Source organism: Rhododendron vialii, chromosome 1a (assembly GCF_030253575.1).
Source record: "Rhododendron vialii isolate Sample 1 chromosome 1a, ASM3025357v1".
NCBI lineage: Eukaryota > Viridiplantae > Streptophyta > Magnoliopsida > Ericales > Ericaceae > Rhododendron > Rhododendron vialii.
Window position 1 is genome coordinate 36,329,960 of NC_080557.1, and position 72,089 is coordinate 36,402,048.

The 72,089-nt window shown below is 40.4% G+C and overlaps 4 protein-coding genes across 4 annotated transcripts; 3 read left to right on the forward strand and 1 right to left on the reverse strand.

The window, feature by feature from the left end:
- Positions 1-7,902: 7,902 nt before the first annotated feature.
- On the forward strand, positions 7,903-11,743 carry LOC131304200 (G-type lectin S-receptor-like serine/threonine-protein kinase LECRK3). Its single transcript, XM_058331349.1, has 2 exons — positions 7,903-8,594; positions 9,588-11,743. The coding sequence occupies exons 1-2, from the start codon at positions 8,056-8,058 to the stop codon at positions 11,503-11,505; spliced, it is 2,457 nt and encodes an 818-aa protein (XP_058187332.1). The 5' UTR covers positions 7,903-8,055; the 3' UTR covers positions 11,506-11,743.
- A 46,035-nt stretch (positions 11,744-57,778) lies between these two features.
- LOC131331146 (uncharacterized) lies at positions 57,779-59,392 on the forward strand. Its single transcript, XM_058365008.1, has 5 exons — positions 57,779-58,457; positions 58,537-58,596; positions 58,677-58,730; positions 58,823-58,903; positions 58,986-59,392. The coding sequence occupies exons 1-5, from the start codon at positions 57,779-57,781 to the stop codon at positions 59,390-59,392; spliced, it is 1,281 nt and encodes a 426-aa protein (XP_058220991.1).
- Positions 59,393-60,545: 1,153 nt separating this feature from the next.
- On the reverse strand, positions 60,546-62,810 carry LOC131331154 (uncharacterized). The gene has a single exon (XM_058365020.1). It carries the CDS (start codon positions 62,808-62,810, stop codon positions 60,546-60,548), a length of 2,265 nt encoding a protein of 754 aa, XP_058221003.1.
- Positions 62,811-67,202: 4,392 nt separating this feature from the next.
- Positions 67,203-70,080, forward strand: LOC131331161 (uncharacterized). Its single transcript, XM_058365030.1, has 2 exons — positions 67,203-67,539; positions 67,649-70,080. The coding sequence occupies exons 1-2, from the start codon at positions 67,203-67,205 to the stop codon at positions 70,078-70,080; spliced, it is 2,769 nt and encodes a 922-aa protein (XP_058221013.1).
- The last annotated feature ends 2,009 nt before the right edge of the window (positions 70,081-72,089 follow it).

Below are 72,089 nucleotides of genomic sequence, written 5' to 3' on the forward strand. Positions count from 1 at the left end.
AGAGAGAGAGAGAGAGAGAGAGAGAGAGAGAGAGAGAGAGAGAGAAGATGTAGAACAGTTTTGGAGGCCACCTTAATTTGGAGAAGGTTGTAAATGCAGAATGGTGAAAAAGACTCAAGGCATTTCCCCCAAAAGATTATGGGTTGTGATCATGGGTAATTTCCTTTTTGAACTGGTATAAGGAAGTTTGCAGCCAACTTTACATAGCTGTTTCTGTTACTCTTTCTAGACAAGAAAATGAAGAAATATTAAAACGAAGAACAAGCACTTGTTTGGTGATTTGATCACACCAAGGGTCGTAGCATACTTGTTCATGGCTTACTCTCTAGTGGTTTGAATGGTCAAAAGATTCGAGGTTAGAGCCGTGGTGGGAGCGATGCCCTCGTGAACTTTACCCTCATGCGAAGCCTTCTCAAAAAGTACAAAAATATCTATCCAAAATAACTCTTCCTAATCATCGGTTCTATATATGGTCAAACGTTTGATTGCTCTACGTTATACAAAATCTATTGATTAATAGTGTGTTCTTGTAAGATTTAAAACTTTGATTCCTAATTTAATTGCTAGAAATTTCATTGCAGGGTCTGATATCTTCAAACTCATACATTGATTGCATGTGAAATTTGTGATTTTCATTATAATCAGAAAACTCATATCTAAAGCCTCAAAAAGTTGGACCAAACTTAATTTTGTGCTTGATTGGGGAAAAAAAAAAATGGTGGTGAATTATTTGGTGGCATGTGACATATATAAGTCACATGCGACATGTTATTGAGTCCTTGCCATGGAAGTCGGATAAATAAAGTACAGCCTAGTCAATGAAGAGCACATGATAATCTGATTTCCAAGTTCCAACCGACAAAGGAAATGGGCAGAACACAGATTTGGAAAATATAGGTACACACCAAATTGCACATAAAAAAAACATAAGGTTTGATTCAGATCTAAAATGGTGTGCTGGAGATCACATAGTGTGATGACAAATGCTATTGATGCTTAGTAATCACAAAGATTCCGAGTCACGATAAATTAACGTTTGCAAAACGGCAGGTCTTCTATACTTACCGCTCGGTTTTATCCATCTTAAACCCGATAGGTTGACCATGTGTTGTTATTGTTGTACTTCATCCCAAGTGTTCCTTGAATCAAGTCATGGCTGAAGTCTATCTTAGAAGGCCAGCACCTGCATTTTTCGGTCTGGCCAGTTTGGCTCCTGAGCGGTTATAAACTCCTAAAAAAAAAAAAACTCCTTTTGACCGCGGCTAATATATAGGATTAACCACTTGATAATCGCTCCCTACCGCAAGCAAGAGTCTTGTGCACAGAGGGTGGAATCTTTTGTCAGGCTGAACCAACATCCTTATAACTCTATATTCTTTGGTGATGCTGGTCAAAATAATCTTGTGGACTTATTATTCAGAACCATTATTCTTCCATCACTTTATAGTACAAATTGTCTATTATACATGTATTACTATACTATAAATTCCACATGGTTTTCCAGACTTAGCACAAGCTACAAAGTACCATTGCCTTGCCTTCTGTTTATAAAAGGGGATCAGTTCCACATTTGCAACAACCACCCACAACCCATTTCCATCATTTTCTCTCCAACCAAACAGTATTCTGCTATAACCCATTTCTATCATTCTCTCTCCAACCAAACAGTACTCTCTGCTGCCATGAAGAACAGCCATAGAGCTCTGGCAGTTTTCATTGCCTTGATATTCACCCTTTTTGTTTTACACTCCTCATTTTTCCTTCATTACCAAAGCAAGACTGCTCATGCAGTGATTCTCAGAGAAAAAAGTGCACCAAGAAGGCTTCTACTCTCTGCCTCTTCAAATTCTTTTGATACAAGCACGCTGAGGGGAGATGAAGTGAAGGAGACTAATGTTAAAATGGACACCACAAGTTTAAAATACGAGCCGCCAACCGGGCCGAACCCTAGACAGAACAAATAGAAAGAGGAAGAAAATCTCTCTAGTTAGTTTTGTTTTTGTGGTTCAATTTTGTGAACCCTCCTATCCTCTTGCAGGGGCCAGTGGTTCTGTTTAGTTATGTATTTGGTTATGGATCTTGTTTGTTAGTTTTGTGATAAGTTTCAGGGGAGAGATGATGGAAAGGTGTATCCAGAGGATTTTTTTAGAACATGTGAGGACTTAATTGCTAGTTCCAAGTCCAGAAAATAGCATCTTGTTTAGTAGTATTACCCACAGTGATGTACATTCTGTGATTCTCCATATTTGTATTTGGTTATTTGCATTTCTTTGTGTCATTGGATAAAATTAAGGGGGAGAAGGAATGGACATTAACGAATGCCTATATTGTCCTTGCTATTTTCTTTTTTTTTTTCTTTTTCCTGACCCAGAAAGTGAACGATTTTGATCAACGAAACTTACCTCGAGAAAGGTCACAAACGGCATAAAGTAGTCCATCAAGTGGACTACAGAGGATCTAGCTCAAAAGAAAAACCACTACAATTCAAAGCCTATTTACCCTTACTAATAATTATACTTGTTTCCAAACAACCCCTAATTGAACTTATTTTTGGAGACGTCTTTCATTTTTTCCTTTTCACCGTCTTACATGGGAAAGTAGGCCAATTGTCCCGAGAGCAATTTTGTTTGCCTTGGGATGTTGTGTTTATTGTTTTTTTTCCCGGTATAGGGAAGGTCAGTGTCTGTTAAAGATTGACTTAGTTGACCAATTGACTCTCCAATCTGAGTGGGACACGAGGCACCTTCACTGGGCGACAATTGGTGCCCGAGGACCATGACATGTGGCTTAGCAGTAAAAAGTGATTTTGGACGTCCACCACTTGAGCAACCAACGTGGTGCTCACAGCAAGGTATGACCGTGGGGGAAACCCCGCGAGAGCCAGGAAGGGTACGAATCCTGACGCACCAAAAGGACATCTCCCATGGCTCTGGGTAACCCGAGCAGGGGTAGAAGGCCATATAGAGGAGAAAGACGTTGGCGTAGTCCTTAGGAAGGAGAGAGATGGACGAGAGGCCAACATATAGACTAGCGCGTCCCTAGAGTCAAAGGGGAGAGAACACGAAGGAGCCCGTAACCATCTCAAGGACCCAAACACTTAAGTCTGCTCCGACTGTTGTGGCTGGGACTGACGGGCCCTTAGAGGCTTGGTCACAGTATTGACATGACTAAACAAGCCATGACCTTGCCCTCAGAGGAATTAAGAGAGATCTAGTGATGAGGTGGCTTGAAAAGGAGAAGGATTTTGTGCAAGAGGGGGAAGAGTCTGGGATGCTCAAGACCCGCGCGAGGAGTTGTGTCACGCTTGCGGTCAGGGGTACGAATCGAAGAGGTCACATGTTAATATTTCATAGAGATACTTAGTGCTTGTGTACTCGCTCCAGATGTCTATAAACAGAGACGGAACCACATTAGGGCATATAGGGGCCATGGCCCCCGCGTTATTTCGGGATTTTGTTTTTAAATTTTAATATTTATTTTATTTATTTTTTGGCCTAAATATTGTATTTTGTATTAGGTGTTGTCTAGACATTTAAATACTTTAAGAATGTGCTCGTTTTGGGTTCCAAAACTCGATTTTTCTCTCTGCAAAAAGTCTCCCATAAGTTTTTCCTTCAACTATTAATCTCATTTCTTTTTCTAAATCTCTCCACTCATTACCAAAAAAAACTCCCTCAAACCTAAACCAAACAAACTATTAAATTCGCGAACCTTGAAATTTCAAAATCTTGCATGTCGTTCATAGTTCGGCCTCTGAGTTTGTGAAATCCTAGTTCCGTCCCTGTCTATAAATATGAGACATTTCCCTCGTATTTAACCAGAGACAGTTGACATGATATCTAGAGAGAAAAAGTTGATGAGTGCTGATTTCAAGAGAGGAGAATATTCTCTCTTTGACATCCTTATTGTCTTTCTCCTCGGATTTTTGAGCCAACCTCTCTCACGCTAAAATTTCTATGATGCCCCAGTGTGGTATTGGGGCATCATGCCCCCATTTAATATAGACCACTAGATTAGGTTTTAGGTTAATCTGGATCCTTGGATCAAAACCACCTCCTAAAAGTAAGGTGGTTTTGCGTTTTTTCAACCATTATACTTACCATAAATACTGGCTCTTCTTACCATACTTTATGCTGATACTTACCACAAAATAAGGCACACTTACCACAACTAAAGGCTGTATTTCAACGTTTTTAGGTGTTTTCAAAATAATTTTAGGAGGGAGGGGGATGGATCCAAGGGTTACTAGGAGAGAGGGGCATGAATCCAAGGGTTGAGATCGAAAGAAGAGATCCAAAAGTGTTTAAAAAAAAACGGAGGCATGATGCCCCAATACCGCTTTGGGGCATGGTAGCCGGTGCCCACGCACACACACACAGAGACAGCCATTGTCTATTATGTGCACCCTGCCTTCTCCATCACCCCCAAGAGGTAACTCCACTTCTCATATCTTACCATTGATCATCCTTACCTCTCTAGCATTATTATTTGTGAAAGAACATTTGACTCCGACTTCGAACCTCTCTTACAATTGGCAACTGTATATTGTGTTCATATTTATTTGTTACGAGACTATGCAAAAATTCAAGGATATTGATGAGTGCTTGATCTAAAAGTTTTTATTTCTGTAAATTCTCAACTCAAAAATTGGTTTTTTTGGATCGAACACTTGCTTTGTTGGTATGTTGAATGAGTTGAACGTTTACATGATCTTCGAACAATCGATTTGAATGTAAACGATTTTAAGCATCAAAATGATACTCGAAATGAGCACGCACTCACGAGTATGAACAATGCGAGGAACAAAGGGATTCGATTTTGTCTAGTAGAGTGACAAAATGGAATGTGAAGTCCAGTCCAAGCAATTTTTCGTGCCCATCTCGATAATCGGAATCCTTAATTTATAGAACTCATCGAAAATATTCATTGCAAAAAAAAAAAAAAAAACATTTGCCTCTAGCTTTTTTCTTTCTTTTCTTTGGCAAATTGATTAATAAATAAATATATTCAAGACAGATCCTTTCCGCTAGCCTATATACATTTGGACCTTAATCTGGGATTTTGAGATGAGAGTACAGAATTCGGAGCCCAAGAGAGCAAACTCCGAGTCGCTGATAAGTAGCGGTTGCTGCAAACTGAAGGTGGGGTCTGTTGAGGAAATGAACCCCACATTATTTGGGAATAGTATGAGTGATCACTTAATAATATATGGAACTTCTTTACTCATTGCCAATTGATTTTGAGATGGATATAAAGTTTCTATATGGTATCAGAGCGGGGCCTGTTCCACCCCACATTTTATAAATTCACAATCCACACCCCGCGATGACAGACTAGCGAAAAGGCTGCACGATGATAGGACCCAAAAGTCTAGCGAAAAGGCTGCACGATGATAGGACCCAAAAGTGGCCACACGTGACAGACCTCAAACGCGGCTGCACGTGAGGTGGGATGTTGAGGAAATGAATCCCACATTGTTTGGGAGTGGAATGAGTGATCACTTAATAACATATGAGACATCTTCACTCCTTGCCAATTGATTTTGAGATGGATATAAAGTTTCTATAGGGTCCTACACAAGAATTTCACACACAAGAATTTCACAGCCAATTGTTGCTCCAAATTCAGGTAAATTCACTTTGTTTCCATTTACCCACTTTAGAAACAGTGCCCAAAAATTAAGACCACATAAACATAATGAGTGCAATGTCCAGTAGCTGTTTGATGAGTTCCCTGTGAGACCATGACTAACCCATATTGCCATTTCTGTGCTTCTTTGTTGCTCTTTTTTGCTTTTATCGGATATTTTTAGTATGGTTAAAAGATTAAACACTTATGGTTATGGTTTTTGAACTGAAGAATTTGTTGGGTGTCTTGTAAGAGGGTGAAGATCCATTGCTGTGATGAAGATCAAGTTAGTTCTCTTAGACAGTTTAGGCTATAGGCCCAAGATTGCCTCTAAGTCACATAATGTGTCTGCGGGAGCACTAGCGGCAAAGCATCTTCCGAAAACATTCCGAACTATTGAAATTCGTGAGAGCGAGGATTGAGTTTGCGGGCGTGGAGCGAGATTGAGAGCGTGAGAGTAAGGCCTACTGAAGGATTATGTGACGAAGGATTGTCTAAAAGTGGAATTGTGATAGGTTTGGGGTAGGAATAGATTCTAGAATAAGGATACTAGTAGAGGCAGAAGAAAAGTCGCATGGAGTGTAGAAGGGGAAATACTTTTAATTGGTCTGGTTTTCAAAACTGGCAGGGGGTTAGATTTTCAGATTTCATGCGGTTGAAAAGTTCTAGGTAGTGACTAGCTTAGGGATTTATTAGCCAGCCGTGTCCCATAGGTAAACAATTTGGACTTGGAATACAGCTTGGTTTGGAAGTAATTAGGGCTGAAATATTTGGTAGAGTTTTTGCGCAAAAACAAAAATTTGATGAAGAAGAAAAAGAGCCCAATTTTACGAGTTCGCTTTGGAGGCTGAAGCTCAAGGCTGGCCTCGGCTGAACAGGCTCGTTACAGACTTGGGTATAACCATACTTATGCTTTATTTGGATTGTGTTTTGAAAAAAATTTCTTGACTCAAAAAATATTTATTATCTCTATTTTCAATCATTTCTCACCCTTATTTCCAATCTTCTCATTTCTCTTTTTATCTTTCTCCAATCATTACTTCTACTTTCAATCGTTACTCTTATTTTTCTCTCCACTCATAACCCTACAAATTTTTTCAAAAACTCATTCAAACCCAGCATTAATCATACCAAATAGTCTACTTTTTGTAAAGTTGGTGCTGTTTGGTTGCATTGATTTCAGTCTTAGTATTATTTCCCACCATCCTTGGGAATTCCAGCATTAAGACTGTGGCCAGGATTTCAACAACAGTTCAATCAAACGCGTGAAGTACGATAACAATTGCCAACTTCTGTTGGGATTCTGAATGTGATTTTCTGAGACCGAATTTAGTTGATTGGAATCTTCTTTCTGTTTTTTTAGTTTGATTTTCTTCTCGGAGGCAAGGGCGAATCCGATATAGGCACAAGAGGGTCACGTGACCCTCATGATTTGTTAATAAATAATATATATGTTGCCAATTTTAACACAACGATTATTGGTGTAGTGGTGAGAGATAAACCTTCACGAGAGGTCGGTGGTTTGAAACTTTTTTTCTGCCTTTTTGCTCACTTTTTAACAAAGGATTTCAAGGGATTTCTTGCTCAAATAAATAAACAATACCCTGTATAATAAAATGTTAGTATGATTAAAGATATTTGACGTTGTTTAATTTTTTCCTATTACTTATATTCAATTTTAATAGTACTAGCATGAACATTTTTGAAAGTTGATTATGACTGTAATTATAGGATGATATATACTTTTTCGTATTCTTAGCAAATTTTTTTTTGTCCATTACATGATCTTAATTCAAAAATAACCATTTTACAATAAAGGTTCAACTTTATTTAAGTGATTTTTATCTTTTTCACTTATTGTCAAAAAAATTATCGATGACCCCTTATTTAAGGTTTACCTTGGGCTTTGAAATTTAAGGGCCAATCTTGTACTCGAAAGGTGATCCCTCTATATGAAATTTTTGGATCCGACACTGCTCTGAGGTGTAATAACACATTCAAAAGAAACCCCAAGGGATTTGACCAAGTGGGCATCAGAAAACAAATAAGTGTTTGTCTTCTATGAGGTCACATATTTGAATCCCACGGAGGCCAAACATTTTAAATCTTAAGACCACTAGAGGGTTTACTCGATCGTTAACTTCAGAGATACGAAATTAGTCGAGATACGCAAGCAAACTGAAATGAAAATCCGATTATCAAAAGTGAGAAACATTCAAAAGTAGGGACCAAAGGCCAGCTACATTGAAAAGCATTCAAAAGTAATGACTCCCTGAAAAATGAAAGGACGAAGAGTTTCCTTCAGTCAAACTTATGGATTGACTCCGAAAGTCTTTCCCTTTCCCTTTCCCTTTCCCTTTCACCTCAAACTCCTCTTTCCTTATATACTGTATGAGCTAATTTACTTCCTTGCTCTCAAATCTAGCAATGTATTATCCTCTTCTTCATAATCTCTTCTGCTTCCTATTATTGCTGCCATTTTCTACCGTTGCTCAGACTAACGGAACCGTCGACGTTGGTGCATCTATCACAGCTGGTGACAATTCCACCACCCCATGGCTATCCGCTTCTCAAGATTTTGCATTTGGGTTTAAACAACTCCAGCAAGATAACAATCTCTTCTTGGTCTCCATATGGTATTACAAGATACCCGACCAAACCATTGTTTGGTATGCAAACGAAGGCGTTCCGGTGTCAGCTGGATCGAATGTAGGGATAACCACGGGCAAAGGGCTAGTGCTCAGTGACCCTCAAGGCAGAGAGCTGTGGAGTTCCACCCCCATTCTTAACCAAGTTGCTTATGGCTCTATGAGCGATACGGGCAGCTTTGTGCTTGTTGGTGGGGGTTCGGATAACATATGGGAGAGCTTCAAATACCCGACGGACACCTTGTTGCCTACGCAGATCATGGAGTCCGGCGGGGTCCTTTTTTCTCGACAGTCGGAGAAGAATTTCTCCAGGGGAAGGTTATTGTTAGAACATTTTGATAGTAGTCTTGTTGTTTTATGATTATTGAGCTTTATTAGGATTTAAGTAACAAAATTAAACATGATTTAGTATCATCATTTTTCATGCTCTGTGATACAATTGCCGCATATTTTCTCTATGTATGGATCTACTAACAAGGGGGATGTGACTGATTTATGCATTCGATCAAGAGAGAGAAATATATACAGAAACAATGAGAAAGCAAGAATTTTGAAAAAAAGGGGTCTTTTTTTCACTACTTTCTATATCCGCGAGCAACTCTTTTCTGACTTCACATTCTCGTGATGGAAGTGAACACAAAATGATGAAGGTTTGTGAGAGCACGTGAGTTGAATTTTGCAGCGGGTGCACTTCGTCTGGACGTCTTCACACTGGGAGGAACATCCGCTTTGGACAGCGTTTACACACCTTCCGGCTCCGATTCTCACAAGCATGATCTTTCTTACTAGTTACGTGCTTCTAGGGCCGGCCCTAGGCGCAGGCCCATCAGGCGACTGCCTAGGGCCTCCACTTTTGGGCCCCCAAATAGCTTTATATATTAAATATTTTCTACATGAATTGTTTTACAACTACGATAATGTGTCACGGTGCTAAGCCGCTTGTTTAGGGAGCATGTGATTGTGAGTTTGATTCTCGTCCCATTCAATTTTTTAACGCAAAATTTTGATTCCTGTACAAAAAATGGGTATTGAAACGAAGCTCTGGAGTGTCAAACTCATGACCTTAGGGTTCTAAAGAGAGCATTAATGCTTTGCCACCAAACTACAAGGCTAATTTGTTTTCTCCATCAAAAAAATCATAAATATACTAGAAAATGAGAGGCCCCATTTTCAAATCTTGCCCAGGAGCTAGGGCCTCGAAAATCTCAGGGCCAGGTGCTTCTGGATTATTATGTGTTTGGAATGGACAATTATTTGGCCCTTCATAGTCTTTTGATAGATATTTACAATGGGAATAAATTTTGTTGACAGGTTCCAGCTCCGCCTGCTCGGAGATGGGAATCTCGTGCTTAATACTAGAGACTTGGGTACCAATTTCGCTTATGATGCTTACTACTGGAGCAACACTTATGATGGTGTTAATGTTACAAATCGTGGTTACCGAGTTATCTTCAATGAGACAGGATATATTTTCGTATTGACAAGAAGTAACCAAAGAGTACTACTCAGACCAACAACAGTACTCCCATCTGGTGACTACTACTACCGAGCAACTCTCAATTTTGATGGGGTTCTCACACAGTACTATCATCCAAAGACTGAAAATGCCGATCTGAAAACATGGACTCCTTTGTGGTCCGAGCCGGATAACATTTGTGTTGATATTAGAGCGAGTCAAGGTAGAGGGGCTTGTGGCTTCAACAGCATATGCACAATTGATGATTATAAAAGGCCTAATTGTTTGTGCCCTGAAGGTTTTTCGTTGCTTGATCCAAACGACAAGTACGGAGACTGTAAGCCAAGTTTCACACCAAGCTGTGAAGAAGATGACCACAAGAGTTCCAACGGAGATCTCTATGACTTGTCAGTGTTAATAGATACTGATTGGCCTCTGTCTGACTACGAGCAATTGAATCCTTTTAGTGAAGAGATGTGCAGAAATTCTTGCCTCCAGGATTGTTTCTGCGCTGTTGCTATTCTGCGGGGCGATAGCTGCTGGAAGAAGAAGCTGCCACTTTCTAATGGGAGGAAGGACAGAGTTGTTAATGGGAAGGCTTTCATGAAGTTCAGGAAAGGTGACCTTCCTCCATCTACTCCCGATCCTCGTTCTCCTATTCGGGACATAAAGAAGAACGATCGGACTTTGATTCTTGTTGGATCCGTGCTTCTGGGTAGCTCTTTATTCGTCAATGTCGCACTTCTGGGTGCCTTTTGCCTGGGTTTTTCCCTCATCTACCAGAAGAAGATCTTGAATAGTCGTCATGGGTTCGGAGCTGTGGAAACAAATCTTCGTTGTTTTTCGTATGAAGAGCTTGCAGAGGCTACAGATGGATTCAAGGAAGAAGTTGGAAGGGGAGCTTTTGGAATTGTGTTTGGAGGGGCAGTACAAATGGGGAATTCTAGAACTTCCGTCGCGGTCAAGAAGCTAGATAGGGTGGTTCAGGAAAAAGAGAGAGAGAAGGAATTTAGAACCGAAGTACATGTGATTGGCCAGACCCATCATAAGAATCTAGTCCGACTGGTTGGATTTTGCGACCAAGGGGAGCACCGGATGTTAGTGTACGAGTTCATGAGTAATGGCACTCTCGCTAGCTTCCTGTTTGGAGAGACAAAGCCTAGCTGGAACCAGAGGAGCGAAATTGCGTTGGGAATTGCTAGAGGCCTCCTCTACCTACACGAAGAATGCAGCACGCAGATCATCCATTGCGATATAAAGCCTCAAAACATACTTCTTGACAACTATTACAGCGCCCGGATTGCCGACTTTGGGTTGGCTAAACTGCTGATGATCAATCAGAGCCAGACAAATACTGGTATTAGAGGGACAAAAGGGTATGTTGCACCTGAATGGTTTAGAAACAAGCCGGTAACCGCTAAAGTTGATGTTTACAGCTTTGGTGTGTTGCTATTAGAGATCATTACTTGTCGAAAAAACGTAAAGGGGTCGGAGATGGGGGGTGAAGAGAGAGCAATTTTAACTGATTGGGTTTGTGATTGCTTTCTGAAAGATGAATTGCATGCTTTGGTTGAGGACGATTCTGAGGCCTTGAATGACTGGAGGAAGGTGCAGAGATTTCTGATGGTTGGAATTTGGTGTATTCAAGAAGATCCCTCTCAACGGCCCACGATGAGGAAGGTTACTCAGATGCTTGAAGGAGTTGTCGAAGTTCCTGTGCCTCCAAGCCATTCGCAATTTTCTTTCGTCAGTCATGGTGTCGGGGAGGAGTAGATTGGGTACATACCTAACCTTCGGTAGTAAATGCACAAAGTGGATGTCTCCAGACTCGAACACACGACCCAAAGTTTTATTGGGTGAGTTTTGTTTGCTCTGCTCTATTTATTCTAGTGTCACTTATAGTTGGTTCATTTCAGCAAAATATCCCCTTAATAAGTTAACAACCACTATGTAAAGTTCACTTAAAATAATGCCTGCTACTTCAGTGCACAATATATGTTGTTTTGAAAAAGTCTCTTTAGACGAAGGCCTGTGTTCTGATATGTTTCTGAAAATTGTGAGAAACTGTATACCTTGTGTTTTTTCGTCTTACACACACCCTCTTTCCTCCTCCTCCTCCCAAAACCCTACTACATTCAAACCCTACTACAATCCACTCTATACCTTGTGTTTTGTTGGTTCGGAAGTTAAAAACCAAAAGAAGTGAAATATTTTAAGTTGCCGTGCTGGTGGGTCGGTTGTTGGTGGTGGGGGTCAATGTGTGTGTGAGAGAGAGGGAGATGTGCTGGTGGAGAGGAGAGGTGCGGTGCTGGTGGGTCGGAGGAGGACGGTTGGTGGTGGGGTGGGAGATGGGGAGATGAGTGATTTGAATCTCTTCTGGTTTTTAATTAACTGTTAGGGCAGTTTAGGAATAATAGGGTGTATTTTCGGAAGGAAAATAAATTTATGAGAATATGGACATCACTTTTTGGAATTTTGTTCGGTTGTATTTAGAAAATTTGTGGGTTTCAAAATTGTAGTGGGTTGCATGAAGGAAATGAGTTGTATATAAAGAAAAAGAAGGGTTGCAAATAGAATTCGCTAATGATTTGTCTCCTACGTCCGTTTCATGTCCAGATTTCACCAACTTGAGAAAAAGTGAAGTCCCTTGGTTGTAACACAAATTTGGTTCCCACAAATTATTTGGTCATAATCTGAATATTCAATGCAAATACGGAGAGTTTCATTTATTGATTCATTAGGGGAAACTGATTTTCACACTCCCCTTTTAGCTACCCACACTTTTTTTTTTTTTTTGTCTTTATCCACTTGAATTTACTATCTTGCCCTTTATTCAATATACTTTTTACACTACTCTTTAATCTAAATAAGAATCATTAAAGAAGCCTTATCATATTCTTTAGAGGTAGTTAGGAGGTAGGAGTAATTAAGAGTTTATTTTCTTTATTTTGATTGGCTGGTTCTTCTTTATGGTTTTAAATTAGTCCATTTCATTTTATAACTTAATGAGCTTAAACTCAAGCTCAAGCTTGAAAGCTTGAAACTTTACAAAATTAAGCTCGCTCGAGATTGACTTGCATATTTTACAAGCCAAACTTATCACGAACACAAAATTTCAAGTTCGAGTCAAACTTGAATAATTAGTCTCAAAAAGTTCTTAAGCTCAAGTCAAACTTGGACACATGTAACAAGGAGTCAAGCCAAGCTTGAACAATGTTGTGTTTGGCTTGTTTGGCTCAATTAGCACCCTTAGGGGCTCACTACTAATTGTACGTACCTCACAAAGTGTGTGGTGGAGAAGGATATTGGGGCACTACATTGCAGCGGCCTAAGGCCATTGAATAATATATTAATCAATATTTTACACATATTGATGTGAAGTTGCTTTCATGCATCTCTCCGGAGGCGGGGGGCTGCTGCTCCGGGTTTCCGGGCCCACTCCGGTCTTACTCCGATGATCGGAAACGTTCACTTTGTAGAGCTCGTCGAGTAGAATAACTATGAAAAAAATCAGCTTAATTGGATATCATTAAGTACCTGATCGGAACCTTTTTATCTTAAAAAGAATGGATCCGAAACACTGGATCAAATCCACTGTACCCATGGACCGAGAGTTATATGGGCTCCGATCAGGCACTTAATGATATCCAATTAAGCTGATTTTTTGCACAGTTGTTCTACTTGACGAGCTCTACAAAGTGAACGTTTCTGATCATCGGAGCAAGACCGGAGCGGGCCCGGAAACTCGGGACGGCAGCACGCTGCTGCCCCTTGGGGCAGCACCCCCCCTATCTCTCCTAATGAATGTGACGTCACTAATTTTTTTTTTGTAAAGAATGTGACAATACTTCATTGGTATTTGGAAAATAACGACTCATCCGATGACTAAGGCTCCATTCCGGAAATCTTCTTAAAAAATAAGTATTTATTTTGCCACTTCTTATTAAAAAATAAGAAGGGTCATTTCACAAAATCCAAATAAAAAGTTCCTTTCACATTTTCAAACTAAAAAATAATGTTAATGAAAAAAAAAATTTAATTTTTTTTGAAATCTATCAAACAAGATCCATAGTGGTAGGAAAATTATTTGCGTAAACACGTGATTTTTGAGCTTGAAGTTGCCTTATACAAAAAAATAAGACTGTTGCTATGATAATGGGTGCCGGTGGAGGGAAATCGTACCGGCGGCCGAGCTGGGCCATCTCCGGCCACCGAACGACCGATTCGAGCTGTCAAAAAATTCTAAAAAAAAAACCGAGGGGGCCTACGTGAGAATCAATGGCATCCAAGGTGTGTAGAGTGCTTGATCCGAGCACCCATTTTCTGTGTATATATGATCAAGCACCCTACACGGAAAAGGGGTGCTCGGATCAAGCACCCTACACACCTTGGATGCTGTTGATTCACACGTAAGCCCTCTCGATTTTTTTTTTTTAGAATTTTTGGACGGCTCGGATCGGCCGTCCGGTGGCCGGAGACGGCTCAGCGCGGCAGCCGGTACGATTTTCCTCCCCGGCCGGTCGGTACCTATATAAATTCTTCCAAAATAAGTACCAGCCTTCTTATTTTTCGGAACAAGTGCATTCTTATTACACAAAAAATAAGTTCTTATTGTGTTTCTGGAACGGGCTCTAATATTCAGAATATACTTTTCTTTTGAAAAAAATAGTTAATATTGACTTTTAACTCAATAAGAAGCCGAAGTTAGAAGTTTATTGGTTTAACTCTCCTTTTATTAATATTCACTCTCCTTTTTTTTCATATATAATGGGAGAGAGAGAGAGAGAGAGTTAAAATGAGACAAGATATATCCTCCTGCTGCTGATATTCCCATCTTCCATTCTTTTTCCCTTGAAACCAAACGGGGGAAGTTAAAAGGGTGTCGTGATGGTTTCGCGCTCTCTTTCACTCTCACTCTCGTATTCTTGGGTACGTACGGAATGTCAACGACGAAGGGGGTGGTGAATGTGTGGGATACGAAGGAGGAGGTGGCTGAGGCCGTGGCGGAATACATCGCTAATCTATCGAGTAAATTTGCCCAATAGAGGGGCATTTTCACAGTTGTTGTGGGTGCAGGTAGTGTAATATACACACACTCAGGTAACAAACTACTCCCACTACAATAGCTTATGTTTCTTCTCATTGTTATTTTGTTCTGATAATCGGATGTTTGGGTCAGCTTGTCCACACCTCGACTATTTTACGACGTCCTAAAGTTAATGACTAATTACTATAATTATTATTTCTACTACTATCATCTTAAGTTTTCCAAGAGCAGCATGAACTATTCGCGCGAATAGTTTATTTATTCCCTGAGTGAATCTAGATCGTCCATTACAACAATGGACGGGTAGCGATCGGTTGTGTAAAGAGTTTTGCACAACCATTATGTGTGTAGCATTTTTGGTGAAAAATCAACCACCGAGAAGAATATATTGATGAAATATCTAACTGGATTTTTTCACCCTAGTGATCATAGTCGTGATTGGTTTCACAATTTGACAATTAGAAATATACGGATGGGTAAATTGGTACCGGTGAGGGCTATTATATATGGGCTCTTCTCGAGTTCACTTTGATAATGACAATCGTTCAGATTTTAGTACTTGCCAAGAACTCTAATTGTATTTCAAGAAAAAATATCGAAGAAATTTCAATCAATTTCTGACTACTTTTATTTTGAATTAACGAATTATATGGATTAGCTAAGCGCGTTATTGTTCCAGATGCATTAATTTATCGCATGTGTTTCGAAATCGTTTTAATCAAAATCTAATGGACACCATTTCTATGACCGGATCGAGAGAAGATCCCTCGGTTTCTTTTTCAGAACTAGATTTTTTCCGATTCTTAATTTGAATCTAAGGAGACAGTTCAAATTTGGACAAATCTGAACCATTGTTTATCTCAATGTACGGTCATCTCAAAGTATGATCCAGATTTAGACTGTTTCTTCTTGTCTAAATTAAGGGCCGGAGAGGATCCGATGCCTTCTTTTCCAATACTTTTGCATGCGTTACCAAGAACGAAGGAATAGTAATGGAAGTTGCAAAATTTCTATTTCAGGAAATTGGTTGAAGAGCCGTACAGTTAATCAGTAGATTGGGCGGATGAGAGAATAGTTCCACTGACTGATAAAGAAAGCAATTACAAACTTGCCTAAGATGGTTTTCTCTCCGAAGTAAGGAAGCAGTTGTTTGATACTTTTTTGTTTTTGTTTTTAGGGAGTAACTTTTTTTTTTTATCATAATTTTGTAAAGCTGAGCAGTTCAACTTCCTTGCTCAAAATTTAATTAATCGGGTATTGGTAACAGCATGGTGAAATAAAACTTAAGAATCATGGTGGAGGTTTGTTTCTTTCAGAACAAATATACTATGACCAATGAGTTATCCACTTATGATGAAGTTAGATTTTCTTTAGGTTTAGGTACCCATTCCCCCTACTAACATCCCTGCTGTCAACGTCACACTACCGGTGGCCGCCGCAGCAGAAGCCTACCAAACCCTTATCAAAACCCTAGTCGGCAACAAAACCATAGAATCCTCAAATGCAGTTCACAAAATAGGAAAGAAATGACAGAATTTTTGTTTGGTGTCACTCATCCGAAAAGGCGTATGGCATGAGTATTTTAAAACCATCTTACAACTTACAAGCAGAAAGTCTAGAGCCATCATACCAAAATGCGGTGGCAAGCCACTGCACAGCGTGTGGGATCCACTCTGAATTTCACATGAATGATCTAAGTCGTTTAATAATTTAAAAAAAAAATGAGCGAGTATCGCAAAAAATCATGATCAATCCAATATGTGTAAAAAATTAATAAAAAATAAGAAAGAAAAACACTAGTAATAAATAAGTTTAGCCAAACCCTTAAAAATTGGAGTAGGTAGTTTTCCTACCATCTCCTTATTTTCATGATCAAATTATTCCTCCCAGTTCAAACACAGCTTAAAGAAACCTTAAAAGTCTAAAACAAAACCATAAATGACAGAATGAAAGGCAGCAATGGTCATGATTGCTACCAGAAATGGGAAACACATGCACTCCGTTTGGTTTAACATTTTGAGAGTTAGAGTTACTTTTAACTCTCGGCACAGTTTTTAATAAATCTTTCTATCTATTTCCACTTATTATCACTCAAACTCTCAAAAATAATTTTCTAAAATATAAACCAAACAAAGCCATAATTGCAATAAATGACTAAAGAAAGCTTCACTTCAATCAACATCCAAAACCCATAAACAGAATTCCAAGAAAATCAAAAAAAAAAAAAGAAGCAAAAAGAATTGAAAAAAAGTGGTAGGAAAGAAGAGATAACTCACTGGTGTAAAAACAGGGTAATCATGGGCAGAGAACTGAGGAGTATGGTGGTGTGGAACAGGGGAAGGAGATGGGTATCTGAAATTCCAAGGACTGCTCCTCGAACCAGAGAAGCGTGGATGGCTCTGAGCTCCACTGCCTTTGCAATGGCGGCTTGGATTTCCTCTCTCCTGATTTCAGTTGTGGCGCTTGCAGTGTTGTTTTGAAGGATTTGAGCCATGAAAAAAAAAAAAAGGGAAAAAAACGGAGGGCAGAGCAGAGTACGAGATAATATGAGAAAAATACGGTACAATCTGTACGTATAGGAAAGGGATTACTGAGGCAGGGATAGGAACAAAGAGGGTGAGCAGTTGGGTATTGAAATTGAGATTTGATTTGCAGGGAAGAAGGAGATGAAGATGATGGGATGATATCCAGTTGAGGATTGCGGAGAGCCAGGGAAAATAATGTGAGGAGAGAGAGAGAGAGAGAGAGAGAGAGAGAGAGAGAGAGAGAGAGAGAGAGAGAGAGAGAGAGAGACAGAGAGAGGGAGGGAGGGAGGGAGGGGGGATGCAGTGGAGGTTGGAGCCTTGGAGGTATGTGAAACACTCAAATCCAATGAAGTTTTTCCATTCAACGGTACTTAAAAGAGGACAAATAAAAAGTCTCAGATGACCATACATGAGGATAAGATATTGCTTAAAGATCCCTCTAATTGAGCTAAACGTTTTTCGCCAAGGAAAGAAAACAATGCCAATTTCATGCGTACATTTAAGTAAGGGTAAATTTCACTGACCTCCCTTGAGGTTTCTGACACATGTAGAAACCTCTTCCCCGAGATTCCTGAAATAACACTACCCTCCCTTGCTTTTACTGACAATATGTACATATTTTCCCCCTCCGTTAATTGGCCGTTAGAAAGTTGACAGAAAATGCTAAAAGGTGCTGATGTCATGGTATCCTCAATCAGATATTCCAATAGTGCCATTAACTTCCACAGTCTTCAATTGCACAAACAAACAAAATTCTAATTATAAGTACTGGAGTATAATTTTTTTAAAACACTAACATCCATATAAAGCATTTTAAAGAAATAACTCAAATTTACTACAGTTGAAGTATTTGTTAACCTATCAAAATAACAACACAAAAGACCTTACCCACATTCAACACGTAAGATTTTTTTTTATTATTACTTCAAAAAGGCTATTTAAGTGAAACTATAAACCACATTCAATAAACACTTATTTTTTTTTATACATTTGATTTACATAGGGATCTAGTTTACTAGGGTTTCTGAATGTATTTTCACCTTCTTTTTCAAGTGCATGCAATTGGCGTGTTCCTTGACCAAGAGAACTCTATAAAATAAAAAAAATTCAAAAAAATTATACGTTTTCAAAAATAAAATCACCCCATGAGTCCATTTTTTCTCACACTATAGGATTGCTTTTCAAGATAGGAGAATTTTTTTTAATTGGCAATTCTAAAATGTGATAACCCATTTTTCAAAAATAAAATTCGTTACCTAGAATTCTTCTTGAAATTCAAGACTCAAAATGTGATTGCACAATAGTGTAATAATTAAAAGTTATTTTTTTATTTGGTAGTACTGTAGTTGTGGGCCACAATATTGTAAATTAACATCGTTTGGCGAGTATGTACTTCAATTGCACATTAGACAATTATGAATATATTTTTATGCTCAAACTTATCAATTTATAAAATTGGTAATTATGGAAGGGTTTTTCGGATTTGAGTTGGTAAACACCTGAGGTGATTCTAAAATCATTGGCTGGTCATAGATTCCTACTCTTTTGGAATTGGATTGTGACATAAAAAGACATATATGATCTGGTTGAGTTTCTCTTCAAAAATCTTTATTTTTTGTCTTCATTCATTTTTTTTTTTTTTTGCATTTTCTAGTGTTGCGCTAAATTTTGTGGGTTTTGATTCGTTCACAAGAGAAATAAAAAAAGTAAGAAATCATGATCAAGACTTAATTTTTTTGAACAAAAAAGCCAAACATCTGTTTCAAAAAGACTCACTTTGATTTCAAAGGGTTGTAATTCATCTCATTAGGATAGGATTGGAAAATGAGTTAATAAATGAAGAGTTGGTGGTGTCGTGCAGGTGCTCTTTATAACTGAGAGGTTTTTCCCACACGTATGTTACTTATTTCTAAAGAAATTTTCCATCCTGGCAAGGGCCAATCATATAGAACTTTTCTAAATAAACCTTAAAAATTAACACAATTAAAGAAAAGTAATGCTTGAGATAAGTAATTTGGGATAAGTTGGTGTAATGCCTATATTGGTACCAAATAAGTACAAAAACTAAAAATATGGTTGCAAAACTTTTAGTCAAAAAAATTGCACAATGCAAGCTTAAAAAATAAACAAATTTATTATTTATTATTTTCATTAACTTGAATTGAATTTACTCTATCCACTAGAGAAGATTATCAAATACACACTTTTATTGCTAGTTAGTTTGTATATGTGATCGGGAGGAGCCTAAAAAGGAGATAAGTTTTTATAAAGGGTAATCCAGTCATTTTTTTGGAGAAGTTAACTGTGTTTGGAAGGAATTTGACAAAAGGGGGAATATGTATATTGTCAGTAAAAACAAGGGAGGACAGTGTTATTTCAGAAACCTCATTGGAGGTTTCTGCATGTGTTAGAAACCTCAGGGAAGGTCAGTGAAATTTACCCTTTAGGTAATAGTTAACGACAAAAGAAGACGTGGCTGATATAGTAAAATTCAAAAAATGAGAATGTAACGACCCGAATTTTTGACCCAATTTTTTTTTCTAAATATAATACTATTAGAATTATTTTCCTTATTGCAATTCTTTTTTTTTAAAATACAATTATGCATGTAATATATACATGGTTTCTTTTTAAATTTTTCCTACACACAAATTACATGCATGCACAAATACAAACTCCTTCCGTCTCTCCGTCTCCTACTCAGTCTCTACTTCCTCCCTAACCCTTAAATCAAGCCAAATTCGTCCATTCCAAATCCCATGAACCTAACCCCATTAAATTCACTTTTATCCTCTTCCACCAAAATTCTCTTATAAATACCCCACCCCATTGACCCACGAAATTTACACCACAATATTCCCCACGCCCCACCTGTCCAAAAGAGAGAGAAAAACCAGAGAAAACCAAGTTTCAATCCATGGAGTTTTAGAGAGAGAAAGAAAGAGAGAGAAAAGTGGGTTTCGTACCAAGACCCAACAGAAACTCAATCCGACCATTCCAATCTCTTCCTTCTACTCCTAGCATCACCAAGCATCGTCCAATTTGGTCCCAAAGTCTCCCGATCAAAAAAAATCCGAAGTCGTCTTCCCCAAAATTCAAGATTCGTTTTTAAATCAATTCGATCCGATTAAAGGTACTATAATCCTATCCAACCTCTTCTCCAAGTATATTAAGTGTTTATATGCTTAACCCTATGTCCTGAACGGAAAAAAAATTAGTTCAATGCGCGTTTTCTGCCGTATTCACCAATGTGATATTATTTTTGAGCTTAACACTTTATTTGTAATTATTTATGAAGAAGATGACCCTTCTGATATTTATTTTACAATCTGTCTGATATTAATATTATGGAAAACTAATGATTTGATATTATTTTATTACAATATAATATCATCTTAGTATAAAATTATATCAATTTAATTTATCTGGTAGATTAAGTTGGTTTTAAATGTTTCGAAACAACCTTGCTACCTCCCGAACCCTATTTTTGACCCCCGAACTATTTTTCCTAAACTTTTCACACCTCAAAGATCATAACTTGTTAAGATCATATTTTTTTATTTAATTATCTATTTATTAAATTATTTATTAGTTATCTATCAAAGTTTACAAACGAAAAATCTTTACGACCTTCCAAACAATGTTTTAACACCTAAACTAATTTTTTCTAGACTTCTTGCATCTTAAAGATGATATCTTGTTAAATTAATATTTTTTTATTTAATTTACTATTTATTGTTGTTTTTATAGCGTTTCCAATCAAAAAATTCTTTACGACCTTATAAACCTTATTATAAATGCCTGAATAATTTTATTTAGACTCTCTACTTTCTGAAGATGAAATTTTGTTAACCGTAACATATTTTAATTTGTAAATTATTTATTATCTATTTACTTCACTTTCGGCCACTTTATTTAACGTCTTTATTTAAATTAATCCCGTGACCCTCCGAACCCAACTTTTAATACTCAACTGATTGCATAGGACCTTTAGGACTCTTATTTAAGGTCATAATAAATATCCTAATATTTTTATCTAATTAATGTAATAAATTAGTTTTTAATTAATTTATTATCTTAGAATTAATTAATAAGAGCCCAGAAAATTTTTCTTTTTATTTCCTTTTAAAACTCTTACTTTATTATTGATATCGTGACCATACAAGATTAAGGGCAACGGCCCGTTCATAATAAGTTGCGTGATTACATTGTTTATTAATTATTTTAATTATTATTGATTTGTTGTATATTGCATCGATACTTGATTTGAATGCTAGATTGGATCCTAGAGACATGGGGTGATGTTGCGAAATAGAACTCATCTAGACGATGCTAGATAATGGATAAATTGGAAAGTTTTATTTTTAGATTGCCTGCAGGCGGGATTTTGAAATGTGATGAGTTGGATGTGATGGTTTGAAACTGGCAAAGTAAGCCCAGTGTTGATTGATGAATGATGATTGGCAAAGTAAGCCCAATGATGAATGATGTATTGATACTGGCAAAGTAAGCCCAGTGATGATTGTGAAGTGGTATATAAGATAAGCGAATCCTAGTTATGATTCGGGCATGATAAGCTTTCTTTTGTTGTAATGAGAGGGATACACGCTAGGTATATAACTGAAGTGCAATCCGCGACAACAAAAGAAAATGAGCTCATGGGACAGCTCATAGCTAACGGTTGGGGAGGAAAGATCTCGCGGAGAGATCTTAGATTTCACATTAGGTTATGGATAGTAATGAACTGGCTTATGTGGAGAATATTTGTTTGGCTTCTTCAATTCAATATTATCTTGTTACCTGCTAATTGTAAAGTAAGAGGGATGGTTGGGTTGGATTATTCTACTGGGTGATTTATCACTCACGGATACGTCTGTATCCTGGCAAATCGTTTGCTTCGGCGATCAATTTGCCAGTGGGCGCAAGATTCAATGGAAAGGATTCAAAGATGTTGCAGTTCAACACGGAAAGAATATCAGGAACGAAGATTGAGTATGTTTCGGATTTGTTTCAAGCCTAGAGTCAGCTCTGAAATTAATGTATTTTGAATCAGTAAATTTATCTTGTGACTGTAATAGCTAAACTTTATTTTGAAAAATTATATTTATTTAGCAAATTTTCCTAAGATTTTATTTTATATTGCTTCCGAAAAGTCGGGGCGTTACAGAGAAACACTTACATTGATAACTTCAAGTCATGAAACAGGATTGATAAAGTCAAGCCATGAAACATGAGCAGCCAATTATTAGAGATGCAGAATTACCCCCAAAAGAATTAACAAAAAAGGTATCCCCACAAGCACATTCAAATTCCTACACATGCATTTCAACAAACATCCCACAGGCATATTCAAATTCCTATGCATGCATTTCAACAAACATCCCACAAGCATATTCAAATTCAACCAAAGAACACACAAAAAGGGTATCCCAATATGCAACAGACTTCCGAATGCACAATTTCAGATTCCATCAAAGAACTTATAAAATAACCACATAAAAACATCTATGGATCACATAAAAATAAATAAACCTAAATCAGCCAATTAATCAACACATTTGAAAGGCCATTAAGAAATCCGATATACCATTCAACTTTTCAAGGAAAATGTCATTCTTGATGTCAATAAACATCTCCAAAATTCACCAAATCAGAATCCCTAAAATCAAATGACTTATCTGCAAATGGGTTTACCTCGTTTTTTTTTATAGGGGTGGAGGTAGATATAGGGGTGAACGTGAGTGGGCCATGATAAGGATAGCGGCGGCAGGGATAGACAACAAAAAAATAGAACCCACTAGAAACGATGGCGCAAGCTGCTGGTGGTGGGTAAACAGGCAATGGATGAGCGACGCAAGAGAGAGATGGGCTGCGCTGGAAAAAAGGAGAGGGGAGAAGAGGGGCGAAGGAGATGGGAGCGGGCGACGATGGACGGTGGCAGATGTCTGCTAGGGTTTAGGGGGGTTCGCCTCTCGCCTCTTTTCTAGGTAACCTGGGTTTGAAATTTGAAAATAGGTTTGTACAACAGAGTAAGAAGAGATTGATGCTGTTTGTGTAATAAACTAAGAAAGTATGGATACTTTGTTAAGAGTAGGATTGAAGTGATCTCAGACATTAATCTGGAATCAATCTGAGCCGTTTCAACAACTTGTCCCCACACCCTTCTATTTTATAATAGAGATGTGTCAATTTTTTCATTTTGGTAGAGTCTATAGTGTTTTAGGCCCCATTTGTTAACTTGATTGAGCCTTGGGATTGGACTAATAGTCCCTCCGGAGTGTGAATCCTTCGTTTGGTAACACAAATCCCTTCAGACTGTGAATCCCATGAGATGAGCAAGCCCCCTATATGGGGGTATTAGCAATACCCCCAGGGACATGGTATTAATAGTCCAATCCCCTCCCTTAATGGTGCAATGACCAAACTATCCTTCCTCCTCCTCCTCCTCTCTCTCTCTCTCTCTCTCTCTCTCTCTCTCTCTCTCTCCCCCCGAGCACAAAACTAGTGAAACCCATTGAAAAAGAAGCGAACTCTCCAAATTAAAAATGGGGATCAAGACATAATAATCCAAACCTGTGGTCAGCGCAACTGATCAACGACGATGTGATTGGAGGAACTGATTGGATCAAAACCACAAGACGACGATATGATCCCTTTTCCTCTGGGCTGTAGAAACAACACGAAAAACAAATCCAACCGCATGAACATGTTTCACTGTCTGAGACGATCCCAAAGCATCCTTTCTGGTCGCCGGAAAACCACTAGAGTGGCCGCCCGTGTGGCCTGAGTTAGGCATGTGTCAGTCTAGAACTTTCTCCAGAGAGAGAGAGAGAGAGAGAGAGAAGTGGCAAGTTTGATTGTTTTTGTAGGTGTGAGAATTTTTTTTCTCAGTAATGGCTTGACTGTTGAGTTGTGTTTAGGGACAAGGGCAATGTTGGAAAACTAAAATATTAATCTCATCTCTTTATGAATTCTATCATCTAATCCCATCTCAAACAATCATACAAATTACTAATCCTATCTCATTATCAATCCCAATCCTTATCTCATCTCCTTACGAATATCTCATCCATCTATCCCCGTTATCAAACGAGGCCTTAGTTTCTTTACTTTGCAGGTGTTGCATAAGAGTTTTGAAAGAGTTGTTTCATGGTGATTCTTCTCCTCTCTTAGTAAATTCTAAGACTAAATTTGATATTTGTTTGATTTTGTTGATTTCTCAACTTTCGTGCTTGCCCTATCTCTTCTTCATTCATGAGTTGTAAAACATAACCATTTAGGTTCTTCATGCATTTGGCTTGAACGTGGTCCATGTCTGTACTAATTCTTGCAATATCCATTACCTTAAATAGATTTGATGACAATGGTTTAATTAAATATTTGTTACTTTCTGTTGATTAAAGGCTTTTTGACTTGAGATGCTTTATGGTTTGTCTAAATGTAAAATTTGGAGTGTACTGATAGCTCATTGTCTGTTTGATGAAATGTCTCAATGGATTCCTTAAGTACAGATTGATGTTCTTACCCAAAAAATTCTTTACCTGAAAATCTTATTGGATTGGGCAAGTCCTTTCATAAATCCCTCTTTCCCTTTGGTCCATTGGAGTTCTTAATTAGTGGTTTTGGAGTTTGAATCTCTTATTGTTGGTTAATGTAGGGTAACTAGATGTCAATTTGCTAAAAAGCAAGTATACAACTCCCCCCTCCCTCTTTACACAAGGGAACTTCAATCCTTCTCTATTTCATACTTTTTCATAATAGGATTTTTCCTCATTCATTTATCTTGTAGGTGTTGTTAGGCAGTTGTATACCTTCCTAACTCTACTCTTTGGCGCAGTACAAATATGGTGATATAAACACTTTTCCAGAACACATGGAGTTGCCTCAATGTGTAGTCTTCTCCGTTCAGATCTTGGTCCACGAACCATCCCATGAAAAGGTAAAATTGGAGTTGTTTTTTCTATGGGTTAAGTAGATTTCATTGTTGTTCTTATGACATTTGCAATTAGGTCACTTACCTAGAGAAATCGTGACTGCGTTTTGTGTAGTTTTTGGCCGTGCTCTTGAAAGTTCTTTTACTTTGTTCTATTTCTTTCTATTTTGTGATCTCTTTGTGCAGCGCCCAAAGCTCAATCGAGACATTCCTCAGTTTCTAATTTTCAGTTTCCTCTTTGTAGTAGGTCTTTTAGATTTGGATTTTCAATATACTCAAAGTTTGCTCTGAATTTTGAGTCCTAAATCGAATACTCTTAAGTAGTCATGTGCATTGTGTAAATATGTGTTGGGAAAATTATATGATTAGGAAAATTCTATTAGAAATTAAATGCCTAAACAAGAACAATAATCAACCGAGTAAGGCAATTCAATATTATTAGAGAAAAGATAAGAATAGCCTGTGGGGTGGTCGAGGCACGTGATGACGCCCTCCTAAGGAATGATACACCCCCTTCTGCACGGGGTTGGATGACGTTCTTTCCCCAAGATACAACGACCTTCAAGTTCTCTTCGGTGCAGCGAATCAAACTCACGAACCGATAGTTTCCCGACACTCGAAAACCAAATATATTGATGTACCAAAAATCTATATAAATATATATGAAAGAGGATGGCTGAAAGTATTTAGTTCAGAACAGAAATCAACGAGTATGAGTGTGAAAGTTTGTAAAGCAAGAGTGAGAGTTTTCAATAGAGTTGAGCACTGTTATATCTTTCGGCCGAATAACAAAGCAGAGGTTTTATAGGCATTAATAAAACGTAATTTTGTTATGCTAACAGATAGTGGTCTCAAAACTAGGAGGAAAAATAGGAGACCTAGTCAAAGTGGTTTTCAACTAAACACTCCCATTTTAACTCTAACTGTACATCCCTATAATTCCTCCTTAGACCCACGATCAACGTTAACATAAAAGTAAAATATTAAATTAAAACCAACAATCCCCCACATAATTTAAAATTTTAAAATTTTACAAGAGTTCTTTTACTGTGTAATGGGCATAGGTGTCTTTCAGACTTGAGCCTACACTTAGTGTTAGCAGGTTTCAATTTGAAGAACCGTAGTGAACTAAGTCTTGAACTAGGTCCTTTAAATCAAACTTACGCCTACCACACACACAGTATGGGAAACAATTACGGTTCTGGAACGGTTTGGCGCGATTTACTGTCATGCGCATGTGTCTTACTTCTATGAGTGTCTTTAGAGAATAGCCCAATTTTCCACAGCAGCGACCCCACTGGCACACTCATATAGGTGTATCCTCCAAGGGTGATTTGTGACCAACACCCTGTAGAAATCCTACATTGGACACATTCAGTGCCAAGCTCTTCCTATCATCACATAATTAACTTGAGCACTATCACCATAGGAATAGGACCAGGGAATTCCCCTCTTATCATTTTTAGTGCTCCTCCTAGTCACCATTCAGCTTTGTTATTACCTATTGAACCTGATTCATGGGATCTCCAATGACACAGGTTAGGTGTCCACTGAGGTGACTAACTTATAGGCTTCAGTCCCATTCCCCTCAATGATTCAAAAACTAGCCTTCGCGCTAAGCCTTTAGTAAAGGGGTCTGCTACATTCTTTTCAGACCTCACAAAGTCGATTGCAATCACTCCTTGAGATAACAGATGTTTTATAGAATTGTGTCTTATCCTTATATGTCTCTTTTTCTCATTGAAGTTTGCATTCTTAGCCTTCGTAATTGCAGCTTGATTATCACAATGTATAGAGACAGCAGGAATAAGACTATCTGTAGACAAAGGCAAATCGATCATTAAGTTCCTTAGCCATTCGGCTTCAGTACAAGTCATATCCAATGCAATAAAGTCAGCTTCCATTGTGGATCTAGGTATAATAGTCTGCTTAGAAGATTTCTAAGCTATTGCACCACCACCTTGTGTAAAAACATAACCACTAGTTGCCTTAGTTTTGTCTGAATCACTGATCCAGTTAGCATCACTGAATCCTTCTAAAACACTAGGAAATCCACAATAATGAATGCCATAATTTATTGTTCCCTTAAGGTATCGAAATATTCTTTCTAATGCACTCCAGTGTTCTAAGCTAGGATTGCAAGTATAACGACTTAACTTACAAACAACATAAGAAATATCAGGTCTAGTGCAATTAGATAAGTACATCAAAGAACCAATTATTTGGGAATATTTATGTTGAGAAACACTTTCACCCATATTTTTCTTCAAGCGAACATTGGGATCAAAAGGAGTACATACTTCTTTTAAATCAAAATAATTGAACTTTTTTAGCAATTGATCAACATAATGTTCTGGTGTCAAAGCAATTCCATCAGCACTTTTTAGTACTTCAATCCCCAAAATAACATTAGCAGGTCCTGATAAGTGCCAAAATATACATATTTTGGCCTTCCAAACTACATTTATTAGTCATTTATTTTAGTTACTTGATAATTATTTTGTCCTTTTTATGTTTATAGGTTGCTCGAACCCGATGTCCGAGATTTTGGATAAAAGCAGAAGTTAAGAGTTTGGGGTTAAAGTGCAAAGAGTTTAAAGTGGAATTGTTGATTGGTTATTACCTAAAGTTTTATGGATCCTTTATGTAAAAGTGCATTAAAAGCCCTACTGCTATATAAGTGACTGGACGTGCTCGAAGTCGGCAGCAGCTTTTGGCCGTGGACGAGGTTTACGTGAAATCGTGGACAACAGCTTCCGACTGACGTGCGGCGAAGGCAGTACATGGAGATCATATCAGCGCCTTTCAATTCTCTTCTCTCCATGAGCAACTAATCATCTTTCTTAGGGTGTAGATGAAACCCTAACCAAGTAACTATGTTTTTATGTTGATTTTGGATTTCGATTGCCGAAATGATGGTTGTATAACATTGAGACTTGTTTTTATGATTCACCGTTATTCTTCCAATCTAGTATTATGTATTTGTTTTCTGTGATTGCAAATACATAGTTATACACCGATATTCTTCGTGCATGAATTGAGAATTAGAATAATCTATGCCTAGGAAAGACGAATCGTGCCTAGATTAATTAGTTATAAAATCGAAGACGATTCGTGCCAACCAAAGATAGATTATGTCCGGTTTTCAATCACATGCAATTTTCTTGGCGATATCACTAGGGCTTGTGGCTTTTAGTGAATCAATGTCGTTTTGGTAGTTGGTTTCTTAAATTAACATAATCGTTTTGTTACGAAGTTAGGGTGGATTCGAAACCTTAAGACCTTTTTCCATATTTGAATTCAACATCTCTCTTGCTTTTAATTACTTAGATAACTTTAGTTAATCAAAATCCAATCACTCTTTCTTGAATTGAATTAGGAATTAATTTTAGAAATACAACAACTTAGTCTCTTGATCTCCGTGGTACGATACCTGGACTTAAACCACTATTCTATTTGAATTGAGGTTTTCGCTTAGTTTTAATTATTTATTTTTGGTGTGAAAAACGACCTACTAGGTCCTAAATCCTTCATATCAAAATTGCTAGACAAGAAATTTTTCGTTTATCTAATGACATCAATATTGGTGCCAAATATGAGAATATCATCAACATACAAGCAAAGAATAACACAAGCATCATCAAGTTGCTTAATATACACACATTTATCTGCATCATTTATTTTAAAGCCATTGGAAAGAATCACTTTATCAAACTTTTCGTGCCATTGTTTTGGTGCTTGTTTCAATCCATAAAGAGACTTTACAAGTCTACACACTTTCCTTTCTTGTCGAGGAACCACAAACCCTTCGGGTTGATCCATATATATTTCTTCTTCTAATTCTCCGTTTAAAAAAGCCGTTTTCACATCTATTTGATGAATTTCTAATTTATAAATTGATGCTATAGCAATCAAAACTCGAATAGTCGTAATACAAGTTACCGGAGAATATGTACCAAAGAAATCTATTCCTTCTTTTTGTTTGAAGCCTTTAGCTACTAGTCTAGCCTTAAATTTTTCAATGGTTCCATCAGTTCTAAGTTTCTTCCTAAATATCTATTTACACCCTATTGTCTTGCAACAGGGAGGAAGATCAGTTAGATACCACGTATTGTTAGAAATGATAGAATCCATCTCACTATTTATAGCTTCTTGCCAAAAGGTAGCATCTACGGAAGTCATAGCTTCACTATAGGTTTGAGGATCATTTTCAATCAAGAAAGTCTGAAAGTCACTACCAAAGTCCTTTTCTATTCTACCTCTTTTACTCCTCCTTGGTTCAAAAGTGCTTTGAGAATGAACACTACTTCTCGAGGTGGAACAATCACCAATAGACCTTGAAGGCTTATCTTTCATTGGAAAAATATGTTCAAAAAATTCATCTTCTCTTGATTCCATGATAGTGTTATTAGAAATATCTGAAACTTCAGAATTAATAACTAAAAATCGATAACCAACACTATCAATGGCAAATCCCACAAAAACGCAGTCAATAGTTTTTGGACCCAATTTTCTTTTCTTAGGAGGCGGTACTAAAACTTTAGCCAAATACCCCCACACTTTGAAATATTTTAAGTTAGGCTTTTGATTTTTCCAAAGTTCATAAGGAGTTTTATCACAATCTTTGTAAGGCATTTTATTCAAAATGTGACAAGCCGAATATAAAGCTTCACCCCATAAGTTATTCGGTAAACTAGAACTAGCTAACATCGCGTTAACTGTTAGAACATGTGTGAACGTTGAGTTCCACATCGGATAAATAGAAAAAGAGTTGGACCTTAATATACAATTGGATGGCTCACCACTTATAAGGCTTAGCCTTTTAAGTGGATATGGGTCATTCAATGTATATTGGGCCCAAGTAATGTGGTGAACTCTTTGCCGTTACTCCCTCATAAAATTGGGCCTTGAGCACGCAGTGGCGGGTCGATGCATCGGACAAACTCCCTACAAATGGTATCAAAGCCAGGTTGACGATCTATGGGAAAACTCTCAGCGCACCATTGAATGGGTTTGCACAGAAGACACTCGTGGGGCGGTATAAAGTCCAAAAAGGTGACTCTCGATGAAGCAAGGTGGCTCGATGTTGTAGTGCTGTATTGGATGGCTCATTGTCGTTGGAGTTGACTTGTCGGGGAGCATGGTGTTGGTGAATGAGCACATTGGCTCTCAATGGAGTTCTCGTCGGGGAGCATGGTGCCGGTGACTAGGCACGTTGGTTCTCAATTGAGATAACTCTGAATCGATTGAGTGGGTGCAGAATAAGCCCAGTTGGGGAGATGGGTTGAGAGTTATAAATCAGAATCAAGGGGGAGCTTGGATGCAGAGAGAGGTTAAGGCCCAATGGTTGGTTCACACATGAGGGGGAGATTTGTTAGAACATGTGTGAACGTTGAGTCCCACATCGGATAAATAGAAAAAGAGTTGGACCTTAATATACAATTGGATGGCTCACCACTTATAAGGCTAAGCCTTATAAGTGGATATGGGTCATTCAATGTATATTGGGCCCAAGTAATGTGGTGGACTCTTTGCCGTTACTCCCTCATAAAATTGGGCCTTGAGCACGCAGTGGTGGGTCGATGTATCGGACAAACTCCCAACAAATTGGTATCAGAGCTCCGGGTTTCAATCCGAGGCTTTTGTTTTCCGCTGCGTATTGTGTAATTGGTGATCGTTTCAATGGCGACTCGTTTCGAAATTGCGAAGTTCGATGGGCAGAGCACTAGCTTCAGTTTATGGCATATTAAGATGAAGGCTTTGCTTGTTCAACAAGGATTACACAAGACTTTGTTGGGAAAGTCGAAGAAGCCTGCTGATATGCAGGATAGTGTGTTTGAGGATCTCGATGCGAAGGCGCTTAGTTCGATTCAGTTGTGTTTAGTTGATGATGTGCTTCGCGAGGCCGGGGAGGAGGATACTACTGCCGGTATTTGGTTGAAGTTGGAAAACATCTATATGACGAAGTCTCTTACCAACCGGTTGTTTTTGAAGCAGCGCCTTTATACGTTTCGTATGAGGGAAGGTACGCCTGTAAAAGACCATCTAGATGAGTTAAATCGAATTATTATGGATTTAAAAAATATTGATGTTGTGATTGATGATGAAGATCAAGCCCTTATTGTGTTATGTTCTTTGCCTACATCTTATGAGCATTTTGTTACTACCCTACTTTACGGGAGGGATACGATTTCCATGGAGGACGTTAAGTCTAGTTTGTATTTGAAAGAATTGAGGAAAAAAGTATCCGGTGAGGGCGGTGATTTTGATGCGCAGGGTTTGATGGTGCAAGGAAGAACTTCTGAGAGGGATTATGGCAGTAGAGGGGTTTTTGGCTCTCGTTCCACAAATCAGGAAGTAAAGTGTTTTTACTGTAGGAAATACGGGCACATGGTGAGAAATTGTCCTAGGTTGAAAAATACGGATAATTTTGAAGAGAAGGTTGTTGCTGGTATTGTTGAAGAAGATTCCGACGATTCACTTATGGTTCTTTCTGTGAGTGTCGGTGATGTCTGTTCGAATACCGAATGGATTCTGAACTCCGGATGTTCTTACCACATGTGTCCGAATAAAGATTGGTTCGTTACTTATGAATCGGTCAGCTGTGGTATAGTTCTTATGGGGAATAACATGCCCTGTAGAATTGTTGGGATTGGAACAATTAAAGTCAGAATGCATGATGGGTTTGTGAGGATGTTGTTTGGTGTTCGACATATACTAGATTTGAAGATGAACCTTATCTCTTTAGGTACTCTTGACTCTTTGGGTTGGAAGCATACCGCTGAAGGTGGAGTCTTGAGGGTTTTGAAGGGTGCTCGTGTTTTGATGAAGGGTCGAAAATCGAATAACGTCTATGTGCTTGATGGTAGTATGATTGTGGGTGCTACATCTTTGGGTTCTTCATCAGTGAATTCGAGGTTGGCTCAGTGTTGGGTTTTTAACTCTGTGGTAGAGTCGGTAATTAACTCCGTGTGGAGTTTGAGCAGATCTTTGAGTGCATTCGGGAGGGATGCGTTGGGTGGGAGGTGCCCGTTGGAAGATAGAGGCTCAATTTGGAGGCATGTGCGGCTGGGTTTCCTGAGTTGCGTTTACAAGGTCAAGCAGGTGTCCTTGAGCCTTGCTCGTTTGTGCTGTTGGTGATGGCCCCGTGGGGGGGCTTTTGGGGGAGATGAGCGATTAAAGGAGAGGATTGCCTATAGTGTTGAATTCGATGGAATTCAAGTCAAGGTGGAGATTTGTTGGAAATTGACTAGAATTCCTAAATTGACTAGGATTCCTATTCCTATTTGGTTTAGGTTTATTTAGTGTTTTCCTATAAATAGGGATCTTGGGGGTTCCTAGGGTTATGGTCTTTTGTTCAAGGGCTTAGATATTAGGGTTACGTTTATGCTCTTAGGGTTCCACCAAGGGTTTGTGTCTCCCTTTTGGGTTCCACCAGAGATTTGTCCCTAGATATCTGTTTGGTGCTTCAAGTAGAGTTACGGGTATAGCCGGCTCTTTGTTTCTCTCCCCGTTTATAGTGAATCCTCTTGCTCTTTTCCCCGTGGAGTACGTTCTTGCTTTGTGCTTGAACGGAACCACGTATATTCTTGTGTTCTTGTTTATTGCTTGTTGATTTGTTATATTATCAATTTCGCATTCGGCACAACAAATTGGTATCAGAGCCAGAAATTTGTAGACATAAATTTTGAACCGTAGAATTTATCCATGCTTCGAAATCCATATCTCAAATATCCACTGTTCAAGCGAACAGTGTTGATTTTTTTATATGCAGGCTCCTATTTCCGATTTGGATTTCAAATCGTTAATTACATACTTAAAAATAAAACCTCCGATTAATAAAGAATAAGGAACAGGAAATAGACTGGAATAATTTAACTTTATTGATGATTGGGGTTTAAAACCCTTGTTTACATCAAGACAGAGAATACTGGATACATTTAGAGGGATTGGAACCCTTTAACTATCGCTTGATATGCTTACTCTTACTGGTCTTCGAAATTTGTTGAAGATTGCAGGTGGTAGTGAGCGAGTAGGTTGCTTTGATGGTTGTAGATCGTAGTGGTTTTGCGTGAATGAGGTATATCTTCTCTCTCTCCGTATATTTTCTACGTTGAGGGAAAAGAGGTGTGATGGTGAAGAGTTGAGAGATGAAGTATGAGATCTGAGGTTTGAGATCTTGGGGTCGATGAGAGATAGATGAGAGATGTTAGGCCTGATCTGAGATTGAGGTCCCTTTCCTTTGATGACGGACCTAATATTTATAGGAGCTTCATTCGTCATCAGATGCTTGGCCGCCAAATAATTCATTTGAATTTGAATAGTTGTTGCCAGAGAATAGATGATATCATATCTTCTCAGCCTCTTCAAATTTTGAATATTGGTCGCGTCAGATGACATCTATCTTATAATATTCTTCTGCTTGCACAGAAGTATTTTCTTGGACTCTACGTTTTATTTGATTTGAGACGTTAACCCATATTTGGTTTGTAGGCCCTGCGAAATGCGGGCCTATATGGTTTAAACCAATATTTGATTTGTAGGCCCTGCGAAATGCAGGCCTACATAGTTCAACTAATTTGTAGCCCTGCCACTTCTTCTGCAAGCTCATACATTTGTTAGGCTTGTCGGGCCAACATATGTTTGTTGATTCGCTGGCTTGCTGGGTCAACATGCTTTTAGGCTCTTTATATGCCTTTTAGTCTGCAAGCCCAACATATGATACATTGATGATATTCATCAATCTTTGGTTGAAATTTATGTGCCAACAAATGCTCTTCGTGAGTCGTGCAAGCAAGTTTTGATTGTATGAGTCACGATCTCTTGGCACTTATTGTAGTAAAATGGTCTCCATATCTTGAATGTGCTTCATTTTTTGTGAGTCCTTGTTTATTTGAATTCGAGCTTTTGGTGGCCTGGTCTTTTGACTTTGCATGGCCTGTAACCCTCTTCTTCTTTCTTTCTTTCCTTTTTTTTATTTATCCTAATTTTGCCTAGGTCAAAAGAAATTTGACCTAGCAGGATTTTTTATATTTTTTTACACCCTAACTTTTGCCTAGGCCGCCCTTGCGGGTTTTCAACCTAGCGGGCTTTTTTTTTTTTTTTTTTTTGGTAGACTCACAGAAAACCTATATTGATGAGTCAACTTAGAGAAATTTGCTTTGCCCAATCAATAAGTCGGGACAACCTAGCCAAGCCAAATGTAGGAGGAGCCTTTGGCAAATCTTGATCACTTGAATTTTTTCGGAAGCCTACAAAATTAATGGGCCCACCATGATAACCTTTCACCGCCTCTCTCCCTTGAGATGGATTTGATTTTCTGCGTTCCTTCACCTATTGGAAGTTGTCTTCATGGTTTATAAGAGAACAGTAGAAACACAATTCTCACAACTTGAGTGATTAGTTCGGCAACCCAAAGGAAACCAATCTGGTAACTTCCTTTTTGTCTCTTAGCTTCTTTTTTATGCTTCATTATTGTACCAATCACAAGTCATGTAGTAGTATTACTTCCTACTTGAGAGAATAGCCAGACAAAGCAACGTGGCTCCTCCTTCGGATTTTTTTATTTACGGCTTTACGCACCAGTGCAATCTATGTAGCACGCCTTTGCACAATTTATGCAAAAATTTGTTTTGCTCTCTGACTTCGAGACTTTGTAGATCTGTGAACCTCTTTTTTTTTAATCTTATCATGCTCCTGTTTCTGTGAACTTTGACCGTACATGATAGGAGCTAAGGAACGAAACCCATTAACAAACGAATTTTGTTCCTCTTGCGGAATAATCAGAGACTTTGTGAAAATCAATCTGATTTTTTTAATTTTAATTTTCGAGATAACTTTCCGCACCAAACAGTTGTTTTAAATAATATCCATGTGAGAGTACACATCCATGTAACAACTTTTTCTTTTGAGTTTCTAATCATGTGGAAGTCAAAACACTCTGGGAGCTTATATAGCCAATAATTTTGCAATAGCAGTACAGTAGCTTGCAACTATGTCCTCTGGTCTTTGTTTTCATGAGCACTTTATTTTTGTGCTGTCCCCCTTTTTTTATAGGCTTTTTATATGGCCCCTCCTTTTTTTTTTTGGGGGTTTTGCATGGACTACTCTTTTCCATGTACTACTTCCATATATCATGGATATTGTGTGTAGATTATTTGTAAGCCCTTTCCGTAGGCTTCTTCTTCTTTTTTTTTTTTGATATGATTTCTTCTTCAAGGGCTTCGTATCTACAAGCCACCTTTTTTGTTGTTGATATTTTTGGTGTGAACCAAGCCCAATATTTTACTCCAGCTGAAAGCCTTCTTCTTTTTTTTTTTTTGCTAAGAATCCAGATTTGAATTTTGGCTAAGAATTCAGGTTTGAATAGGACTTCTTAATTGATGACTTAGATCCCTTCTTTGCAAATATAGTTGAAGTAGGACTTTATAAATTATCCAGCAACATCTTTCTTTCTACTGGTTCTTTTATATATAAATCCATATCATAATAGGATTCCAAAATCTGCATACTCTTGTTTCCAACAGAGTTTGAGAAGGACACTTGTTTCTCTTGTCTTGTCTCGTTCTTGGACTCTTGCCTTGGCCTATTAGATTAATGCCAAGATTTCTTTTAATATGAAAGCTCTAATAATTCCAATAAAAGCTGCGAATTTTCCCCTTATAGGAGTCTTTGACCAATAGGGTTTGGAAAGAACTCTTTTATTAAGGCTTCTTGAGGGACCTGACTCATTTAGAAGTCGTATTAGCCTCTTATATATAGAGCTGCCTCTGTCAAAAAAATTCTGCACATCTACAAATTTCATCTTTTGCGGTAAGGATTTTTTTCTTCTTTCCTCAAACTTCAGTTTCTTTTCTTTTCACAGCACTTTCTTCTTTGTTGATGCTTTTCCTTTTCTTTTGCCAACCACAGATTCTGACTTCCGATTCGGAAAAAGCTGTATTCTCGAGAGGTTTGAACCCAGATTTTTTTATTGTAACAATGCTTTTGCTACAAATTTTTCTTTTCAGTAAAGTTTTTTCTCTAACTTTGTAGCTGTATAAAGCTTCTCTTTTTTTTTTTCTTCTTTTTTTTTTTTTTTGAAGAAACAACTTTTGCAGACTCACACATTTCTTTTCTTTGGTTAACACCAAAATCACCTTTCTTTCAAGGCTCCATCAGGTTCCTCCTCTTTTTTTTTAATATAACTTAACTTTTTCTTGTTTGAACAATAATTTCCCAAGGCCTGCATGGTGTATTGTACTGGAAACTATTTTCTCTAAAAGAGATGGACCAAAACCAAGCTAAAAGAAAAGTTCGAGTTAATATCTGTCTTGTAATTCTACGGTTCAAAGTGTGGGTAAATTTATATTTCTAATCTATATCTTTGGATATTCATGCTCTGTTATAGATTTTTGTTTTACTGCTATAGGACTCTTTTTAACACAAGTCCAGAAGTCTTTCACAGTTTTTTTTAAAAAAAAAAAACTGCCAAAGGACTTCTTTTTTTTTTACCGCCATGTGAACAAGTTATGTTAAAACAGTCTTTCACAGTTTTATGTGAACAACGCCTTATTCGCACGAAAAAACAATCTTCCACCTTTCTTTATGTTGCTAAAATCCAAACACCATTCTTCTTTCCAAGCTCCAGCAGGTCATCCCCTTTTTTTAATGCCAGAACTTAAATGATTTCCCACATGGTGTATCAAACTAAAAGAAAAGACAGAGTCCCTCACAGTTTTTTTTTACTGCCATAAGACTCTTTTTTAACGCCCTTATTTTGCTTCTCGTCTTGATTTTCAGGACCTATTTGCGCAATTCTATTTGCCGCCGCTTGTAAGGTAACAGATTTGTTGTTACTTGGTTCAATTTATGTATTTATGCTCCTTATTTGGCTCTAATTCTTTTCGGGGAATTTTTGTCAGTTTTGGCTTTAGTCTCTTGTGAGAGGCTTTTGTTAGGCTCATCTCCAAACCCATTTGGACTCTTCTCTGATACCCTTGTTGTTTGAGGATTTTGTCAACGGGTCTTTCGATTTTCTAACAGATTCTCCTCTCATTTTCGTCTTTTTTAAGGCCTTTGAGAGGTAATCATGTTATTGAATTTGAGGATTCTCCTGGCTTGTTCTCCTTCAAAGGTTTTTTGCAGAAGATTCCTGTAAAAGGGTTCAACATCTGTCTTGAAGAAGGCTTTGCTGAAAGGGAATTTTTCTTTATTTATCTCTAAGACTTTTGAGATTTCTCTTAATGGCTTTATCTTTGCATTGCCAAGATTTTGTCGGAGAGAATATTCTTTATTTGTCTTTAGAGGCTCTCAAAGGAGCTTCCTTTTGGCTTTGGCTCCCAAAGGCTTGTGCTCCCAAAGGCTTGTGTTGATCCCCTCTCTATGGGTTTGAAGCTGTACCTGACATCTGCTTCCTCACGGGGGCCTTTTGTTGAGATCCAATTACGTTTAGGGCTTTCGAGGGTTTTCATCCTCTTTTGTCCTCCTTGTTGAAGTCTTTTGAAGATATTCATCTTTATTTGTCTTTTTGCTGCAGATTGAATTGATTTCCATTTCTCTTCTTCTTTTTTTTTTTTTTTTTAGTATCATGGATTTTACTTCGAAAACAATCGGATACTTTCGTCGTGATCAGGAAGATATTCTAGACAAATCTGGCCCCAAAGTTGCCAGACACCAGTCTATTTATGACAGTTTGACCTCAACACAAAGATCCCCATATATTCCTCCTGACAACATTGACGACTTTGTCTATAATGGGGTGCGAAAATGCTCCGAGTTACATGGAAGAGGATTTTCCAAAGATCTAGGCTCATCTCCTATTTCTTTGCTTCGTCCATTTTCTAAGACCGAAGTAGATGATTCAGTTCCCGGCTCTAATTTTAATCTACTTCTCAAGAAGATGAAGAACGAAGGCGTTGAGTGGGATTCTTCGTTTAACATTCGTGGCACCTCCTCGCATCTTCAAGAGCCCATATGGCTTTTCTGGTTAAGAGATGTACTTTCTTCCTTTGCTCCTATCTTAGAAAAGGTTGGCATTTATTCTGCTATTTATATTTCCCAATTTTCATATACAAGAAATATAAATGTGTTCAAGGCTTTTCTAGAACGTTGGTCACCGGATACCAACACTTTTCATGCAACATATGGAGAGGTTGGCTTTTCTTTGTGGGATCTTCATCGCGTCAGTGGCCTACCTATTTTAGGAGGACTTTATGAAGAGTATACTCCAATGAATGATGTCCTTTATTCTGATCAGACTCGTTCTACATGCCGTACTTTATTTGATATATATGCCAACAAGGAAAAATCCAAAAACCTAAGTCTTTGGTCCTCCTACTTCGTAGAGCCTTACGCAGATTCCTTTCAGCGAAGACAAAATATTTCCAACGAAGTGTATCTTGCCGGTTTTCTTGCAAGTTGGCTTAGCGGTTTTGTGCTCCCGCATTCTTCCAATGAAGTGCGTTCTTCCACTTTCGTAATGGCAAGCAAAATGGCAAGGGGTTTGTTATTTAGCTTGGCTACACCTGTCCTTGCATACCTCTATCATTGTTTTAATAGAGTGGCTAACTCTTCTATTCCAGGAAAGAAAGCTGTTTATGGCCCCTTTCAATATTTCTTTGGATGGATGTCCATTTATTTTCCAAAGACATACTCTCATGGCAATCCTTCAAATGGTAGACTCATTGACAAGCTCATTCCATATCTTGGGTTTATAGGCACTCAGGCTGCTGGTGATTTCTATCTTACTAAAGAGCCCTATGCGTAACAATTTTTAGTTTCCCAAGATAACTATTTTTCCAGGGCACTTACTCATGATGACGAGCCTAAGGGAAGGATTCATGATGATACAAACATTTCTCCTTTCCTTCTTAGCTATCTAATATGTCTTCGTCCGGGAATCCTAACATTCAAGGTGGGCTCTTCTTTTCTTAGTGAGCCTTATGCCCCAAGTCGATATGCCCGTCAGTTTCGATTTTATCAAGCTTGCCCGAGAAATTTAGATACATCTTGCCGCGGACAATCTAATCCTGCCACATTTTTCTATTATTGGTGCAAAATGTTGCGTAAAGGTACAAACGTTATTATTGAGATTCCGCCAATTCGACATCCCACATTTGTTGTAGGGAGGTATTCCCGAACAGATACATTTAGTGGCCGAACACGTGAAGTTTGAGAGCACGTGGTAAATATGACAGGAGTAATCGCCGGGCAGTGTGGTGAACGTCGATAAGGACCAATGATATGGGAAGTCATTAATCCATTCAGTCTGTTCGGCTGATAAGGACAAAAGACATGAGAAGTCATTTGTCCAAATGTAAATAATGAGGACCAGATACATGTAAGTCATTGGTCCGTGTGGACTGTTCGGCAATGAGATAGCCGAACAGAGAAAGATGTTGCCCTGAAATCATAAGGCGGCAGGGACGCTCTAGAAGGTTCCGAAAACAGTAAAATATTCCGTTAAGGAATAAGATCCCGAGAGTATAGGATCTGAGAAAGAAACCCAATGAGAATGGGATGTTCGGCCAGTAATGGAAAAGAATCCTAAAAGGACTCTTTTCTATTTAATTGATAAAGGAAACGAGAATCCTTGATATCCTGGGTTTCCTATACGAGTTGGGAGTCCTATGGAAACAGGGATGCTTGGGCAACAAGCATACACAAATCTATAAATATGAGGTAAACCTAGAGGAAAAAGGTACGCAATACATTGCATTCTTATTGCTTTCCTACTGATAATTAGGGTTTGATTGCTAGTACGTGATACTAACTAAGGCATCGGAGGGCCTTTGCCACGAGAGGCAAAGGTGCACTCACCCCCTGTCTATTTTGCAGATTAGGGTTCAGACGACGAATTAGGGTTCCGGTGAAGAGGCACGAATAAGCAGTTGCAATCCAGTTGAACCGAAGCATCAATTGTTTTCATCCCCCTACAATTGGGGCCGTCTGTGGGAAAGGACAAATTTTTCTGAAAAAATAAACATGATGGAAGAAGATCTAGTCACTCCATTCAGTTTAAAGGACTAGTTGGGTATGAGAAGAGATAAATCCCCACCAGGCGCTCCGAGAAAGCCTACTGGTAGACATGACAGAGATAACTCCAAAGGAAAAGGAGACAAAACTGCTACTGGCTCCACGAGAAGGAGCAGGTCTCATCGAAGAGAAGAGTCAGTTACCCGTTCAAAGAGTATACACAATGAAGATGACGTCCTTGACAAAAAGAGAAGAGAAATCGAGGAGTATGCTCGTTTAATTAAAAAATGAGAGTACGAGATACAAGAGTTGCAGCGGATACGAGACCACCCAGAAGATTCTGGACTTTCTCGAAGGAATTCCCCGAGAGATGGACGGACTATGATAGTCCATAAGCAGACCCATTCAAGAAGAAGAAGAAGCAGGAGTCCTAATAAATGGCGTTATGAAGTTTCTCCACGAAAAAGGGGAAGAAGAAGTAAGAGCCGAACACCCGAGAGAAGGTCTTCTTCATGAAAAAGGAGGAGCAGAGACCGAAGTTCCACCACTGAAGAGGAAGAAACTAGGAAACACCATCGAGATAGGTACGAGAGACCTGATGCAGATTGGGTCAAAGCTACGGCCCACAAGTCAAAAGAGCTAGAGGATGGGACAGTGACTGCACGAGAAGTAGCACGCAAGGCCCTAAGTAATATTGCAGCCTTTCCCTTTACAAAGAGGCTATAAGAGGCTAGGTTGCTGAGCAGAGTGAAGCACGGTGCGTTCGTACTTTACGAGACAAATACGGATCCCGTGGCTCACATATAGCATTATCAACAGGCTATGTTTATGCATGAAGGGGATGATGCCATCTTATGCAAGATGTTCCCCTCCAGCCTCGGCAAAGTGGCTTTATCATGGTTTCATAAACTGGCCCCACGATCCATACGAGGATGGAGACAGTTGACAGAAGAATTCACTGCTCGATTTTTGACAAGCAGAAAGGCCCAAAGACTTTTGAAAGTCTTTCCACCATGAAACAAGAAGAAAACGAACAGATCAGGGACTATGCAAAGAAGTACTGGGAAACTTTCAACGAGATTGAAAGCTGCAGTGAGGAGTATGCAATTGCCACCTTCAAGACTGGACTGCCTGTTCGGAGAGAGCTACGTCGCTCATTGAATAAACACCCGGTAGCCACACTGGCTAAATTGATGGAACGGATAGAGCAACACGCCAGAATGGAGGATGACATACTCCGTGAGGATGGCAGGACTATTGCCGAACAGCCGAAGGCACCTACCAAAAAAGTGGATAAACCAGAGCCCAAGACTTATAGAGAGAGAAGGGAGTATGGGCAAGCTAAGAAAGAGCCGTACAAGGATAAGCAAGCTCCTGACCCTAAATCCTTCTTTTCTATCAGTACAGTTTGGAAGGAGCCAATTTATAGGATTCTTTATCGAATAAAGAATCAGCCATATTTTAAATGGCCACCAAGTCTAGGCGGAGACAAAGATGCAAAACGTGCTACGAATCAGCACTGCAGTTACCATAAAGATTGGGGCCATATGACCGAGGATTGTGAGATGTACAAGAGGCACCTTTATAATTTGGTCTCTCGGGGCTATCTCAAGGAATTTATCCAGGAGGATCCGAAGGAGAAAGGAAAAGCTATGGAGCTGGGTTACGAGCAAAACCCTAAAGGCGTAATCCATATGATACATGGGTTGGCCACACCTTATACGAGGAATGAGGTTAGGCTGTTGCAAAGGCAAATTAAGCACGATCAGCATGTGATGCGATTGGGAAACAAGAGAGGGCGAAAGAATGATGTGTGCAATGAGAGCATAGCATTCACTGATGACGACTTGGGAGAGGTACAAATACCCCACAATGATGCATTGGTCGTAACCCTACAAGTTGGGGAATATGACATCGAGCGAATTCTAGTGGACTCGGGAGTTGTACAGAGGTGTTGTACTATGATGCATTCAAGAAGCTGGGGTTGGCCCAAACAGACTTAGAGCAGTCTACAACACCTCTCATTGGGTTCGGCGCAGGAGCAGTCTGGCCCCTTGGAAAGGTAACGTTACCTGTTCGGGCTGGATCAGTGGTGTTGAGAACAGATTTCCTAGTGGTCGATGTCCCTTCTTCCTATAACGCAATTATAGGGAGGACATGGTTGCACAAGATGAGAGCAGTTTCCTCGACTTATCACCAGATGGTGAAATTCCTAGGATCAAATGGGATTGAGGTACTTAAAGGCAACTAGAAGGTGGCACAACAGTGTTTGATTTCCATCATCAAAATAGCCCCAAAGGTCCACCATGTTCATACATTAGAAGTACCAGATCAACCAACTATCGAGGATGTTGGAAGAAGTCCGGCTGAAAAAGTGGTTGAAGGCTTGGAGAAGATTCAGATCAACGAGATTGATCCTGAAAGATATTTTTTAATTGGGGAATCACTACCAGCGGACGAAAAGGCTGAATTGATAAGATTTCTGAAGGAATATATTGATGTATTTGCATGGGTACTAGAGGAAATGCCCGGGGTGGATGCAGATGTGATCTGTCACCATTTAAACATTGACCCTCAGCACAAGCCGGTCATTCAGAAAAAACGAAGGGCAGCCGTGCAGCATGTGGACGCAGTAATTGAGGAGGTCGATTGTTTACTGGAGGCTAAAGCAATACGTGAAGTCTACTACCCAGAGTGGTTATCTAACACTGTTGTGGTGAAGAAAAAGAATGGGAAGTGGCGTGTCTGTGTGGACTTCACAGACCTAAACAAAGCGTGCCCTAAGGATAGTTTTCCTCTGCCCAGGATTGACCAATTGGTTGATGCAACTGCCGGTTACGAGCGAATGAGTTTTCTCGATGCATATCGAGGATATCATCAGATTGCTATGTTTGGACCTGATCAAGAGAAGACTTCGTTTATTACACCACGAGGGTTGTACTGCTATAGTGTTATGCCATTTGGGCTGAAGAATGCTGGGGCAACATACCAAAGACTTGCAACTATCATGTTCAAAAAGCTCCTTGGAAAGACTGTGGAAGTCTACATAGATGATATGGTCGTAAAGAGTCAAGAAAAACGGGGGCATATAGCTGATTTGAAAGAAGTTTTCGAAATCTTGAGGAAGTACAAACTGAAACTCAACGCCTCGAAATGTGCGTTTGGAGTTGGTTCAGGAAAGTTCCTGGGCCATTTGGTAACCATGAGAGGGATAGAGGCAAATCCCGATCAGATTGCTACCCTGCAGAGGCTACAAAGTCCCAAAACTACTAAGGAAGTCCAGAGGCTGACTGGAATGGCAGCGGTACTTAACAGATTCATCAGCAGGTCAAGTGATAAGTGCAGACCCTTTTTTCAATTGCTGAAGAAAAGGGAGGGATTTGAATGGGAAGCAGAATGTGAACAGGCCTTCCAGGACCTGAAGAAGTATCTGGCTGAGCCCCCACTTTTGCCAACTCCATTGTCAGGTGAGTCTTTAATTCTGTACTTAGCTGTTTCTGAGCATGCAATAAATGCAGTCCTGCTAAAGGATTTGGGGATCGAACAAATCCCTATTTATTATGTTAGCAAGACATTGCTGGATGCAGAGACGAGATATCTGCCTTTAGAAAAACTTGTCCTGGCACTTAGGACAACCACAAGGAAACTGCCACATTACTTCCAAAGCCACAAGGTTGTGGTTTATACTGAGTTTCCATTAAAATCACTGCTACGAAAGGCGGACTTCTCTGGAAGAATCTCGACATGGTCCGTCGAATTAAGCCAGTACGATATTGATTATCAGCCACGTACAGCAATCAAAGGCCAAGTGTTGGCTGATTTTGTGGCAGAGTTTTCTCCCAATGTGGCTCCCCAACCTCCTACGAGAAAGGAACAGGTGACTAAGACATCAACCACGAAGGATTAGCCCTCAGCCGAACAGGATCCCATGGAATGGAAGCTATTCGTTGACGGATCAGCATGTAATACTGGAGCAGGAATTGGGATTGTCCTTTTTCCTCCAGAAGGAGTGCTGATTGAACTATCTGTTCGGCTTGGATTCAGTGCATCGAATAATGTAGCTGAATATGAGGCACTCTTGACTGGATTGAGGAGTGCAAAGACCCTAAAAGCAGAACGGGTTAGGGTGTATTGTGATTCACAGCTTGTGGTGAATCAGCTGTCCGGTGAATATGAAACTCGGAATGAAAAGATGGTGGCCTACGTACAGGCAGCCAAGGATTTGCTTGATACCTTCGAGAGGGTATATATTGAACAGATAAGTTCTGGACAGAATGCTCATTGTAGGGGGATGAAAACAATTGACGCTTCGGATCAACTGGATTGCAACGGCTTATTCGTGCCTCTTCACCGGAACCCTAGCTCGACGTCTGAACCCTAATCTGCAAAATAGACAGGGGGTGAGTGCACCTTTGCCTCTCGTGGCAAAGGCCCTCCGATGCCTTTGTTAGTATCACGTACTAGAAAACTCAGCCCTAATTATCAGTAGGAAAGCAATAATAATGCAACGTATTGCGTACCTCTCACCTCTAGGTTTTCCTCATATTTATAGATTTATGGATGCTTGCTGTCCAAGCATCCTTATTGCCATAGGATTCCTAACTCGTATAGGAAACCCAGGATATCAAGGAGTCTCGTTTCCTTTATCAGTTTATGGAAAAGAGTCCTTTTAGGATTCTTTTCCTTTAAGAGCCGAACATCCCATACTCGTTGGGTATCTTTCTCAGATCCTATATTCTTGGGATCTTTATCCCTATATGAGACATGACTATTCTGGAATCTTCCAGAGTATTCTCTCTGCTCCTACTCTCGATTGGAGTTCCATCTTTGTTCGGCCGTCTCATAGCCGAACAGACGGCTTGGACCAGTTACCTCACATGTAACTGGTCCTTGAGCCTGTACAACCTTCCTGGACCATTGACTTCTCATGTCATTGGTCCATATTGCCGAACACTTGTTTTAGCATGATGACTGTCCTGTCTATATTCAAACTATGGTCCCACGTACCATTTATTCGGATATCGATTGCATTGCTTTCAACCCGTGATCACTCGTATCACGTGCTAAGTTCTTTACATCATCTGTTCGGCTGTATCATAACCGAACAGTCTATTTATAGCCATGACTTCTATATCACTGGTCCATATCGCTGTTCACCGAACTGCTCGGCGATAAGTCCAGTCGTATTTACCACGTGTTCCCAAACATCACGTGTTTGGTAACTAAATGTATCTGCTCGGGAATACCTCCCTACAATTGCTCCCCAGCTTCATGTATTTACCACTGTTCGGGGGTAATATATGACGCTTAGAAACAGAATTCTATCTAGACCAAGCTCTTTTGATCCCGTGCAGTCATAATTTCAATACTTCATTGATGCCTTTTGGCGCCTATGTCATTATACCATTTCGGGGTAAACGACTCCACGTGGCACGTTTTCGTATGCCTAGCATTAACTTCGAACTGACGTTTTATGAAACGGCGTCAGAACGGTTTCTGCTTTCCGTTACTTTTTCCTGTAACGGTGTGAGAGGAGACGTTTCGTCTCCGTCTCTCACCTTTAAACCGCTGAAAGGGCTCTTTTTGGTTTTTTATCCAAAACATTCGAACTTTCAGTCCTAAGCTTTCTGCCATCGCTGCCGTCTGCAAATTCGATTGTACTCCAAGAAATCATCACGGTATCGTTGTAAGACTCTCGTTCTAACTCCATTTCTTCTGCTTAGGTTTTCATCTGAGATTTCATTCTCAGATTGTGGTCATTTCTAGGGTTTCAATCACGCCCATTCTTTCATTTACTTTTTCTTCGAGTATATCCATGGCGGATGAACATGACACCCCTCCTAGACCCAGTAAGTTTAGGAAATTCTGTGATACTCCCGCCGCAATGGCGACGTTTAGGACGGATTACAATGTTCCTGATAACGTAGGTCTCGAACTTGCCCCTCTAGGAGCAGATAGGGATAGTGGCTCATGGGACAGAATGTGTATCCCTATCGTAGCAATTGTCGAAGGAGGAGTCCGCTTTCCCCTACATCCACTCCTACGTCAGATCCTAAATTGGTACCGCCTTACTCCTATGCAAGTATCAACAAATGTTTTTAGGCTGATAAATGGAGTAATTGCTTTAAATAGAATTTTAGGGACCCAGCTAGGGATCTGGGACATTCAGTGGTGGTACAGTATTGTACTAAACCCTGAATATAACACCTTTTATTTCAAAGTAAGAAGGGCAGAAAAGCGTCTCGTGCTCAACCCGCCGGATTCTGCTCGGGATCATGAGATTGACTTCTTATACGTTACTGGAGCTTTCGAGCCATTAGGAGAGGATGGTCAAGTGGTGGGACTCCACTGCCCCCACATATGGGGATACCCACGTAATACTCCTCTTTCAATAAGTTTGTAATATTTTCGTTTACCGCTTTCTCATAGCCTTTACATGTGTCTAATCTTGCTGTTACAATTGTGATCTGACAGCTGAAAACGCTAACTATCGTCCCAGACGCGTTCCGAGCAACATCCGAACAGAGGACATCAACAAGGTTCTAAAATATACAGGTGAACCTGGCACTTCTACAGCTGGTCGGGGTCGCAACGCAGAAGTTCTTCTAGGATACGACCCTTCATATAGAGGGGTTATAGACAGAAGGCTCGCTCATCCCAGCACCAGTACCGCTTCCACCTCCACTGCTTCCCAGCTTAGGAGTACCAGAGCTAACATTGGAGTGACAGTAGCCGGCCAACCGGGTGAAGTCCCAATTTCCGAAGGAATTCCTTTACCACGAATAAGAGTTTGAAGATCCTCACGGAGTCAGGCCTCCTCTCTACCATTACCCGAACAGCCAGCGCCCATCTGTGTTACCAGCCAATCCTCATCCTCAGGTTATTCTCTATCTCCTCCTATCTCGAGCACTATGACACGCCAGCCCATAAATCTCAGCTCCCTCGTCACCGTCTCTTCTCGGGGACGTGGGACTGGGCGGGTGGCCTCAACTGGAGCCCCTCCCCCACGATCTCGTCGTAATAGGGGAGGATCCGCACGGTCATCATCTTCTCCTCGAGAAGTGGACACCACCACAGAGGCTGCTGACCTTCATAGAGACAAACGCCCAAGGGTAGATGATCAAGATGGTACTGCTTCTCAAGCAGATACCGAAACCCATCATCCCATCTCACCAACCACTCAAGTCCTCCCTCAGACGTGGACTCCTCCTTTCACTAGGGGGGACCGTCCCGTTCACGTCGGGGATAGTGCTGGTTCATCTGAAACCGCACTTGCCTTAGCTCAAGGATTGCTGCTCCCAGTAGATATGCAAAAAGAAAATGCATCTGTACCTGATCGGCTCGTTTCTACTGGACTTGTCAGCGGCATCAAGGTATTTGGTACTTTTGTTTTTCCTTGTAAGGTCGATACGTGTATTTGCTATCAAACTTGTATTGCTACAACTGTTTCTGACTATTTAAATCTTTTGTCAGTTTATTCAAAAGATGGTTACTCTGGGTAAGAAATACCAAGAAGCTGATGCTGAAAGAGTCAGGCTGATGAATGACAACACCCGAATGCTCAGAACAATCGCCAGGTTGGAAAGAGAAAGAGACAAAGCCAAGTCTGATTTCAACCAAACCAAAGAAAAACTTGAGGTTGCCGAAGAGAGTCTCAACCAGGCTCTATCAGAAATTGATAATGCCAAGAAAGCTGCATATGAAGAAGGGTACCAGAAGGGATTCGACACCACAACTGCTAATTATGTTGAACAGATTCCTGCTTTCCAAGATCAGATTTGGATTGCTTGCTGGGAAACTTGTTTAACGAAAGTTGGCGTTTCTGAGGATTCTCCTCTCTGGATTGACAATGAACTACCGAGCAGCCGTGCTTCAGCTTCCCAAGAGCAAGAAGTTCCTCCGGAAGATGATGTTGAACAACAAATTGAAGACTTTACTGGAATAGAAGAAGATATTCCCTCTGGAGCTCAGACTGTCCAGTCTCCTGTTCGAGATTCAAATCCTGAACCTATCAACTTGGAGGAGAATGTGACTGTAGGAGATGTCACGACTGAAGAACCTGTCAGGGCAAACTCAGATGTCCAAAGCCTGGACTAAACCTTTGGTAAGTTTTGAAAAAAGACTTTCTTTGAAACAGTTGAGCTGGTCCTGCGTGACCGTAGCTTTTAAACCCTGCGTGGTACCAGTGCTATCAATACTTTACTTTAAAACAGGTATTCGGCCCTTCGTGGCATAACTTTTATGTTTTGCTCGGCTTCCATGTTTACTGCATCTGTTCGTATGCAATTTCCAATCTAAGTAGTTCGTACTGTTTAAGCATCATTTGTTTGCATAAAGGTTTTCCTCAAGTTTCACATACTTAGGCATAAAGGTTTTCCTCAAGTTTCACATACTTAGGAACATCAGTTTCACGTACTTAAACTACATGTGGCTTACATATAAGTCAAGCCAATATAGTTTCTCAAGTATCACGTACTCAAAATACCATATAAGTATCTCGTACTTTGAACGTCCATACAAGTATTTCGTACTTGTACTTTTTAAAAGAAAACATACAAGTGTTTTCATACTTGCTAAGTATCACATATTTAAGAAAATACATACAAGTGTTTTCATACTTGCTAAGTATCACATACTTGAAATTCTATACAAGTGTTTCGTACTTGTATTCGTTAAGTGTCACGTACTTAAAAATGTATAATGCTTTTAAGTTTCACATACTCAAAAGGTATACCCTGCTCCCCAATACGAATAAGGAGAACCAAACTCGTAGTTCGTATTTAAATACCACAACAGTTATTCGAAAGAAGTGATTGTATTCATAATCTGTAAAACGCAAGAGGGCGTTACGCGTACCCTTTGCAAAAATAATCAAAACTAGAACAAAGGAATTATATTCGTAATTCCCACACAATCACGTAGTGTAAATCCAAAACAGATTTTAATACTTCTAAACAAAGAACTTTCGTAAATTATGAACATTCCAAGGCCTGGGAATTGGATCACCATCCAGATCTGCCAATCTATAGGCTCCTATGCCCACAATCTCAGTTACTCTATACGGGCCTTCCCAGTTGGCCCCCAGCTTGCCTTCATTTGCCACCTTGGTGTTGCCGAGCACTTTTCGTAGCACAAGGTCCCCAACACCAAATTCTCTAGGATGAACATGTTTGTTGTAGCTTTGCATCAGCTGTTCTTGGTAAGAAGCAAGATGTACCAAGGCCTTTTCTCTCTTCTCCTCGGCAAGATCAAGCTCGATTTCAAGGGCCCTGTCATTGCCTCCACTTTCAACCAAAGCTGTCCTGTTGGTCGGCAGACCCACTTCCAGAGGTATGACAGCCTCTGTTCCAAATGCCAACGAATAGGGGGTCTCTCCCGTAGACCTCCTAGGCGTTGTTCGGTGAGCCCACAAAACTAATGGTAACTCATCAGGCCATTTTCCCTTTGCTTTGTCCAGCCTCTTCTTTATCCCATCTAGGATAGTTTTATTGGATGCCTCTGCTTGCCCATTACTCTGAGGGTAGGCCGGAGTGGAGTAATAATTTCGTATTCCATACTGGGCACAAAAAGCCTTGAATTTCTTCTGAAATTGGGATCCATTGTCTGTAATCAATGAATAAGGGACCCCAAAGCGAGTGATGATGCTTTTCCACACGAACCTTTCTATCATAGGCTCGGTGATTTTGGCCAATGGTTCTGCCTCAATCCACTTTGTAAAATAGTCAGTTGCAACAAGCAGGAACTTTCGATTCCCAGTTGCTTTGTGCAATGGACCCACGATATCCATCCCCCATTGAGCAAAAGGCCAGGGACTTGTTAATGGCACCAGATCTTCGGCGGGCGTTCGAATCATTGGTGAGAACTTTTGACACTTCTCACAAATCTTTACATACACCTTTGCATCTTCTTGCATGTGTGGCCACCAATAGCCTTGAGTAATTGCTCGGTGGGCAATAGATCTGCCTCCAGCATGGCTCCCACATGTTCCCTCGTGGATTTCATGAAGGAACTTCTGCACCATCTCAGGATGTACGCATAGCAAATAGGGACCTGTAAAGGATTTCCTATACAACTTTCCCTCTGGGGACAGCCAAAACCTAGCAGATTTGACCCTTATCTTGTGGGCCTCCTTTTTATCAGAAGGGAGTATCTCGTCTCGTAAGAACTCCATTATTGGGTCCATCCAACTTGGTCCTTGGTTCACGTCCAAGACCAAGTCTACATTACTTCCTATGCTCGGCTCATTTAGGTATTCTACCGCCACCCTTCTCTTGAACTCTGTTGGTACTGCTGCAGCCAACCAAGCTAAAGAATCTGCATGAGCATTCTGTCCAGAACTTATTTGCTTAATATATACCCTCTCGAAGGTATCGAGCAAGTCTTTTGCTGCCTGCACGTAGGCCATCATCTTTTCATTCCGAGTCTCGTACTCGCCGGACAGTTGATTCACAACGAGCTGGGAATTACAATACACCTTGACCCGTTCTGCCTTAAGGGTTTTTGCACTTCTCAATCCTGCCAAGAGTGCTTCATATTCAGCCACATTATTCGATGCACTGAATCCAAGCCGAACAGAGAGTTCAATCAGAACTCCTTGAGGAGGAAAGAGGACAACTCCAATTCCGGAACCAGTATTACACGCTGATCCGTCAACGAATAACTTCCATTCTTTGGGATCGTGTTCGGCTACGGGTTGATCCTTTAATGATGATGTCTTAGCTGCCTGTTCCTTTCTCGTAGGAGGCAAGGGAGCAACAGTCGGGGAAAACTCTGCCACAAAATCAGCCAACACTTGGCCTTTAATTGCCGTGCGTGGCTGATACTCGAGATCATACTGACTTAACTCTACGGACCACGTCGAGATCCTTCCCGAGAAATCTGCCTTTCGAAGCAATGATTTTAATGGATACTCAGTATAAACCACAACCTTATGGCTTTGGAAGTAGTGTGGCAATTTCCTGGTTGCTATCCTAAGTGCCAGGACAAGTTTTTCTAAAGGCAGATATCTCGTTTCTGCATCCAATAATGTCTTACTAACATAATAAATGGGGATTTGCTCGATCCTCAAATCCCTCAACAAGACTGCACTTACTGCATGCTCGGAAACAGCTAAGTACAGGATTAAAGACTCACCAGGCTGTGGAGTTGACAACAGTGGGGGCTCGGCCAGGTATTTCTTCAGGTCCTGGAAAGCTTGCTCACATTCTGCTCTCCATTCAAATCCCTCCCTCTTTTTCAATAGCTGAAAAAAGGGTCTGCATTTGTCGCTTGACCTGCTGATGAATCTGTTAAGTGCTGCTGCCATTCCAGTCAGCCTCTGGACTTTCTTGGTGGTTTTGGGACTCTGTAGTCTTTGTAAGGCATCAATCTGATCGGGATTTGCCTCTATCCCTCTCAAAGTTACCAAATGGCCCAGGAATTTTCCTGAACCAACTCCAAACGCACACTTCGAGGCGTTGAGTTTTAGTTTATACTTCCTCAGGATTTCGAACACTTCCTTTAGATCAGAAATATGCCCTCCCTTTTCTCGACTCTTTACCACCATATCATCTATGTAAACTTCCAATGTCTTCAAGATGAGCTTCTTGAACATAATGGTTGCAAGTCTTTGGTATGTAGCCCCAGCATTCCTCAGCCCAAATGGCATGACACTGTAACAGTATAACCCTCGTGGTGTGATGAACGAAGTCTTCTCTTGATTAGGTTCAAACATAGCAATCTGATGATATCCTCGATATGCATCAAGAAAACTCATTCGCTCGTAACCAGAGGTTGCATCAACCAATTGGTCGATCCTAGGCAAAGGAAAACTGTCCTTAGGACATGCTTTGTTCAGGTCTGTGAAGTCCACACAGACACGCCACTTCCCATTCTTCTTCTTTACCACAACAGTGTTGGATAACCACTCTGGGTAATAGACTTCACGTATTGCCTTGGCCTCCAATAAACGATCAACCTCTTCGATCACAGCATCTACATGCTATACGGCTGCCCTTCTTTTCTTCTGAATGATCGGCTTATGCAGAGGATCAATGTTTAAATGGTGACAGATCACATCTGCATCCACCCCAGGCATTTCCTCAGGTACCCATGCAAAAACATCAATATATTCTTTCAGAAATCTTATCGACTCAGCCTTTTCGTTTGCTGGTAATGATTCCCCAATCAAAAAATATCTTTCAGGATCAATCTCGTTGATCTGAATCTTCTCCAGGCCCTCAACCACTTTTTCAGCCGGGCTTCTTCCAACATCCTCGATGGTTGGTTGGTCTGGTACTTCTAATGTGTGAACATGGTGGACCTTCGGGGCTGTTTTGATGATGGAAATCAAGCATTGCTGTGCCACCTTCTGGTTTCCTTTAAGGACTTCAATCCCATTTGATCCTGGAAATTTCACCATCTGGTGATATGTCGAGGAGACTGCCCTCATTTTGTGCAACCATGTCCTCCCTATAATCGCGTTATAGGAAGATGGGACATCGACTACCAAAAAGTCTGTTCTTAACACCACAGATCCAGCCCGAACAGGTAAAGTTACCTTTCCTAGGGGCCAGACTGCTCCTGCACCGAACCCAATTAGAGGTGTTGTTGATTGTTCTAAGTCTGATTGGGCCAGGCCCAGCTTCTTGAATGCATCATAGTACAATACCTCCGTACAACTCCCCGAGTCCACTAGAATTCTTTCGATGTCGTATTCCCCAACTCGTAGGGTTATGACCAATGCATCATTGTGGGGTATTTGGACCTCTGCCAAATCATCATCACTGAATGCCATGCTCTCGTTGCATTCATTAGTCTCTCGCCCTCTCTTGTTTCCCAACCGCATCACGTGCTGATCATGCTTAACTTGCCTTTGAAATAGCCTAACCTCACTTCTCGTGTAAGGTGTGGCCAATCCATGTATCATATGGATAACGCCTTTAGGGTGTTGCTCGTAACCCAGTTCCATGGCCTTCCCTTTCTCTTTAGGGTCCTCCTGGATAAACTCTTTGAGATAGCCCCGAGAGACCAAATCATCAAGGTGCCTCTTGTATACCTCACAATCCTCGGTCATATGGCCCCAATCTTTGTGATAACTGCAGTGCTGATTCGTAGCACGTTTTGCATCTTTGTCTCCACCTAGACTTGGGGGCCATTTAAAATATGGCTGATTCTTTATTCGATAAAGAATCCTGTATATTGGCTCTTTCCAAACCGTAGTGATAGAAAAGAAGGACTTGGGGTCAGGAGCTTGCTTGTCCTTGTATGCCTCCTTCTTAGCCTGCCCGTACTCCCTTCTGTCTTTGTAAGACTTGGGTTCTGGCTTATCCACCTTTTTGGCAGGTGCCTTCTGCTGTTTGGCAACCGTCCTGCCATCCTCACGGAGTATGTCATCCTCCATTCTGGCGTGTTGCTCTATCCGTTCCATCAATTTAGCCAAGGTGGCTACTGGATGTTTATTCAATGAACGGCGCAGCTCCCCCCGAACAGGCAAACCAGTTTTGAACGTAGCAATTGCATACTCTTCACTGCAACTTTCAATCTCGTTGAAAGTTTCCCAGTACTTCTTTGCATAATCCCTGATCTGCTCGCTCTCCTCCTGCTTCATGGTGGAAAGACTCTCAAAAGTCTTTGGGGCCTTTCTGCTCGTTAAGAACTGAGCAGTGAATTCCTCTGCCAACTGCCTCCATCCTCGTATGGATCGTGGGGCCAACTTATGAAACCAGGATAAAGCCACCTTGCCAAGACTGGAGGGAAACATCTTGCACAAGATGGAATCATCCCCCTCATGCATAAACATGGCCTGTTGGTAATGCTGTATGTGAGCTACGGGATCCGTATTTGTCTCGTAAAGTACGAATGCACCGTGCTTCACTCTGCTCGGCAACCTTGCTTCTTGTAGCCTCTTCGTAAAGGGAGAGGCTGCAATATTACTCAGGGCCTTGCGTGCTGCTTCTCGTGCAGTCGCTGTCCCATCCTCTTGCTCCTTTGACTTGTGGGCCGAAGTCTTGACCCAATCAGCATCAGGTCTCTCGTACCTGTCTCGATGATGCTTTCTCGTGTCCTCTTCCTCGGGGGTAGAACTCCGGTCTCTGCTCCTCCTTTTTCGTGAAGAAGTCCTTCTCTCTGGTGTTTGGCTTCTACTTTTTCTTCCCCTTTTTCGTGGAGAAGCTTCATGACGCCCTATGACAGGACTTCTACTCATTCTTCCTCGTAAAGGATCTTTTCTGTATTGTACCATAGCATACCTACTGCCTCTAGAATTTCCTCGAGACAGGCCAGAATCCTCCGGATGCTCCTTAATTCTTTCCAATTCTCTGATCTCATGCTCTCGTTTTTTAATCAGACGAGCATACTCCTCGACTTCTTGCCTCTTCCTATCAAGAACGTCGTCACTATGGTGCACACTCCTGGAGTGCGCGATCGATTCATCCCTTTGATGGGATTTACTCCTTCTCGTGGATCTCGAAGCCGTCTCTCCATCTCCTCTATTTTTGGAGTTATGATGCACGGTAAGGGGGCGGTCCTTACTCGTGTTCCTTCTGTGCCCACCCTGGGGCTTTCTCGGAGCCCCAGGTGGTGATTTGTCCCTTCCCTCATCTAACACATCTTTTGGTTCATGCGGCGTTGCTGGAGTTACTTCCACCATGGTCGTATTTCAAAAGGGAATTCTTTCGTTTCCCACAGACGGCGCCAATTGTAGGGGGATGAAAACAATTGACGCTTCGGATCAACTGGATTGCAACGGCTTATTCGTGCCTCTTCACCGGAACCCTAGCTCGACGTCTGAACCCTAATCTGCAAAATAGACAGGGGGTGAGTGCACCTTTGCCTCTCGTGGCAAAGGCCCTCCGATGCTTTTGTTAGTATCACGTACTAGAAAACTCAGCCCTAATTATCAGTAGGAAAACAATAATAATGCAACGTATTGCGTACCTCTCACCTCTAGGTTTTCCTCATATTTATAGATTTATGGATGCTTGCTGTCCAAGCATCCTTATTGCCATAGGATTCCTAACTCGTATAGGAAACCCAGGATATCAAGGAGTCTCGTTTCCTTTATCAGTTTATGGAAAAGAGTCCTTTTAGGATTCTTTTCCTTTAAGAGCCGAACATCCCATACTCGTTGGGTATCTTTCTCAGATCCTATATTCTTGGGATCTTTATCCCTATATGAGACATGACTATTCTGGAATCTTCCAGAGTATTCTCTCTGCTCCTACTCTCGATTGGAGTTCCATCTTTGTTCGGCCGTCTCATAGCCGAACAGACGGCTTGGACCAGTTACCTCACATGTAACTGGTCCTTGAGCCCGTACAACCTTCCTGGACCATTGACTTCTCATGTCACTGGTCCATATTGCCGAACACTTGTTTTAGCATGATGACTGTCCTGTCTATATTCAAACTATGGTCCCACGTACCATTTATTCGGATATCGATTGCATTGCTTTCAACCCGTGATCACTCGTATCACGTGCTAAGTTCTTTACATCATCTGTTCGGCTGTATCATAACCGAACAGTCTATTTATAGCCATGACTTCTCATATCACTGGTCCATATCGCTGTTCACCGAACTGCTCGGCGATAAGTCCAGTCGTATTTACCACGTGTTCCCAAACATCACGTGTTTGGTAACTAAATGTATCTGCTCGGGAATACCTCCCTACACTCATGCAGATTCATTAGCTTGGTTGGCTGCAGCTGTACCAACCGAGTTCAAAAGAAAGGTGGCAGTAGAATATCTGAATGAGCCGAGCATTGGGAGGAGTGTAGACTTGGTCTTGGACGTGAACCAAGGACCAAGTTGGATGGACCCAATCATGGAGTTCTTACGAGACGAGATACTCCCATCTGACAAAAAGGAGGCTCACAAAATAAGGATCAAATCTTCTAAGTTTTGGCTGTCCCCAGAGGGTAAGTTATATAGGAAATCCTTTACAGGCCCATATTTACTATGTGTACATCCTGAGATGGTACAAAAGTTTCTTCATGAAATCCACGAGAGAACATGTGGGAGCCATGCTGGAGGGAGATCCATTGCCCACCGAGCAATTACTCAAGGCTACTGGTGGCCACACATGCAAGAAGATGCAAAGGTGTATGTGAAGATTTGTGAGAATTGTCAAAAATTCTCACCAATAATTCGAACACCCGCCGAGGATCTGGTGCCTTTGACAAGTCTCTGGCTGTTTGCTCAATGGGGGATGGATATCGTGGGTCCATTGCACCAAGCAACTGGGAATCGAAAATTCCTGCTTGTAGCAACTGACTATTTTACTAAGTGGATTGAGGCGGAACCACTGGCCAAAATCACTGAACCTATGATAGAACGGTTCGTGTGGAAAAGCATCATCACTCGCTTTGGGGTCCCATACTCATTGATTACAGACAATGGATCCCAATTTCAGAAAAAATTCAAGGCTTTTTGTGCCCAGTATGGAATACGAAATTATTATTCCACCCCAGCCTACCCTCAGAATAATGGGCAAGCAGAGGCATCTAACAAAACTATCCTTGATGGGATCAAGAAAAGGCTGGATAAAGCCAAGGGGAAATGGCCTGATGAGCTACCGTTAGTTCTGTGGGCACACCGAACAACACCTAGGAGGTCTACGGGAGAGACCCCCTATTCATTAGCATTTGGAACAGAGGCTGTTACACCTCTAGAAGTGGGTCTGCCGACCAACAGGACCGCTTTGGTTGAAAGTGGAGGCAATGACAGGGCCCTTGAAATCGAGCTTGATCTCGCCGAGGAAAGGAGAGAAAAGGCCTTGGTCCATTTGGCTTCTTACCAAGAACAGCTGATGAAAAGCTATAACAAACACGTTCATCCTCGAGAATTTGGTGTTGGGGACCTCGTGCTACGAAAAGTGCTCGGCAACACCAAGGTGGCCAACGAAGGCAAACTGGGGGCCAACTAGGAAGGCCCGTATAGAGCAACCGAGATTGTTGGCATAGGAGCCTATAGGTTGGCAGATCTGGATGGTAATCCAATTCCAAGGCTTTGGAATGTTTATAATCTACGAAAGTTCTTTGTTTAGAAGCATTAAATTCCGTCTTAGATTTGCACTACGTGATTGTGTGGGAATTACGAATATAATTCCCTTGTTCTAGTTTTTTATTTTAGTTGCACAAGGGTACGACTAACACCCTCTTGAGTTTTAAGGATTATGAATAAAATCACTTTTTGCAGTATAAATTTTGTGTTGAGAATATGAATTATGGGCTTGTTTTCCCTCATTCGTATTGGGGAGCATAGTACGTGATACTTAACCAAGGCATCGGAGGGCCTTTGCCACGAGAGGCAAAGGTGCACTCACCCCCTGTCTATTTTGCAGATTAGGGTTCAGACGACGAATTAGGGTTCCAGTGAAGAGGCACGAATAAGCCGTTGCAATCCAGTTGAACCGAAGTATCAATTGTTTTCATCCCCCTACATTTGTGACAGAGCCTTATGCTCGTTGGTGGATAGCTTCTTCCTTTGTTGTTCTTCAGTTTTCCCCAGAATTGAAACGAAAACAAAGTAACCAACAAAGTAACCAGCCTAAGACTTCAAAGAAGAGAATGAAGAAGACGACCAGCCTAAGACTTCAAAGAAGAGAATGAAGAAGACGGGGAAGAGGGCTGCTCCGATCATTCTTGATACTCCTTTCTCTTCTCGACCAGGTGTTTCAACTTCGAGACAATCTTCTTCTGGTAGATCCTCGAAGTCTTCTGATATGTTACTTGGACCTAATGAAGTAGCGAGACCTTCTCCTGGTCCGGATAAAGCAGCGAGATCCTCTCCAAGAAGATATCCTCAAAGATATCTTCTTAATATCTTGGAGTCCAAGTGTCGCCATTTTTGTGGTACAACCGTTTATTTTAAGTTTGAGGATCCTGAGGCTGTGATTTGCCCATTGGAGACGATGTTTCCTGAGAACTTTGATCATTCTTCACAAGAGTTTGTCTCCTCTTTGGACCAATTTAGAGCTTACATTGATTCTCTCTTTGAGGGCAAAGATTCCATTCTAGAAGGAAAAGATGTACAAGCTATCTTAAACAAATTTGAGAAGGGGTGTGAATTTCTTGTCTTGGGGCGAGTTAAAGCAAGCTTAAAGGCCGCTAGCCTTTCTTCATCTTTAGAATATTCAGCTTCGGCATCTAATCGTTCGCAAGGGGAATCAAAGCATGACTCGCAAGGAGAAACGAAGGATGAGGATGATGAGAGTGAGGATGAAACTGACGAGTTATATAATTATACCCCATTGTCAGATTGTTCTCCTAAGAGTGCTTTTAAGGGTATTACATCTTGCTTGCATACAGAATCATTTTTTTTTATTGATACTGTTTGCTCATCTTTGTTTTACTCTCTTTCCAGGTCATCCTTCTAGCCATTCCATAATATCAACAGCTCCTAGCGGATCTCCCAAACCTACTGGTATAACACCCTCTCTTTTTTTTGTCACTTATTTTATTGTCCCCATTTTTCTAGACTTTATTTGTGTCCTTCATTTTTAGGATATTTACCCTCGAAGTCTGCCACATCTTCTGCTGCTATGGCTACCTTCAAAGGTATACAATTCTTGTGTTGAAGCAAAGAAAATTTTTTAATGCCGCTTTCTTGTATAAAGGTTGTCTTCCTTTTTTTTTTTTGTCTATCTTAGATCATGCCTCTTCAAAGAACTCGTGGCAAGCTACCTCTTCAAATTTGTTGCCTTCATCAACCCCACAAGTCCAAAGCACTGGTAAATTTTTTACTAATTTATTTACCTTGCAAATGTTTGACCTTTCCTCTTTTTTTTTTTGACATGACGCTTCTTTTTATAGGAGAAGCTTCTTTCGACGACTTGATGGACCCTGTTGAACTAGAAGGGTTAATTGCTAGGATCGAGAAACCTCCTGTTCAGTCCATCCCTCTTTCCTCTAGCGAGGTTGCTGTCCACATCCAGAAAGGCCTTTTTATCTCACTCCAGTCATCCACAATAAGCATAGAAGACATTATTACTCAATCCAATGGAGTTATTTCCCTTTTGAAGAGTTTTAAAGTGGATCTTAGTTCTCTTTACGAGAAGGTGAAAGCTTTGGTTAAATATTCTGTTTTATGGACCAAAGTATCAGGTACTCCTAATAAGGATGTTTCTCTCGGAGAACTTGAGGCCCAATATGAGGTCAAAAAGACTAATTTTGAAGAAATGGCCAGTTCTTATGAGGAGACGACTTCTTCCGTCTCTTAACTTTCAGAGCATGTCACCAGTCTTGAAGGGGAGATTGCTCGTACGAAGGAGTTACTCAAAAAACTTGAGTCTGAATTGTCTTCATGCAAAGCCAAGCATTCTTCTTCCCAAAGTAATTTATCCAAGTATTCCAAGACTATTTCTAAATTTGAGAAGGATCTTCATGTCGCCTTGGATGTTGTTAAGCAATGCAAGAAGAAAAGTGCGCATTATGATGCTGTGAAAGAAGCACTTGATGTTGCTAGAGCTTCTTTGATGAATTGAGCTTCTTTCAGTCATATAGTTTTGCACCATTGAATAATGTCGCTTTGGTTTATTTGAACTCTAGATTTTTTTGTCTATTTGAATTCTGGATTTTTAGACTTTGTTTAGCCGTACACAGTTTAAGCTCTTGCGGGCCAGAAGCATTGTTTATTTATTGAAATTGTTTGTCGAGATTATTTTGCCGTTCACAGTTTAGACTCTTGCGGGCCAGGAGTATGGTTTGTTTGGTTTGTTGGGGTTGTTTTGCCGTTCACAGTTTAAACTCTTGCGGGCCAGGAGTATCCTTAGATTTATCACCTTGGATTTCGGTGAGGTGTTTTAGTAGTTTAGCCACATACTGCACCATTGGTGGTTTGTTTATTTTTTTATGAAGGATCTAGGATTAATTGCATCATTACTAAAGATGTATATCCCAACTAGGTTGGCACATACACCCCAGCCAATCACGTGCATTCCTAGAACCACCCATTTTTTGTTTGCCCTAATTTTTGCCTAGGTTGGGTTTTTGACCTAGCGGGACTTTTTATTTTTACACCCTAACTTTTGCCTAGGCCGCCCTTGCGGGTTTTCAACCTAGCGGGCCTTTATTTAAGGAAAATACCTTTTCAAGAACCTTGCATTGGTGGGAGGGATGATCCGCTCGCCATCCATTGTGATTAGCAAATAAGCCCCATTAGAATAAACCTTCTCAATGACATAGGGCCCATCCCACTTAGGCTCAAGCTTTCCTTTAGTCCTTCGAGATATGACTATTGGTCTTCTAACCATCAACACCAAATCCCCTTTCTTAAATGAACGAAGCCGGACTCGCTTATTGAAAGCGTTGGCCATTCTTTGCTGGTATATCTCCAAGTTTTGTTGAGCATATAGTCTTCTTTCATCCAAGGCTTCAAGCTCTACCATCCTTATTTTTGCACTTTCTTCTTCCGTTAGGGATTCCTGTATTGCTACTCTTAAAGAAGGTATTTGTACTTCGAGTGGCAATACGGCTTCCCCCCCCAAACACCAAGGAATAGGGTGTTGCTTGAGTTGGAGTTCTATGCGAAATTCGATAAGCCCATAATGCTTCTTGTAACTTCTCATGCCAAGTTCTTTTATTTCGCTCAACCATCTTTTTGATAATTTTGCGTAGAGTCTTATTGAAAGCCTCCGCTAAGCCATTAGCAGGCGCATGGTATCGCGAAGAATGGTTGATCTTTATGTTGTACTTGGAATATAACTTGTATAATGGACCACTTCTGAAGGGTTGCCCATTATCAGTTATGATACTATCAAGGACCCCAAACCTATAGATGATATGGGTTCGGATGAAATCTGAGACATTCCCACTCTTCATTTCTTTCAAAGCAATTGCTTCTGCCCATTTTGAGAAATAATCAGTGGCAGCTATGATGTATTTATCACCCGCAGAGGATGATGTCTTGATAGGCCCAATAACATCGATGCCCCATGCTGCAAATGGCCAAGAGCATGTTGTCACATGTAAAGGCTCTGGAGGCTGATGGATAAAATTTCCATGATATTGGCAAACTTGGCAACTTTTTGCATAATTAATGCAATCAGAAATCATGGTTGGCCAATAGTATCCAAGGCGTTTTAATTGCATATGTAACTTTGGACCACTTTGGTGTGCTCCACATACACCACTATGAACTTCCGCCATAAGTTCATGAGCCTGTTCATTGGCTATGCAACGCATATACATTCCATCTAAGGATCTTTTGTATAATGCGTCCTTCCACATGATGAATTTTGTGGCTCGATGCCTTATCTCTGCCCTTTTTGCTTTATCCTCTGGAAGCCTACCATGTTGGAGGTAATTTATAAAGGGCTCACGCCAATCTTCCTCACCTTCTTTTGTTGTGGCTCCAAAAACTGGCAATACTTCTGAGATTTCAATTAAGGGCCGTAGAACTCTTCTTTCTCCAACTGTAACAGTTATTGTCTCCCTATCAGGCAGGGAAAGTGAGGCAGCCAAACATGCCAAGGAGTCTGCTTGAGCATTTATTCTTCTTTTAACATGGAAAATGTTAACTTTCTTGAATTGTGAAAGCAACTGGCTAGCCCTTTCGTGGTATGGGGCCAAGCTTGCTTTATTAACAATATATTCTCCACGCAACTGTTTTATCACCAACTCAGAATCTCCATAGACTAAGAGCTCTTCGATCGGTATTTGCAATGCCAATTCCAATCCAGCAATTACAGCTTCATATTCTGCCTCATTGTTTGAACATCCTTCTGTCAAGGCAAAGGAATGAGGGATTATGGCATTATTTGGTGTGACGAACACAACACCGATTCCAGATTTGTTATTTTTTAGATCTTCTTGCTTTTGGCCATTCGGACTCCTTGTTGCCCCATCGAAGTACATTTCCCATGCTTTTTGAACTTCAACTTGCATGACCTCTTCATCTGGTAGATCAGTGGCTAGAGGTGAATCATCAGGGATTGGGTGCGCTACTAAAAAGTCTGCTAAGGCTTGACCTTTTACTGCTTTTTGGGAAACATATTCAATTGCAAATTTTTGGAGGATTACAGCCCATTTTGCAATTTTCCCAGAGAGTATTGGCCTTGACAGTATATACTTCAAAGGGTCAGCCTTGGATATCGATTTGACTTCATGCTCCAAGACGTAATGTCTTAACTTTTGCAAGGCGAACACCAAAGCGAGACATGTTTTCTCAATCGGAGAGTAGTTGAGTTCTGCATCAACCAAAGTACGACTTAGATAATACAAAGCCTGTTCTTTCCCTTGTTTGTTATGTTGGGCCAAAAGGGCTCCCAATGAGCAGTCAAGAGCAACAATGTATAGCAACAATGGTTTTCCTTTGGTTGGGCTCATAAGTACCGGGGGTTTCATGAGATATGCCTTGATACTATCAAACGCGTTTTGGCATGATTGATCCCATTCGAAAGGTATACCCTTTTTCATTAGCCTTGAGAACGGTAAGCATCGCCCTGCTAAGTTAGAGATGAACCTTCTTATATAGGCTAATCTTCCTTGTAACCCTTTCAACTCCTTCAAATTTTTGGAGGGAGGCATTTCGAGGATAGCCTTGATTTTCACAGGATCAATTTCGATTCCTCTGCTTCGAACTACAAACCCAAGGAATTTACCTGAACAAACCCCAAAAGCGCACTTTAACGGGTTCATTTTAAGCTTGTACCGCTTTAAGTGTTCAAAACTTTACTTCAAGTCATCCAAATGATCTTCCTTATTTCTGGTTTTGGCGACAAGATCATCAACATAGCACTCAACGATGTTATGCAACATATCACCAAATATCACTGTCATTGCTCTTTGGTATGTTGCCCCTACATTTTTTAGACCAAAAGGCATCACCGTATAGCAAAAGATCCCTTTTGGAGATCTAAAAGCTGTCAACTCTTCATCTTCGGGGGCCATTCGGATTTGATTATAACCCGAATATCCGTCCATGAATGACAAGGTTTCGTAACCTGTGGTTGCATCAACCAAAAGTTCGGTGATGGGTAAAGGAAAGTCGTCTTTAGGACAAGCTTCATTGAGATCGCGGAAGTCAATACAAATCCGTATTTTCCCATTCTTTTTCGGGACTGGGACTATGTTTGCCAACCAAGTCGAGTATTTAACCTCTCTGATGAATCCGGCTGTAAGGAGTTTATCGACTTCAGCCTCGATTTGGGACGTCAATTCTGGCCGTGTCCTTCTTGGCGCTTGTTTAACAGGCTGTTTCTCAGGATGGATTGCGAGTCTATGAACTGCAACTCCAGGATCAAGTCCAGGCATCTCATTGTAGGTCCATGCAAAAACATCGCGATGCTCTTTCAAAAAAGAGATGTACCTCTGAGCCTCTTCCTCTACTAGGTTTACACTTATGAAAGTTGGCTTATTCTCTCCTTCATCACCAAGATTGACTTCGCGAAGCTCGTCAATTGTAGCCTGACCTCGTTCTTCAGATTGTGTTGGTATGGGATACGTCTCATCTTCAATCCCATCATCTGAGGCCCCTTCCACTGTAATCATATTTACAGAGAGCTTTTCTTCCGCGGCTTGATAGCCCAATCCTTCCCTTGTGGCCACAATAGGACTTCCTTGCTGAAGGGATTTGGCTTGTGCATGAGTTAGCACAGAGTCAAAAGGTGCTACTGTTTGTGTGGATACTTTTTCAGGATCAAGACCAGCTTTCACTAACATTCTTGTAATGTTTGCAGCATAACTTGGTCTTATTGGACTCGATATCTCTATAGTTTTGAGATTATCATCCTGAACTTTCTTTTCCATGTCACCAAGTGCATGGAACACTATAGGCTTCATGCCTTTTGCTTTTGCAAGGACTACAAATTTACGATAGTTCTCCACATATGTGCATTCTGCCTTCTGTAATGGCAAGACAAATGCATCTTTTAACTCCAAAGTTGGGTTTATCAGAGCTAAAGCACTTGTCCCCGGCTTCCTTTGAGACTTTGGAATGTAGCGAAATGCCCTCTTTGTCGGAGATTTCACACTTTTAGTATCTGTTTCTGTTGAGCCCTTCACCAATTTTGCGATGCAGTTGTGTAAAAACGAGCATCCTCATAGTAAGCTTCAACCCCATTAAAGGGATCATTATCCGCAACAATTATCCCTTCATTTATAGGTGGAGGTAATGGATATTTGATGCACTGATGGTAGGTAGAGGGCACTGCCATATGATTATGTGACCATGGTCTCCCAAGCAAGGCATTGTAGGAAGTGTCTACATCAATCACCAGAAACTCGGTATCTTCCTCGATGCCACCAAATTTAGTTCGCAATTTGATTTTTCCCATGGGGCGTTGTTCATTCTGATTGAACCCTTGGATCACCAGATGACATGGCCGTAGTTGGGATAATCGAACCCCTATTATGCCCAAAGCCCTTTTTGGTACTCTCTCCGTCCCTTTTTAAGTGTCCTACTTCGTAACTCCAACTTATTAAAAAGACATCATCATTACACTTTTCACATCAACTTTTTCCTCTTCTTTTCCTACTTACCCATCATCATTACACTTTTATTCACTAACTTTTCAAAATAAAATCTACTTTTAGGGACAAAATAGACAATACACCAACTTTTACCCCTCTAACTTTACAAAATGGACACTTATTAAGGGACAGCCCAAAATGGAATACTGGACACAAAAAAGGGACGGAGGGAGTAGTAAATTTACTGCGGACCCACCATCAACCAAAACCCGAGAGATTTTGGTGTTAAGAACAAGACCAGTGATGAACAAGGGTCGATTGTGATCTGGTGTTTCTGCATACATATCCTCATTGCCAAATGCTACTGTAGACAGGCATGTAGTTGTGCTCTTTTACCCCTTTTCTTGGACCTCTTTACGAAAATCATCCGGATTGGACAAGGCATAAACCAATGACTTTCTAAGTTCTGGTGACATCATCAAGGCATCATATATGCTTACCAGAGCTGGGATCTTCTTTAGATGGGCAAGAACATCATATTTCACTTGCTCCTCCTCTTTTGGGACTTCTTCTTGTGTAACTGGTACTTGCAAACTATGGCTTGGCTGATTGCGGGGCTGTCTTTTATAAGTCAGATATGTCTTGCACACATGGACAACCTCCTTCCCGTCCCCTTCTTTAGGCTCGCTTATTTGCACCATGTTCACTGACCCAACAGATGAATTTTCGTCATCAATGATCATTTCTTCAAAAGGGAAATAACTCCATTGGATTGAGTAATAATGTCAATGCTTATTGTGGATGACTAGAGTGAGATAAAAAGGCCTTTCTAGATGTGGACAGCAGCCTCGCTAGAGGAAAGAGGGATGGACTGAACAGGAGGTTTCTCGATCCTAGCAATTAACCCTTCTAGTTCAACAGGGTCCATCAAGTCATCGAAAGAAGCTTCTCCTATAAAAAGAAGCGTCATGTCAAAAAAAGAGAGGAGGAAAGGTCAAACATTTGCAAGGTAAATAAATTAGTAAAAAATTTACCAGTGCTTTGGACTTGTGGGGTTGATGAAGGCAACAAATTTGAAGAGGTAGCTTGCCACGAGTTCTTTGAAGAGGCATGATCTAAGATAGACAAAAAAAAGAAAAGAAAGAAGACAATTTTCTTTGCTTCAACACAAGAATTGTATACCTTTGAAGGTAGCCATAGCAGCAGAAGATGTGGCAGACTTCGAGGGTAAATATCCTGAAAAATGAAGGACACAAATAAAGTCTAGAAAAATGGGGACAATAAAATAAGTGACAAAAAAAAGAGAGGGTGTTATACCAGTAGGTTTGGGAGATCCGCTAAGAGCTGTTGATATTATGGAATGGCTAGAAGGATGACCTGGAAAGAGAGTAAAACAAAGATGAGCAAACAATATCAATAAAAAAAAATGATTCTGTATGCAAGCAAGATGTAATACCCTTAAAAGCACTCTTAGGAGAACAATCTGACAATGGGGTATAATTATATAACTCGTCAGTTTCATCCTCACTCTCATCATCCTCATCCTTCGTTTCTCCTTGCGAGTCATGCTTTGATTCCCCTTGCGAACGATTAGATGCCGAAGCTGAATATTCTGAAGATGAAGAAATGCTAGGGGCCTTTAAGCTTGCTTTAACTCGCCCCAAGACAAGCAATTCACGCCCCTTCTCAAATTTGTTTAAGATAGCTTGTACATCTTTTCCTTCTAGAATGGAATCTTTGCCCTCAAAGAGAGAATCAATGTAAGCTCTAAATTGGTCCAAAGAGGAGACAAACTCTTGTGAAGAATGATCAAAGTTCTCAGGAAACATCGTCTCCAATGGGCAAATCACAGCCTCAGGATCCTCAAACTTAAAATAAACGGTTGTACCACAAAAATGGCGACACTTGGACTCCAAGATATTAAGAAGATATCTTTGAGGATATCTTCTTGGAGAGGATCTCGCTGCTTTATCCGGACCAGGAGAAGGTCTCGCTACTTCATTAGGTCCAAGTAACATACCAGAAGACTTCAAGGATCTACCAGAAGAAGATTGTCTCGAAGTTGAAACACCTGGAATAAGAAGAGGAGCAAGTGAAATATGATGTTCTTGCCCATCTAAAGAAGATCCCAGCTCTGGTAAGCATATATGATGCCTTGATGATGTCACCAGAACTTAGAAATTTATTGGTTTATGCCTTGTCCAATCCGGATGATTTTCGCAAGGAGGTCCAAGAAAAGGGGCAAAAGAGCACAACTACATGCTTGTCTACAGTAGCATTTGGTGATGAGGATATGTATGATGAAACACCATATCACAATCGACCCTTGTTCATCACTGGTCTTGTTCTTAACACCAAAATCTCTCGGGTTTTGGTTGATGGCGGGTCCGTAGTAAATTTACTGCCAAAAAGGGCTTTGGGCATAATAGGGGTTCGATTATCCCAATTACAGCCATGTCTTCTGGTGATTCAAGGGTTCAATCAAAATGAACAACGCCCCATGGGAAAATTAAATTGCGAACTAAATTTGGTGGCATCAAGGAAGATACCGAGTTTCTGGTGATTGATGTAGACACTTCCTACAATGCCTTGCTTGGGAGACCATGGTCACATAATCATATGGCGGTGCCCTCTACCTACCATCAGTGCATCAAATATCCATTACCTCCACCTATAAATGAAGGGATAATTGTTGCGGATAATGATCCCTTTAATGGGGTTGAAGCTTACTATGCGGATGCTCGTTTTTACACAAAGGCTTCGCAAAATAGAGTGAAGGGCTCAACAGATACTAAAAGCGTGAAATCTCCGACAAAGAGGGCATTTCGCTACATTCCAAAGTCTCAAAGGAAGCCAGGGACAAGTGCTTTAGCTCCGATAAACCCAACTTTGGAGTTAAAAGATGCATTTGTCTTGCCATTACAGAAGGCAGAATGCACATATGTGGAGAACTATCGTAAATTTGTAGTCCCTGCAAAAGAAAGTTCAGGATCATAATCTCAAAACTGTGGAGATATCAAGTCCAATAAGACCAAGTTCTGCTGCAAACATTACAAAAACGTTAGTGAAAGTTGGTCTTGATCCTGAAAAAGTATCCACACAAACAGTAGCACCTTTTGACTCTGTGCTAACTCATGCACAAGCCAAATCCCTTCAGCAAGGAAGTCCTATTGTGGCCACCAGGGAAGGATTGGGTTATCAAGCCGCGGAAGAAAAGCTCTCTGTAAATATGATTACAGTGGAAGGGGCCTCAGATGATGGGATTGAAGATGAGACATATCCCATACCAACACAATCTGAAGAAGGAGGTCAGGCTACAATTGACGAGCTTCACGAAGTCAATCTTGGTGATGAAGGAGAGAATAAGCCAACTTTCATCAGTGCAAACTTGGCAGAGGGAGAGGCTCAGAGGTACATCTCTTTTCTAAAAGAGCATCGCGATGTTTTTGCATGGACTTACAACGAGATGCCTAGACTTGATCCTGGAGTTGCAGTTCATAGACTCGCAATCCATCCTGAGAAATGGCCTGTTACACAAGCACCAAGAAGGACACGGCCAGAATTGACGTCCCAAATCGAGGCTGAAGTCGATAAACTCCTTACAGCCGGATTCATTAGAGAGGTTAAATACCCGACTTGGTTGGCAAACATAGTCCCAGTTCCGAAAAAGAATGGGAAAATACGGATTTGTATTGACTTCCGCGATCTCAATGAAGCTTGTCCTAAAGATGACTTTCCTTTACCCATCACCGAACTTTTGGTTGATGCAACCACAGGTTACGAAACCTTGTCATTCATGGACGGATATTCGGGTTATAATCAAATCCGAATGGCCCCCGAAGATGAAGAGTTGACAGCTTTTAGATCTCCAAAAGAGATCTTTTGCTATACGGTGATGCCTTTTGGTCTAAAAAATGCTGGGGCAACATACAAAAGAGCAATGACAGTGATATTTGGTGATATGTTGCATAACATCGTTGAGTGCTATGTTGATGATCTTGTCGCCAAAACTAGAAATAAAGAAGATCATTTGGATGACTTGAAGCAAATTTTTGAACGCTTAAGGCGGTACAAGCTAAAGATGAACCCGTTAAAGTGCGCTTTTGGGGTTTGTTCAGGTAAATTCCTTGGGTTTGTAGTTCGAAGCAGAGGAATCGAAATTGATCCTGCGAAAATCAAGGCTATCCTCGAAATGCCTCCCCCCCAAAATTTGAAGGAGTTGAAAGGGTTACAAGGAAGATTAACCTATATAAGAAGGTTCATCTCTAACTTAGCAGGGCGATGCTTGCCGTTCTCAAGGCTAATGAAAAAGGGTATACCTTTCGAATGGGATCAATCATGCCAAAACGCATTTGATAGTATCAAGGCATATCTCATGAAACCCTCGGTACTTATGAGCCCAACCAAAGGAAAATCATTGTTGCTATACATTGCTGCTCTTGACTGCTCATTGGGAGCCCTTTTGGCCCAACATAACGAACAAGGGAAAGAACAGGCTTTGTATTATCTAAGTCGTACTTTGGTTGGTGTAGAACTCAACTACTCTCCGATTGAGAAAACATGTCTCGCTTTGGTGTTCGCCTTGCAAAAGTTAAGACATTACGTCTTGGAGCATGAAGTCAAATTGATATCAAAGGCTGACCCTTTGAAGTATATATTGTCAAGGCCAATACTCTCTGGGAAAATTGCAAAATGGGCTGTAATCCTCCAACAATTTGCAATTGCTTATGTTTTCCAAAAAGCAGTAAATGGTCAAGCCTTAGCAGACTTTTTAGCAGCGCACCCAATCCCTGATAATTCACCTCTAGCCATTGATCTACCAGATGAAGAGGTCATGCAAGTTGAAGTTCAAAAAGCATGGGAGATGTACTTCGATGGGGCAACAAGGAGTCCAAATGGCCAAAAGCAAGAAGATATAAAAAATAACAACTCTGGAATCGGTGTTGTGTTCGTCACACCAAATAATGCCATAATCCCTTATTCCTTTGCCTTGACAAAAGGATGTTCAAACAATGAGGCAGAATATGAAGCTGTAATTGCTGTATTGGAATTGGCATTGCAAATACCGATCGAAGAGCTCTTAGTCTGTGGAGATTCTGAGTTGGTGATAAAACAGTTGTGTGGAGAATATATCGTTAAAAAAGCAAGCTTGGCCCCATACCACGAAAGGGCTAGCCAGTTGCTTTCACAATTCAAGAAAGTTAACATTTTCCATGTTAAAAGAAGAATAAATGCTCAAGCAGACTCCTTGGCAAGTTTGGCTGCCTCGCTCTCCCTGCTTGATAGGGAGACAATAACTGTTACAGTTGGAGAAAGAAGAGTTCTACGACCCTTAATTGAAATCTCAGAAGTATTGCCAGTTTTTGCAGCCACAATAAAAGAAGGTGACGAAAATTGGCGTGAGCCCTTTATAAATTACCTCCAACATGGTAGGCTTCCAGAGGATAAAGCAAAAAGGGCAGCGGTAAAGCGTCAAGCCACAAAATTCATCATGTAGAAGGACGCATTATACAAAAGATCCTTAGATGGAATGTATATGCGTTGCATAGCCAATGAACAGGCTCATGAAGTTATGGCGGAAGTTCATAGTGGTGTATGTGGAGCACACCAAAGTGGTCCAAAGTTACATATGCAATTAAAACGTCTTGGATATTATTGGCCAACCATGATTTTTGATTGCATTAATTATGCAAAAAGTTGCCAAGTTTGCCAATATCATGGAAATTTTATCCATCAGCCTCCAGAGCCTTTACATGTGACAACATGCTATTGGCCATTTGTAGCATGGGGCATCGATGTTATTGGGCCTATCAAGCCATCATCCTCTGCAGGTGATAAATACATCATAGCTGCCAAAGATTATTTCTCAAAATGGGCAGAAGCAATTGCTTTGAAAGAAATGAAGAGTGGGAATGTCTTAGATTTCATCCGAACCCATATCATCTATAGGTTTGAGGTCCCAGATAGTATCATAACTGATAATGGGCAACCCTTCAGAAGTGGTCCATTATACAGGTTATATTCCAAGTACAACATAAAGATCAACCATTCTTCGCGATACCATGCGCCTGCTAATGGCTTAGCTGAGGCTTTCAATAAGATTCTATGCAAAATTATCAAAAAGATGGTTGAGCGAAATAAAAGAACTTGGCATGAGAAGTTACAAGAAGCATTATGGGCTTTTTGAACTTCGCATAGAACTCCAACTCAAGCAACACCCTATTCCTTGGTGTTTAGGGGGGAAGCTGTATTGCCACTCAAAGTACAAATACCTTTTTTAAGAGTAGCAATACAGGAATCCCTAACGGAAGAAGAAAGTGCAAAAATAAGGATGGTAGAGCTTGAAGCCTTGGATGAAAGAAGACTATATGCTTAACAAAACTTGGAGATATACCAGCAAAGAATGGCCAACGCTTTCAATAAGCGAGTCCGGCTTCGTTCATTTAAGAAAGGGGATTTGGTGTTGTTGGTTAGAAGACCAATAGCCATGTCTCGAAGGACTAAAGGAAAGCTTGAGCCTAAGTGGGATGGGCCCTATGTCATTGAGAAGGTTTATTCTAATGGGGCTTATTTGCTGATCACAATGGATGGCGAGCGGATCATCCCTCCCACCAATGCAAGGTTCTTGAAAAGGTATTTTCCTTAAATAAAGGCCCGCTAGGTTGAAAACCCGCAAGGGCGGCCTAGGCAAAAGTTAGGGCATAAAAAAAAAAAAAAAGAGCCCGCTAGGTTGAAAACCCGCAAGGGCGGCCTAGGCAAAAGTTAGGGTGTAAAAAGTCCTGCTAGGTCAAAAAACCCAACCTAGGCAAAAATTAGGGCAAACAAAAAATGGGTGGTTCTAGGAATGCACGTGATTGGCTGGGGTGTATGTGCCAACCTAGTTGGGATATACATCTTTAGTAATGATGCAATTAATCCTAGATCCTTCATAAAAAAAATAAACAAACCACCAATGGTGCAATATGCGGCTAAACTGCTAAAACACCTCACCGAAATCCAAGGTGATAAATCTAAGGATACTCCTGGCCCGCAAGAGTTTAAACTGTGAACGGCAAAACAACCCCAACAAACCAAACAAACCATACTCCTGGCCCGCAAGAGTCTAAACTGTGAACGGCAAAACAACATCAATAAATACTCCTAGCCCGCAAGAGTTCAAACAATCTCAATAAATAAACCATGCTCCTAGCCCGCAAGAGCTTAAACTGTATACAGCTAAATAAAGTCTAAAAATCCGAACAAAATAGAGTTCAAATAAACCAAAGCGACAATATTAGTATTCAAGGGTGGAAAACTATTAGCAGCATCAAGTGCTTCTTCCACAGTAGAATACTTGACTAATTCACTTTGGGAAGAAGATTACGAAGCCTTGCATGAAGACAAACAACTCCAACTCTAGATTTTGAGCAAAATCTCATCTTCATGAATAGTGACATGTTTTGTGAGCTTGGACAAAGAGGGGAAGATCTCGAGCATTTTTTAAGGGAAAATTTATGATGCTAGAAA

What these genes read in the sequence shown, in the direction of transcription:
- LOC131331161 (XM_058365030.1), top strand. Translation starts at nt 67,203, where the DNA reads ATGGCGGTGCCCTCTACCTACCATCAGTGCATCAAATATCCATTACCT. An exon ending in CACATATGTGGAGAACTATC is followed by an intron (nt 67,540 to 67,648) that starts GTAAATTTGTAG and finishes CAAAAACGTTAG; the next exon opens with TGAAAGTTGGTCTTGATCCT.
- LOC131331154 (XM_058365020.1), bottom strand. Translation starts at nt 62,810, where the DNA reads ATGAACCCGTTAAAGTGCGCTTTTGGGGTTTGTTCAGGTAAATTCCTT.
- LOC131304200 (XM_058331349.1), top strand. Translation starts at nt 8,056, where the DNA reads ATGTATTATCCTCTTCTTCATAATCTCTTCTGCTTCCTATTATTGCTG. An exon ending in AAGAATTTCTCCAGGGGAAG is followed by an intron (nt 8,595 to 9,587) that starts GTTATTGTTAGA and finishes TTTTGTTGACAG; the next exon opens with GTTCCAGCTCCGCCTGCTCG.
- LOC131331146 (XM_058365008.1), top strand. Translation starts at nt 57,779, where the DNA reads ATGAAGAAGACGGGGAAGAGGGCTGCTCCGATCATTCTTGATACTCCT. An exon ending in TCCTAAGAGTGCTTTTAAGG is followed by an intron (nt 58,458 to 58,536) that starts GTATTACATCTT and finishes CTCTCTTTCCAG; the next exon opens with GTCATCCTTCTAGCCATTCC. An exon ending in TGCTATGGCTACCTTCAAAG is followed by an intron (nt 58,731 to 58,822) that starts GTATACAATTCT and finishes TGTCTATCTTAG; the next exon opens with ATCATGCCTCTTCAAAGAAC.